This window comes from Lolium rigidum, chromosome 5 (genome assembly GCF_022539505.1).
Source record: "Lolium rigidum isolate FL_2022 chromosome 5, APGP_CSIRO_Lrig_0.1, whole genome shotgun sequence".
Classification (NCBI taxonomy): domain Eukaryota; kingdom Viridiplantae; phylum Streptophyta; class Magnoliopsida; order Poales; family Poaceae; genus Lolium; species Lolium rigidum.
Window position 1 is genome coordinate 31963430 of NC_061512.1, and position 60337 is coordinate 32023766.

The 60337-nt window shown below is 46.7% G+C and overlaps 1 protein-coding gene across 1 annotated transcript; it reads right to left on the reverse strand.

The window, feature by feature from the left end:
* Positions 1-24478: 24478 nt before the first annotated feature.
* LOC124654681 lies at positions 24479-35617 on the reverse strand. The gene is made up of 11 exons (XM_047193678.1): positions 34982-35617; positions 34158-34304; positions 33909-34063; positions 33148-33435; positions 32928-33055; positions 31649-31766; positions 31473-31565; positions 29632-29700; positions 29408-29513; positions 27597-27647; positions 24479-24593 (listed from the first exon to the last, which is right to left on the reverse strand). Exons 1-11 carry the CDS (start codon positions 35367-35369, stop codon positions 24535-24537), a joined length of 1602 nt encoding a protein of 533 aa, XP_047049634.1. The 5' UTR covers positions 35370-35617; the 3' UTR covers positions 24479-24534.
* Between the last annotated feature and the right edge of the window lie 24720 nt (positions 35618-60337).

Consider the following 60337-nt stretch of genomic DNA (forward strand, 5'->3'; position numbering starts at 1 on the left):
GTCCACCAGCATCCTGTTTACAGGCCTCCCATCGATATACCCTCGTAAGTACAGGGCCTTCAGATGCCTGTAGCTCCTTTCTCGTGGCTTCTCAAAGATAACCGGCCGTGGGCCGCAGTCAAGTTGTGCCACGGATGTCTCATCTGATCCTGGCGCACTGAACTCCGAAGGGAGGATAAACACCATATTTGTGCCAGCCGATGTTTCATCATCGGCTTTTCTCTGTTCGGGGCGCCACTCTTTTCTTTGTGGCTGACCTTCCTCGTCCAGGGTTCGCAGAATTTTGGCGGCCAGATCAGGCCGTGCCTTCCTTAGCGTGCGCAGGTATAATCTTTCAGCTTCTTCCAACCCACGCAGACGCTGGACTCTTTGCTTCTGGGAACGGCTGAGCCCATCAGGGCACCATCTGGGCTGATGATATTTGTATTCTTCACCACCGTCCTCTAGCTCCTCGAGATCTTCCATCTGAGGGGACTCAAGCACGCTTGTTCCGATGGGGAAAGGCCCTAGCCGGCCTAACACAGACACGTTAGCGGCACCCTTCTTCCTTTGTTTGCATTCTGGGCAGTCCTCGATTGTTGGCAATCGGCTCATCCCTGAGTCCCAGCAATGTTTGAAGAACGGGCAGTCCCAGTGCTTATCCATGTCACTCGCCCCTTGGCCTTCCTTCGCGCGCGACGATCGTACCCGCCGTTGCTTCTACCATGTTGGCGGTACCTTCCGACCTCGGCATCGACCGGAAATTCCTTTCATCATCCGCGTCGTAGCGCCGACGTCGGTCGTGGTGTTGCTCGTATTTGTTGAGAGGGTGCTTGGAGCGTGGGCGTTGATACCGCATGCTTCTTATTCCCTCCCTTGCCGTGTACCGCCTGTCCTCACCTTGGGGCTGGTCGCGCGGATCGGCTCCCTCTTCATCCTTGCCACGGGAGTGGCTGCTTTCTGTTTCCCTTTGTCATGGCGGCTTGCAGATCCCGCCATATTGACACCAAAGGAAAATTTTGGCTGACCTATGGGGTGGCTGAGATCCACCGTGTCGACACCGGGCCCCGGACGTGGGTTTCTACCGAGCTTGATATCGTGCGGCCGGGTCTTCTCGTAGGAGCCGAGGAGTTCGGCTCCAAGGGTTGCCTTGATTCCGTCATGTTTCCTTCGAGCTCCTTGCAGATCCCCATGCTTCGCCGACTCGGTGCGCTCCTCCGACGGGGTGGAGAAATCTATCCCGTCGAGGGCGCCTTCGGGCGTGGAACCCCTCCCCCTGACGCCATGGGAGTGGGTTTGGTGGGAAGAGCCGATGAGTTCGGCTTCGAGGATGGCTTTGATCTCATCGCATGTGACTGGCGTGCCGCCCGCCATCTCAGATGCAGATGGCGATGTGGTTGATGTAGATCTTAGTCCCACCGGGCGTGCCAGAATGTGTTGACTGCCAAAACCCACCGGCGGGCAGCGGCCTTGTCAACACCGTAGAGCCGGGAAGAGCCTAGAGCTGCGGCTGGCTGAGACCCCTCCGAGCGACGGCCCGCAATGCTCTTCTCGGTCACACGCGGCGATGCGAAGTGCAAGGGCGTGCCACCCGACCTATACCTGGTCGGAAGGTGATGGGGATGCCTCGCTTAGTTTCCCGCAGGGCATACATGTAAACATTAAATACGAGCCTCGATCGGCTCTCAGTTATCCCGTGAATCGGCTCAAAGAGCCGATCCACCCATGATTCGTACGGGGTGCACGAATACTTGGTGGTCCCGCTTGATCAAGATAAAGCTAATGAGATCTACGACGATTTAGGGTTTTCACCGCATAATCGGATCATCCTACTCCATGTTGGGCCGCGCGGCCACGCACGGTGCTCGTAAGTTCCGATCCTAAACAAGGCCTAAAACCAACATGAAGTTGATCCTCGGAACATCCCGTTTAGGACTTGCGAACGCCACCCTACGTGCCACCGGATCCTCCCCCTTTGTAAGGCCTAACTATTGCAGATATTAAACTAATCCTTGTAGAACAAGGAGCAATCGTAACGGATCAGATCTACTAAATAATGATCAAGCGGGTGCCGCCCCACACCCGAGATAGGCGTGAGGGCGGCTAGATATGCAAGGGTTGCACTACGTAAGCATGCTTAAACGAAGAACAATGCTAACCCTAACACATCTAATGATAACTACGTTGCTCGCCATCAAAAGCGCTTCAAGACGAGCAACGCATGAACAACGTGGCTTAGTGCTGCCTAGATCGCAAGATGCGATCTAGGCAGCATGTCGCTTACCCGATAGAAACCCTCGAGACGAAGGAGTTGGCGATGCGCCAGAGATTGGTTTGTTTTGGGGTTGAACGTGAGTTGTTGTTTATTCCATAAACCCTAGGTACATATTTATAGTCCAAATGGACTTTCTAATGTGGCGTGCACTAACGAACCGTGCACGAGATAAACTCTAACTTCTAAATCGATACACAATCTATTATACTAAGATACACGGGCTAACTAGCCCAAATTCTCCGTGCAAGGCCGCTTCATAGATCTTCCATATGTAATCTTCCAAGCCCATCTTGATCGCGGCCCACCTCCTGATTTAGCCAAAATCTGGTGATAACAGCCCCTGAGCAGGAAATAAAGGTGGAAGACCAATGGAGATCCGCCTGGGTCTCCCAGGTGTTAGAGAAGCAAAGGTGTCACTTCGTGCACTTCTTGGCCCATACTGCCGGAACCGCCCCTCAAGAAGCCGGAGCTGGTCCCGAGCAGGTCGAGGCCCCGGAAAACAACGCTGCTCCGGATCAGCAAGAGGCTGTCGGAGAAAGCGGAGCTTGATACGTCTCCGACGTATCGATAATTTCTTATGTTCTATGCCATATTATTGATGATACCTACATGTTTTATGCACACTTTATGTCATATTCGTGCATTTTCTGGAACTAACCTATTAACAAGATGCCGAAGTGCCGGCTCATGTTTTCTCGCTGTTTTTGGTTTCAGTAAATCCTAGTAACGAAATATTCTCGGAATTGGACGAAACGAAGACCCGGGGCCTATTTTTCCACGGAGCTTCCGTAAGACCGAAGAACATACGAAGTGGGGCCACGAGGTGGCGACACCACATGGCGGCGCGGCCAAGGGGGCCCGCGCCGCCCTATGGTGTGGGCCCCTCGTCGTGCCCCCGACTCGCCCTTCCGCCTACTTAAAGCCTCCGTCGCGAAACCCCCGAGGCGAAGAACCACGATACGGAAAACCTTACCGAGACGCCGCCGCCGCCGATCCCATCTCGGGGGATTCTCGGAGATCTCCTCCGGCACCCCGCCGGAGAGGGGATTCATCTCCCGGGAGGACTCTACACCGCCATGGTCGCCTCCGGAGTGATGAGTGAGTAGTTCACCCCTGGACTATGGGTCCATAGCAGTAGCTAGATGGTTGTCTTCTCCTCATTGTGCTTCATTGTTGGATCTTGTGAGCTGCCTAACATGATAAAGATCATCTATCTGTAATACTCTATGTTGTGTTTGTCGGGATCCGATGGATAGAGAATACCATGTCATGTTAATTATCAATTTATTACATATGTGTTGTTTATGATCTTGCATGCTCTCCGTTACTAGTAGAGGCTCTAGCCAAGTTTTTGCTTTTAACTCCAAGAGGGAGTATTTATGCTCGATAGTGGGTTCATACCCGCATTGACACCGGGACAGAGTGATGTAAAGTTCTAAGGTTGTGTTGTGCCGTTGCCACTAGGGATAAAACATTGGCGCTATGTCCGAGGATGTAGTTGTTGATTACATTACGCACCATACTTAATGCAATTGTCTCGTTGCTTTGCAACTTAATACCGGAGGGGGTTCGGATGATAACCCGAAGGTGGACTTTTTAGGCATAGATGCAGCTTGGATGGCGGTCTATGTACTTTGTCGTAATGCCCAATTAAATCTCACTATACTTATCATGTCATGTATGTGCATTGTTATGCCCTCTCTATTTGTCAATTGCCCGACTGTAATTTGTTCACCCAACATGCTTTTATCTTATGGGAGAGACACATCTAGTGAACTGTGGACCCCGGTCCATTCTTTAATACTGAAATACAAATCTGCTGCAATACTTGTTTTTACTATTTTCTCTGCAAACAATCATCTTCCACACAATTCGGTTAATCCTTTGTTACAGCAAGCCGGTGAGATTGACAACCTCATCTGTTTCGTTGGGGCAAAGTACTTTGGTTGTGTTGTGCAGGTTCCACGTTGGCGCCGGAATCTCCGGTGTTGCGCCGCACTACATCCCGCCGCCATCAACCTTCAACGTGCTTCTTGGCTCCTCCTGGTTCGATAAACCTTGGTTTCTTTCTCGAGGGAAAACTTGCTGCTGTGCGCATCATACCTTCCTCTTGGGGTTGCCCAACGAACGTGTGAAATACACGCCATCAAGCATATTTTCTCGGCGCCGTTGCCGGGGAGATCAAGACACGCTGCAAGGGGAGTCTCCACTTCTCAATCTCTTTACTTTGTTTTTGTCTTGCTTTATTTTATTTATTACTTTGTTTGCTGCATTATATCAAAACACAAAAAAATTAGTTGCTAGTTTTACTTTATTTACTGTCTTGTTTGCTATATCAAAAACACAAAAAAAATTAGTTTACTTGCATTTACTTTATTTAGTTTGCTTTATTTATTGTCTTGCACTCCATATTAAAAATACAAAAAAAATATTTAGTTACTTTTGTTACCATGTCTAGCTCGAACCTGTTACTTCTTCGCCTGAAGAATTAGTTTTCACTTTTAAACAAGGGGATGAGGAGAGTTTTAAGGATGCTTGGTCTAGAATTTTTACTTCTTATCGTAAAACTGAACCTCAAATGACTCTAAGTTTGCTCCTTAGTAATTTTTATTTTGGTCTTATGGTTCGCTATAGATATGCTTTGGATACTTTAGTGGGAGGAGATTTCCTCCATTGCAATGGGGATCAAGCTTTTAATGCCATAAAGAAGTTGGTTGCATCACATGATTCAGCTAATAACTTTGATTCAGCCCTCACTAGCATATATAGTAGATTAAACAATCTCGAGATAAGTACATCTCGCCTGGATGATAACTATTGCCACGTTCGTAATCGTCTTGAACAAGTTTTAGTGAACTCTAAACTTTCATTGTGGGATCCTTCTGTTAAAATTGTTATCGGTGATCGAACTCTTCATGCCTACTGTGATATTATGTATGAATTTTGCCTTATGCCCGAAAGCATTTATAAATCTTTGAAACTTTGGGGAGTCGATGAAGGAGGAGAAGAAATAACTCTCATTGATAACTCTATTATAATTCCTAAGGGAATAGCCGCAGGTGTGCATACAACCATTCTTGGAAGAACAATATCCATTGATTATCTTGTTATTGAAACAGGAAAAATCATACTCGGGAGATCCCTGTTGAAACTATTGGGAGCAAGTCATTGATGTGGGAGAAGGCACTCGAAATTCACCTCTATACCAGGGGGAAATCATATATTTCCTAAACCAAAGGGAAAGAAAGACAATAAGAAAGGTAAGGGTAAAGCCCAAGGTAAGGTTGACACACCGTCTCTTGATAATACTTGAGATACACTTTCTGCGCCTAGCTGAAAGGCGTTAAAGAAAAGCGCTTATGGGAGACAACCCATGTTTTTACTCCAGTACCTTGTTTTATATTTGTGTCTTGGAAGTTGTTTACTACTGTAGCAACCTCTCCTTATCTTAGTTTTATGTTTTGTTGTGCCAAGTAAAGTCTTTGATAGAAAAGTAAGTACTAGATTTGGATTACTCGCGCAGTTCCAGCATTTCTTTGCTGTCACGAATCTGGGTCTATCTCCCCGTAGGTAGCTCAGAAAATTAAGCCAATTTACGAGCATGATCCTCGGATATGTACGCAACTTTCATTCAATTTGAGAATTTTCTTTTGAGCAAGTCTGGTGGCCTAATAAAATCCATCTTTACGGATCGTTCTGTTTTGACAGATTCTGTCTTTTATTTCGCATTGCCTCTTTTGCTATGTTGGATGAATTTCTTTGATCCACTAATGTCCAAGTAGCTTTATGCAATGTCCAGAAGTGTTAAGAATGATTGTGTCACCTCTGAACATGTGAATTTTTATTATGCACTAACCCTCTAATGAGTTGTTTCGAGTTTGGTGTGGAGGAAGTTTTCAAGGATCAAGAGAGGAGTATGATGCAATATGATCAAGGAGAGTGAAAGCTCTAAGCTTGGGGATGCCCCGGTGGTTCACCCCTGCATATATTAAGAAGACTCAAGCGTCTAAGCTTGGGGATGCCCAAGGCATCCCCTTCTTCATCGACAACATTATCAGGTTCCTCCCCCGAAACTATATTTTTATTCCGTCACATCTTATCTACTTTGCTTGGAGCGTCGGTTTGTTTTTGTTTTTTTGTTTTGTTTGAATAAAATGGATCCTAGCATTCACTTTATGGGAGAGAGACACGCTCCGCTGTAGCATATGGACAAATATGTCCTTAGGCTCTACTCATAGTATTCATGGCGAAGTTTCTTCTTCGTTAAATTGTTATATGGTTGGAATTGGAAAATACTACATGTAGTAACTCTAAAATGTCTTGGATAATGTGATACTTGGCAATTGTTGTGCTCATGTTTAAGCTCTTGCATCATATACTTTGCACCCATTAATGAAGAAATACTTAGAGCTTGCTAATTTGGTTTGCATATTTGGTTTCTCTAGAGTCTAGATAACATCTAGTATTGAGTTTTGAACAACAAGGAAGACGGTATGGAGTCTTATAATGTTTACCATATGTCTTTTATGTGAGTTTTGCTGTACCGTTCATCCTTGTGTTTGTTTCAAATAACCTTGCTAGCCTAAACCTTGTATCGAGAGGGAATACTTCTCATGCATCCAAAATACTTGAGCCAACCACTATGCCATTTGTGTCCACCATACCTACCTACTACATGGTATTTATCCGCCATTCCAAAGTAAATTGCTTGAGTGCTACCTTTAAAATCCCATCATTCACCTTTGCAATATATAGCTCATGGGACAAATAGCTTAAAAACTATTGTGGTATTGAATATGTACTTATGCACTTTATCTCTTATTAAGTTGCTTGTTGTGCGATAACCATGCTTCTGGGACGCCATCAACTATTCTTTGTTGAATATCATGTGAGTTGCTATGCATGTCCGTCTTGTCCGAAGCAAGAGAGATCTACCACCTTCATGGTTGGAGCATGCATATTGTTAGAGAAGAACTTTGGGCCGCTAACTAAAGCCATGATTCATGGTGGAAGTTTCAGCTTGGACATATATCCTCAGTCTCATATGAGAATAATAATTGTTGCCACATGCTTATGCATTAAAGAGGAGTCCATTATCTCGTTGTCCATGTTGTCCCGGTATGGATGTTTAAGTTGAGAATAATCAAAAGCGAGAAATCCAAAATGCGAGCTTTCTCCTTAGACCTTTGTACGAGCGGCATGGAGGTACCCCATTGTGACACTTGGTCAAAACATGTGCATTGCAAAGATCCGGTAGTCCAAGTTAATTAGGACAAGGTGCGGGCACTATTAGTATACTATGCATGAGACTTGCAACTTGTAAGATATAATGTACATAACTCATATGCTTTATTACTACCGTTGACAAAATTGTTTCATGTTTTCAAAATAAAAGCTCTAGCACAAATATAGCAATCGATGCTTTCCTCTTTGAAGGACCATTCTTTTACTTTTATGTTGAGTCAGTTCACCTATCTCTCTCCACCTCAAGAAGCAAACACTTGTGTGAACTGTGCATTGATTCCTACATACTTGCATATTGTACTTGTTATATTACTCTATGTTGACAATTATCCATGAGATATACATGTTACAAGTTGAAAGCAACCGCTGAAACTTAATCGTCCTTTGTGTTGCTTCAATACCTTTACTTTGATTTATTACTTTATGAGTTAACTCTTATGCAAGACTTATTAATACTTGTCTTGAAGTACTATTCATGAAAAGTCTTTGCTTTATGATTCACTTGTTTAACTCATGTCATTACCATTGTTTTGATCGCTGCATTCACTACATATGTTTACAAATAGTATGATCAAGGTTATGATGGCATATCACTTCAGAAATTATCTTTGTTATCGTTTTACTCCGCTCGGGACGAGCAGTAACTAAGCTTGGGGATGCTTGATACGTCTCCGACGTATCGATAATTTCTTATGTTCTATGCCATATTATTGATGATACCTACATGTTTTATGCACACTTTATGTCATATTCGTGCATTTTCCGGAACTAACCTATTAACAAGATGCCGAAGTGCCGCTCTCGTTTTCGCTGTTTTTGGTTTCGTAAATCCTAGTAACGAAATATTCTCGGAATTGGACGAAACGAAGACCCGTGGGCCTATTTTTCCACGGAGCTTCCGGAAGACCGAAGAACATACGAAGTGGGGCCACGAGGTGGCGACACCACATGGCGGCGCGGCCAAGGGGGCCCGCGCCGCCCTATGGTGTGGGCCCCTCGTCGTGCCCCCGACTCGCCCTTCCGCCTACTTAAAGCCTCCGTCGCGAAACCCCGAGGCGAAGAACCACGATACGGAAAACCTTACCGAGACGCCGCCGCCGCCGATCCCATCTCGGGGATTCTCGGAGATCTCCTCCGGCACCCTGCCGGAGAGGGGATTCATCTCCCGGAGGACTCTACACCGCCATGGTCGCCTCCGGAGTGATGAGTGAGTAGTTCACCCCTGGACTATGGGTCCATAGCAGTAGCTAGATGGTTGTCTTCTCCTCATTGTGCTTCATTGTTGGATCTTGTGAGCTGCCTAACATGATCAAGATCATCTATCCGTAATACTCTATGTTGTGTTTGTCGGGATCCGATGGATAGAGAATACCATGTCATGTTAATTATCAAGTTATTACATATGTGTTGTTTATGATCTTGCATGCTCTCCGTTACTAGTAGAGGCTCGGCCAAGTTTTTGCTTTTAACTCCAAGAGGGAGTATTTATGCTTGATAGTGGGTTCATGCCTCGCATTGACACCGGGACAAGTGACGTAAAGTTCTAAGGTTGTGTTGTGCTGTTGCCACTAGGGATAAAACATTGGCGCTATGTCCGAGGATGTAGTTGTTGATTACATTACGCACCATACTTAATGCAATTGTCTCGTTGCTTTGCAACTTAATACCGGAGGGGGTTCGGATGATAACCTCGAAGGTGGACTTTTTAGGCATAGATGCAGCTTGGATGGCGGTCTATGTACTTTGTCGTAATGCCCAATTAAATCTCACTATACTTATCATGTCATGTATGTGCATTGTTATGCCCTCTCTATTTGTCAATTGCCCGACTGTAATTTGTTCACCCAACATGCTTTTATCTTATGGGAGAGACACATCTAGTGAACTGTGGACCCCGGTCCATTCTTTAATACTGAAATACAAATCTGCTGCAATACTTGTTTTTACTATTTTCTCTGCAAACAATCATCTTCCACACAATACGGTTAATCCTTTGTTACAGCAAGTCGGTGAGATTGACAACCTCACCGTTTCGTTGGGGCAAAGTACTTTGGTTGTGTTGTGCAGGTTCCACGTTGGCGCCGGAATCTCCGGTGTTGCGCCGCACTACATCCCGCCGCCATCAACCTTCAACGTGCTTCTTGGCTCCTCCTGGTTCGATAAACCTTGGTTTCTTTCTGAGGGAAAACTTGCTGCTGTGCGCATCATACCTTCCTCTTGGGGTTGCCCAACGAACGTGTGAAATACACGCCATCAGCCCCATTCCCAGTCAAATGGCATAGCAGTTTGGCAAATCTGCTTAGCCTTGCGAACAACGTCCTTCTTGCTAAGGGGACGGCCTGTGATCTTGGTAGGATCGCCTAGGCCATACATCTCGCTCATCCTATGCGCACGGCGCTTCAGAGGAAGCACCCGACGTGAGATAAAGGTGCGGATGATATCATCCGAGCAGATGTTGGTCTCCTTCTTCAAAGAGGCCAAGAAGCGTACCACCCGGCTGGTTTCGGCATGATCCGTCTTCGGGTTGTAGCTCCAGTTGGTTTTGCTAGGAGGCCCCGCTTGGAACGGAGGAAGATCAATAAGATCAGCACGGCCGCTGTTCTTCACGTAGAAAAAGGTTCCTTGCCAGACGCGGCAGGATTCGAGGACGGCAAACTTAAGGAAAGTGCTCCCTTGGCGAGAGCCAACGATGCAAGATTCGCACTCCACGGGCGGCTTGGGCTTAGGGATTTCCTTTCCCTGGACGGAGTTAATCCGCAGACAAAAGAAGCGGGCAAACGTCTCACGAGTGGGACGAATGCCGATATAGGCCTCCATGAAGGTGGCATAGCAAGAAAGATAGAAGATGGCGTTGCCAGGAAGATGGTGAGGTTGGAGTTTGTAGAAATCTAAAAACTCCCGGAAAAAAGGGGAGGCAGGAAGGCCGAAGCCACGCTCAAAGTGAGCAAGAAAAACAACATATTCACCGGGCTTGGGGTCCGGTTCGATTTCATCGCCAAGAATCCGGCAAGTGACTCCTTCCGGAATCCTGCGGGACCGGTACAACCAATCGATCTCATATTCGGTGACACCGGAGCCCATCCAGCTCCGCGGGTGATTGGGGAAGGCTCCGCGCCGGATGATTGGCCGGAGCTACCGGATGCTTCGCCGGAGCTACTCGCTTCAAGGTGGCTACCGGATGCTTGGCTAAAGCTACCGGATTCTAAATGGCCACCGGACTCTTGGTGGCTACCGGATCCCCGCTGGTTGCCGGAATCGGTCTCCATCGGATCCGAAGCCGTGGATTCGCCGGGAGACCTGCCTACGGCGCTTAACGGGAAAAGAAGAAGAAGGTGCGGAGGAAGATTCCTCGTCGGACATTGGATGGGTAGGCGAAAAAACAGAAATCCCACACTTGGACCCCGCGTGAAGATCTACGAGTAAGAAGAAAACCAAAGAAAAAGAGGAAATAAGAACACCGTAGACCCAAGATCTGAAAAGCAAGCAGATGGCGAGCGAAGTAAGATTGAAACTAACCTTGAGCGTCGCAGTCACTGAGGAAGACTTTCGCCGGCGAAGGAAGGGGCCTGCGATCACCGACGAGCGCCGTCGACGGCGAGGCGGAGAAGGTCACGAAGAGGCGAGAATGCAGCGCGCTCGAAGAAGGTGCTGCAGAAGATTCCCGCACGACGACGTCCGGCGGAAACGCGGCGTAAGTTCGCCGGGCGGCGAAGCTCAAGCGAGCAACGGCGGACGGAGAGCGGCGAAGGCGCAGAGACGAGGAACACTATGCGCAAAGGTAGGGGAATGCGGAGAAGAGGAAGAAGAAGGGGCAGTTGTGCTTATAAAGGAGAAAGAAGATGGGCTGGAAACCGCTGGGCCATGGCGGTTCGCCTCGCGGCCCGCGACGGTTTGCGCCACGGGCCGCCACGTGGCAATGAGGTACACGCGAAAAAAGGGGAGGCCACACGGAGGCGCACACGGGATCCAAAGCGGCTAGTGGGATCCGCAGCGGTGCATTAAATGGACGCGCGGGAGTCGAAGCGAAGTGACCCCTGACACTGGCATGTCAGTTACAGTGCGCATGTCACTGACGAGCGCGGGCCCGAGATATTCTCGACGTCGCCGAGGAAGTATTCAATGACTAAGATGCCGGAGGATAAGACACCGGATAATGCCTCAAGGAGAAGAGATAGCGATGATCTGGGCAAAGATGCCGGATCCAAGCCTAAGGCCGGATAGATTAAACCGGTATCCTAAAAAGAAAGAACTCGGCATGGTCTCGTTGGATAGTATCCGCCAGACTATACCAGCTTCGGGGACTAATGTTGGGGGGGTGACCCCCGGTATGCCAAAGGCATGCCAAACCGGATGGTTTGAGCCATCAAGATACCGGTTTAATGTTCGTACCGAAACTTAAAGATAAGAACTCAGCTAAGTAAAGTTAAGCCGGTATCCCCAAGAGGGGTATGCCGCTACCAGGTAAGAAGATACCGGGCCACCGGAAAAACGAGCAGGTCGGCAGGACTGGTCAAAGATTCTCTCCAGAGCTAGAAGACAAAGATGAGCTAAGCAAAGTAACTTTAGACGAAGGGCTGACGATAAAGAGAAGGATGACGGTCAAAGAAGCCGGAGGACGTCAGCATCCCAGATTAAAGAGGACTCCGGTGTCTTCTATGATTAAAGTAGCTTTGTAAAGTAGTTTGTCTAGTCAAAGATGCCATTAGGGTTTCTTGCCCTGTAAGCCACCTCTCCCCTATATAAGGAGAGGGGGCTGCCCCTCTTACGGGCACGCACGAAGAGAGCTAGGTTTGGAAGAACTTGTACTGAAAAACTTGTAACCTGTTGAGATCAATGAAGAAGATGATCTAGAGCGAGTTCTTCCTTATGTCTTTCTTCTTCAACCTCTAGCCTTGGCTAAGTTCTTGAGGAAACCATCCGGAAGTTCATCCCATCTAATCACAAACCCTCCCCCTAATCCTCTTGCGTCCATTCGGCCCCAACTTAAGCCATCCTATGGCATCTGTCTGTTCACCACGACGACACCTCACTTCTTCCACTCCCGTCCATACCTCTGTAGGATAACGTTGCATAGAAAACAAAAAATTTCCTACAGCGAACACGCAATCCAAGCCAAGATGCAATCTAGAAGACGGTAGCAACGAGGGGGTATCGAGTCTCACCCTTGAAGAGATTCCAAAGCCTACAAGATGAGGCTCTTGTTGCTGCGGTAGACGTTCACTTGCCGCTTGCAAAAGCGCGTAGAAGATCTTGATCACGATCGGTTCCGGCGCCACGAACGGGCAGCACCTCCGTACTCGGTCACACGTTCGGTTGTTGATGAAGACGACGTCCACCTCCCCGTTCCGGCGGGCAGCGGAAGTAGTAGCTCCTCTTGAATCCGATAGCACGACGGCGTGGTGTCGGTGGTGGTGGAGAAATCCGGCGGAGCTTCGCTTAAGCGTGCGGGATGTGGTGGAGGAGAGATACCGCTAGGGTTTGGGGAGAGAGGGGGATTGGGCGCCGGCCCTCTAAGGGGTGCGGCCAAGGCTGAGGCTTGAAGTGGTCAGCCCCCTCTCCTATGCCCCTCATTATATAGGTGGAAGCCCCAAGAGTTGTAGTCCAAGTCTTCGAATAAGACCCCAACACTAAAACCTCCCATATGTGGGAAACCTACTCAAGGAGGGAGTCCCACTCAAGGTGGGACTCCCACCTTTCCTTGAGGTGGGGTGGCCGGCCACCTCTAGGTGGAGCCCACCCGGGACTCCTCCTTTAGGGTTTGGCTGGCCAAGCTTGTGGAGTCCTTCCGGACTCCACCTTCCATAGTGCGTTTCTTCCGGACTTTTCTAGAACCTTCTAGAACCTGCCATAAATGCACCGGATCATTTCCAAACTTGGAATATGACTTCCTATATATGAATCTTATTCTCCGGACCATTCCGGAACTCCTCGTGATGTCCGGGATCTCATCCGGGACTCCGAACAAATATTCGAACTCCATTCCATATTCAAGTACTACCATTTCAACATCCAACTTTAAGTGTGTCACCCTACGGTTCGTGAACTATGCGGACATGGTTGAGTACTCACTCCGACCAATAACCAATAGCGGGATCCGGAGATCCATAATGGCTCCCACATATTCAACGATGACTTTAGTGATCGAATGAACCATTCACATACGATACCAATTCCCTTTGTCTCGCGATATTTTACTTGTCCGAGGTTTGATCTTCGGTATCACTCTATACCTTGTTCAACCTCGTCTCCCGACAAGTACTCTTTACTCGTACCGTGGTATGTGGTCTCTTATGAACTCATTCATATGCTTGCAAGACATTAGACGACATTCCACCGAGAGGGCCCAGAGTATATCTATCCGTCATCGGGATGGACAAATCCCACCGTTGATCCATATGCCTCAACTCATACTTTCCGGATACTTAATCCCACCTTTATAGCCACCCATTTACGCAGTGGTGTTTGGTGTAATCAAAGTACCTTTCCGGTATAAGTGATTTACATGATCTCATGGTCATAAGGACTAGGTAACTATGAATCGAAAGCTTATAGCAAATAACTTAATGACTAGATCTTATGCTACGCTTAATTGGGTGTGTCCATTACATCATTCATACAATGATATAACCTTGTTATTAATAACATCCAATGTTCATGATTATGAAACTAATCATCCATTAATCAACAAGCTAGTTTAAGAGGCATACTAGGGACTTCTTTGTTGTCTACATATCACACATGTACTAATGTTTCGGTTAATACAATTATAGCATGATATATAAACATTTATCATAAACATAAAGATATAAATAATAACAACTTTATTATTGCCTCTAGGGCATATCTCCTTCAACCTCCACTCGCATCACCGTCGGCGACGGTTCCTCTTTTTCCATTACACATGTCGGTAGTATGTCTTTTCCATCCACGTCCACTCCCATTAGGCCTCGTTTGGTTACAGCAAACCCGGCGGAATCCCGGCCTTTTCCCGGGGAGATTTTTCCCCTAGTCCGGAGGTCGGGAAATTAATCCCGGGGGTTTGCTCCTGTTTCTGCCTATTCCCGTCCGGGAATATTTTCCCGGGGAAGTTCGGCCCAAACAGCCAAACGAACCCTTAAGATGTCTAATGTCCTCGTCTGTCCTAACTTAGTTAAAAGTCTAGTTTCTGTTCGCCAACTTACTCGAGAAAATCCTATCTCTGTTAAATTTGACGCCGTTGGTTTTTCTGTGAAGGACGCCCGCACTCGGACGATTTTGCACCGATGTGACAGCCCTGGCGACGAGCTCTACCCGGTGCACCCCTCTTCCACAGCCGCCACTCGCCCAGCCGCCCTCACCACCAGCGTCGACCTTTGGCATGCTCGTCTTGGTCATACCAACGCCACCGTCTTGCGTCAAATTCTTCAGACTTTTTCATTCTCCTGTAATAAGGCCGAACATCATACTTGTAATGCCTGTCGTCTTGGCAAACATGTACGGCTTCCCTTTAGCGAGTCTACCACTATTTCTACTTTTCCGTTTCAGCTTTTACATAGTGACGTTTGGACATCCCCGGTTGCCAGCAACACGGGTTACTTATATTATTTAGTCCTTTTGGATGATTTCTCTCATTATGTATGGACATTCCCACTTCGTCGTAAGTCTAACGTCTTCGCCACTCTCACTACCTTCTACTCCTATGTCGCCACTCAGTTTAGTCGTCCCATCCTCACACTTCAGACTGACAACGGAAAGGAATTTGACAACGCCGCTGTCCGCCATCTCCTCGCGTCGCACGGCACCGTCTTCCGTCTCACTTGTCCTTATACGTCTCAGCAGAATGGCCGCGCTGAACGCGTCATCCGCACTCTTAATGACTGCGTCCGCACACTGATGTTCCACTCTCACGTCCCGCCCCGCTTCTGGCCGGATACTCTCTCCACCGCCACCCTCCTTCTCAACATCCGACCCTATCGCCCTCGCTGGAACTATGCTCCTCACCCAGCTCATATTCGGTGTCCCACCGTCCTACGATGGTCTTCGGACCTTCGGGTGTCTCTGTTATCCTAGCACCGCGTCCACTTCTCCTCATAAACTTGCCCCACGTTCCGTTCCCTGTGTCTTCCTTGGCTATCCCCCCAACACCAAAGGTTACCGGTGCTATGATCCCGTGTCCCGTTGATACGCGTACAGCACGCGACAGTTGGGAACCCCAAGAGGAAGGTGTGATGCGTACAGCGGCAAGTTTTCCCTCAGTAAGAAACCAAGGTTTATCGAACCAGTAGGAGCCAAGAAGCACGTTGAAGGTTGATGGCGGCGAGATGTAGTGCGGCGCAACACCAGGGATTCCCGCGCCAACGTGGAATCTGCACAACACAACCAAAGTACTTTGCCCCAACATAACAGTGAGGTTGTCAATCTCACCGGGGTCCACAGTTCACTAGTGGTGTCTCTCCCATAAGATAAATAGCATGTTGGGTGAACAAATGTCAGTTGGGAAATTGACAAATAGAGAGGGCATGACAATGCACATACATGATATGATGAGTATTGTGAGATTTAATTGGGCATTACAACAAAGTACATAGACCGCTATCCAGCATGCATCTATGCCTAAAAAGTCCACCTTTAGGTTATCATCCGAACCCCTTCCAGTATTAAGTTGAAAACAACAGACAATTGCATTAAGTATGGTGCGTAATGTAATCAATAACTACATCCTCGCACATAGCATCAATGTTTTATCCCTAGTGGCAACAAGACATCCACAACCTTAGAACTTTCTCGTCATCGTCCTGCATTTAATGGAGGCATGAACCCACTATCGAGCATAAATACTCCCTCTTGGAGTTAAGAGTAAAAACTTGGCCGGAGCCTCTACTAATAACGGAGAGCATGCAAGATCATAAACAACACATAGGTAATAGATTGATAATCAACATAGCATAGCATTCTCTATCCATCGGATCCCAACAAACACAACATATAGCATTACAGATAGATGATCTTGATCATGTTAGGCAGCTCACAAGATCCGACAATGAAGCACAATTAGGAGAAGACGACCATCTAGCTACCGCTATGGACCCATAGTCCAGGGGTGAACTACTCACACATCACTCCGGAGGCGACCATGGCGGTGAAGAGTCCTCCGGGAGATGATTCCCCTCTCCGGCAGGGTGCCGGAGGCGATCTCCTGAATCCCCCGAGATGGGATTGGCGGCGGCGTCGTCTCTGGAAGGTTTTCCGTATCGTGGCTCTCGGTACTGGGGGTTTCGCGACGAAGATCTTAAGTAGGCGGAAGGGCAGGTCATGAGGCGTCACGGGGGCCCCACACGCTAGGGCCGCGCGGCCCCCCTGGGCCGCGCCGCCCTAGTGTGGCGGCGCCTCGTGGCCCCACTTTGTCTCTCACTCGGACTTCTGGAAGCTTCGTGTGAAAATAGGCCCCTGGGCGTTGATTTCGTCCAATTCCGAGAATATTTCCTTACTAGGATTTCTGAAACCAAAAACAGCAGAAAACAAAGAATCGGCTCTTCGGCATCTCGTTAATAGGTTAGTGCCGGAAAATGCATAAATATGACATAAAGTATGTATAAAACATGTAGATATCATCAATAATGTGGCATGGAACATAAGAAATTATCGATACGTCGGAGACGTATCAGTATCCCCAAGCTTGGTTTTTGCTCGTCCCGAGCAGGTAAACGATAACAAAGATAATTTCTGGAGTGACATGCCATCATAACCTTGATCATACTATTGTAAGCACATGTAATGAATGCAGCGATCCAAACAATGGTAAATGACATGAGTAAACAAATGAATCATATAGCAAAGACTTTTCATGAATAGTACTTCAAGACAAGCATCAATAAGTCTTGCATAAGAGTTAACTCATAAAGCAATAAATTCAAAGTAAAGGTATTGAAGCAACACAAAGGAAGATTAAGTTTCAGCTGGTTGCTTTCAACTTATAACATGTATATCTCATGAATATTGTCAATGTAAAGTAATATAACAAGTGCAATATGCAAGTATGTAGGAATCAATGCACAGTTCACACAAGTGTTTGCTTTTTGAGATGGAGAGAAATAGGTGAACTGACTCAACATAAAAGTAAAAGAAAGGCCCTTCGCAGAGGGAAGCATTGATTGCTATATTTGTGCTAGAGCTTTGGTTTTGAAAACAAGAAACAATTTTGTCAACGGTAGTTATAAAGCATATGTGTTATGTAAATTATATCTTACAAGTTGCAAGCCTCATGCATAGTATACTAATAGTGCCCGCACCTTGTCCTAATTAGCTCGGATTACCTGGATTATCATCGTAATACATATGTTTTAACCAAGTGTCACAAAGGGGTACCTCTATGCCGCTCGTACAAAGGTCTAAGGAGAAAGCTCGCATTGGATTTCTCGCTTTTAATTATTCTCAACTTAGACATCCATATCGGGACAACATAGACAACGAGATAATGGACTCCTCTTTAATGCTTAAGCATTCAACAATTATTAATTTTCTCATATGAGATTGAGGATATTTGTCCTAAACTCGAAACTTCCACCATGGATCATGGCTTTAGTTAGCGGCCCAATGTTCTTCTCTAACGAGTATGCATGCTCTAACCATTCTAGCGGTAAATCTCCCTTACTTCGGACAAGACGGACATGCATAGCAACTCACATGATATTCAACAAAGAGTAGTTGATGGCGTCCCCGGGAACATGGTTATCGCACAACAAGCAACTTAATAAGAGATAAAGTGCATAAGTACATATTCAATACCATAATAGTTTTTAGGCTATTTGTCCCATGAGCTATATATTGCAAAGGTAGAGGATAGAAATTTTAAAGGTAGCACTCAAGCAATTTACTTTGGAATGGCGGAGAAATACCATGTAGTAGGTAGGTATGGTGGACACAAATGGCATAGTGGTTGGCTCAAGGATTTTGGATGCATGAGAAGTATTCCCTCTCGATAAAAGGCTTAGGCTAGCAAGGTTATTTGAAACAAACACAAGGATGAAGCGGTGCAGCAAAACTCACATAAAAGACATATTGTAAACATTATAAGACTCTACACCGTCTTCCTTGTTGTTCAAACTCTTTACTAGAAATTATCTACACCTTTGAGAGAGCAATTATGCAAACCAAATTTTAGCAAGCTCTATGTATTTCTTCATTAATGGGTGCAAAGTATATGATGCAAGAGCTTAAACATGAGCACAACAATTCCAAGTATCACATTATCCAAGACATTTTACAATTACTACATGTATCATTTCCCGATTCCAACCATATAACAATTTAACGAAGAAGATTCAACCTTCGCCATGAATATTATGAGTAAAGCCTAAGGACATATTTGTCCATATGCAACAACGGAGCGTGTCTCTCTCCCACACAATGAATGCTAGGATCCATTTTATTCAAACAAAACAAAAACAAAAACAAACAGACGCTCCAAGCAAAGTACATAATATGTGATGGAATAAAAATATAGTTTCACTAGAGGAACCTAATAATGTTGTCGATGAAGAAGGGGATGCCTTGGGCATCTCCAAGCTTAGGCGCTTGAGTATTCTTGAAATATGCAGGGGTGAACCACCGGGGCATCCCCAAGCTTAGAGCTTTCACTCTCCTTGATCATATTGTATCATCCCCCTCTCTTGATCCTTGAAAACTTCCTCCACACCAAACTCAAAACAACTCATTAGAGGGTTAGTGCACAATTAAAATTTACATGTTCGAGAGGTGACATAATCATTCTTAACACTTCTGGACATTGCACAAAGCTACCGAAAGTTAATGGAATCGAAAAATCCATCGAGCATAGCAAAACAGGCAATGCGAAATAAAAGGCGAGAATCTGTCAAAACGAACGAGTTCGTAAAGACGAATTTTATTGAGGCACCAGACTTGCTCAAATGAAAATTCTCAAATTGAATGAAAGATGCGTACATATCTGAGGATCACTTACGTAAATTGGCATAATTTTTTGAGTTACCTACAGAGAATTAGGGCCAGATTCGTGACAGCAAAGAAATCTGTTTCTGCGCAGTAATCCAAATCTAGTATGAACCTTACTATCAACGACTTTACTTGGCACAACAATGCAACAAAACTAAGATAAGGAGAGGTTGCTACAGTAGTAACAACTTCCAAGACTCAAATATAAAATAAAGGTGCAGTAGTAAAAACATGGGTTGTCTCCCATAAGCGCTTTTCTTTAACGCCTTTCAGCTAGGCGCAGAAAGTGTGTATCAAGTATTATCAAGAGACGAAGTATCAACATCGGGGTTTGGAGTTTTCTCAACTATGCATTGTATCTTATCTATGTAAGTTTCAGAGGCTCCCTTTTCATTAGTCTTAGGCTTGCTATTTTCATCAAACAAATTTTCGGGAACAAGCCAAGCATAGTTATTTTCTATTGCCTCGCACATTCCTAAGAGCTTGCAAGGTATTGATGTTTTAATATCCCCCTCATAATTAACTTGATTAGTATACTTTTGTCTATCTTTTTCCATTTTTTCAAGAGTATTGGCAAAGTTGGTATAAGAGCCTAGCATATTATATTTAATGAAGACTTTTCTAGCTTCTCTTGCTATTCCCCCAAATTCTTTAAGAAGGGTTTCTAATACAAAATCTTTCTTTTCTCCTTCTTCCATATCACTGAGTGTAAGAAACATATGTTGAATTACGGGATTGAGATTAACAAATCTAGCTTCTAACGCGTGTACTAAAGAAGCAACAGCAATTTCATAAGTAGGAGCAAGTTCTACCAGGTGTCTATCTTCAAAATCTTAAACCGTACTAATATGAGTGAAAAAATCTTCTATATTATCTTTCCCAAGGATAGACCCTCGGCCTACCGGTACATTTTTAAGAATAAACTTAGGAGGAAACATGATGAAACAAACAAAAAGCAAATAAAGTAAATGCAAGTAACTAATTTTTTTGTGTTTTTAATATAGAGATTGCAAACAAAGTAGTAAATAAAAGTAAAGCAAGACAAAAACAAAGTAAAGAGATTGGAAATGGAGACTCCCCTTGCAGCGTGTCTTGATCTCCCCGGCAACGATGCCAGAAAACAGTCTTGATACGCGTATAACACGCGACCGTTGGGAACCCCAAGAGGAAGGTGTGATGCGTACAGCGGCAAGTTTTTCCTCAGTAAGAAACCAAGGTTTATCGAACCAGTAGGAGCCAAGAAGCACGTTGAAGGTTGATGGCGGCGAGATGTAGTGCGGCGCAACACCAGGGATTCCGGCGGCAACGTGGAACCTGCACAACACAACCAAAGTACTTTGCCCCAACGTAACGAGTGAAGTTTTCAATCTCACCGGCTTGTCTGTAACAAAGGATTAGATGTATAGTGTGGATGATGATTGTTTGCGGAAAACGATGAGAACGAGTATTGCAATAGATTGTATTCGATTAAAAGAATGGACCGGGGTCCACAGTTCACTAGTGGTGTCTCTCCCATAAGATAAATAGCATGTTGGGTGAACAAATTACAGTTGCGCAATTGACAAATAGAGAGGGCATGACAATGCACATACATGATATGATGAGTATTATGAGATTTAATTGGGCATTACGACAAAGTACATAGACCGCTATCCAGCATGCATCTATGCCTAAAAAGTCCACCTTCAGGTTATCATCCGAACCCCTTCCAGTATTAAGTTGAAAACAACAGACAATTGCATTAAGTATGGTGCGTAATGTAATCAATAACCACATCCTCGGACATAGCATCAATGTTTTATCCCTAGTGGCAACAGCACATCCACAACCTTAGAACTTTCCATCACTCGTCCCGCATTTAATGGAGGCATGAACCCACTATCGAGCATAAATACTCCCTCTTGGAGTTAAGAGTAAAAACTTGGCCGAGCCTCTACTAATAACGGAGAGCATGCAAGATCATAAACAACACATAGGTAATAGATTGATAATCAACATAGCATAGCATTCTCTATCCATCGGATCCCAACAAACACAACATATAGCATTACAGATAGATGATCTTGATCATGTTAGGCAGCTCACAAGATCCGACAATGAAGCACAATTAGGAGAAGACGACCATCTAGCTACTGCTATGGACCCATAGTCCAGGGGTGAACTACTCACACATCACTCCGGAGGCGACCATGGCGGTGAAGAGTCCTCCGGGAGATGATTCCCCTCTCCGGTAGGGTGCCGGAGGCGATCTCCTGAATCCCCCGAGATGGGATTGGCGGCGGCGGCGTCTCTGGAAGGTTTTCCGTATCGTGGCTCTCGGTACTAGGGGTTTCGCGACGAAGACCATAAGTAGGCGGAAGGGCATGTCAGGAGGCGTCACGGGGGCCCCACACGCTAGGGCCGCGCGGCCCCCCCCTGGGCCACGCCGCCCTAGTGTGGCGGCGCCTCGTGGCCCCACTTTGTCTCTCCCTCGGACTTCTGGAAGCTTCGTGTGAAAATAGGTCCCTGGGCGTTGATTTCGTCCAATTCCGAGAATATTTCCTTACTAGGATTTCTGAAACCAAAAAACGACAGAAACAAGAATCGGCTCTTCGGCATCTCGTTAATAGGTTAGTGCCGGAAAATGCGTAAATATGACATAAAGTATGTATAAAACATGTAGATATCATCAATAATGTGGCATGGAACATAAGAAATTTTCGATACGTTGGAGACGTATCACCCGTCGGGTTTACACCTCCCGACACGTTTACTTTGATGAGCTTGTGTTTCCGTTTCAGCAGGTTCCACCTCACGGCAGCGTCGGGACACTGGCTGCGCCCGCGCCCCCTGTAGCGCCCGCGTCTCCTGCAACGCCGGCTGCGCCCGCGTCTCCTGCAGCGCCGGCTGCGCCCGCGCCCCTTGCGGCCCCGGCTGCGCCCGCGCCCCCTGCGGCCCCGACTGCGCCCTCGCCCCATGCAGCTGCACCCCTCGATGGTGTGCTCACCCGTGCTCGGACCGGGACTCGTCGTCCGAACCCGCGCTACACCGACCCCGCGTATGCGTATGCTACCTCTACGTTGGTGCCGTCTCCACTGCCCTCCTCCGCCTGCGCCGCCCTTCGTGATCCGCACTGGCTTGCTGTTATGCGCGAAGAGTTCGATGCTCTCCCGGCGCAACCGCACATGGCGGCTTGTGCCCCGACCCCCTCATGCCAATGTCATCTCCGGCAAATGGGTCTTTCGGCACAAGACTCACCCGGATGGTTCTCTTGAGCGCCATAAGGCGCGCTCGGGTGGTACGCGGCTTTCATCGGCGTGCCGGCGTGGACTTCACCGACACCTTCGCCCCGGTTGTCAAACCGGGCACGAGTCAGCGCCGTTCTTCGGCTTGCGGCCTCTCGAGCTTGGCCGGTTCACCGGCTCGATGTGTCCAATGCATTCTTGCACGGGCATCTCACCGACCAAGTGTTCCGTCGGCAGCCCTACCGGTTTCGTCGATCCCGCCTTCCCGGACCATGTGTGCCTGCTCTCCCGTTCTCTATATGGGCTCAAGCGGGCTCCTCGAGCTTGGTACCGGCGGATGGCGGGCTTTCTTCGACAGCGAGGGTTTCGGTCTACACGGTCCGACGCCTCCCCGTTCGTGTACCACCGAGGTGCCACCACCGCATGTCCGCATACCTCCTTCCGTATGTCGACGACATCATCCCGATCGCTTCCTCGACGGCTCTTCTCGCGGCAGATCACGGCTCGGCACGGCGCCGAGTTCGCCCTCAAGGACTTGGGGGCCCTCCACTACTTCCTCGGCATTGAGGTCGTCCGCACCGCCACCGGGTTCTTCTTGCATCGGCAGACGTATGCGCATGAGCAGCTGGAGCGCGCCGGCATGCTTAACCGCAAGCCCGCTTCCACGCCTGTCGACACGAAGGCCAAGGTATCCGCCGTTGAGGGCTCTCCGGCGTCCGATGCTGCCTTCTATCGCTCCGTCGTTGGTGGTCTTCGGTACCTCACCTTGACGAGGCCGGACCTTCGATACGGCTGTTCGGCGGTGTGCCTTCACATGCACGCTCCGCGTGACACTCATTGGGCACTGGTAAAACGGATCCTCCGCTACATCCGTGGCACCATGTCCATGGGACTCACCCTGACGGCCTCTTCCGATACCAGCCTTGTCGCCTACTCCGACGCCGACTGGGCTGGGTGTCCTGACACGCGTCGCTCTACCTCCGGCTACTGCGTCTACCTTGGTCCCTCCCTGATATCGTGGTCGTCTAAGCGACAACCCACGGTTTCACGCTCGAGCGCCGAGGCTGAGTACAGGGCTGTGGCTAATGCCGTTGCTGAGTGTTCCTGGCTACGACAGCTTCTACAGGAGCTCCACTGCCCGGTTCCGAAGGCCACGATTGTCTACTACGACAATGTCTCCGCGGTGTATCTCTCGGCTAATCCCGTACATCATCGCAGGACGAAGCATATCGAGCTCGACATTCACTTCGTCCGGGAGCACGTCGCCCTTGGTCGTGTTCGTGTTCTACACGTTCCCACCGATCAGCAGTTCGCCGATGTGATGACGAAAGGCCTTCCTACCTCGACTTTTGAGAGCTTCACGATTGTCTACTACGACAATGTCTCCGCGGTGTATCTCTCGGTTTTGTATGTTGCACCTGTAGCATCTCTCTCCCTTTGTATTCACGTAGAGACTAGACCCGGTCACACCCCTGTACCTATATATGTGTCTTGTGCACGATCAATACAACTCATCGTTGCACCAAATCACTTCTACAGGTGGCATGTTCGTCAAGGGATTAACATTGAATTTTCGTTTTTGAAAATCTACCAAAGCTAGGCAAGCGGAGTTGATGTAATTAAACGAAGCTAGGCACAGATCGCAAGGGGACACCTAGACCAGCCATGGCACCGTGGTTGAATTATTGTCTGATGGCCTCAGCGGGCTTCGTCGTCCGTAGAGTACCCGGGAGCTTCCATTCTTAGTGCTTCCTTCATATCCATTACAAAACGCTAAATGAAAGCGCACCTACAGAGTACAGACCCATCCATTGTACAGGACCCACTAGTAGTTTCGTTCCAACTATCCGTTAAAATGAGCTGCTACCTCCTCTCCTTCCTCCTTGTGCTCAACTCCTCATTTGGCGTAACAGAATTCTGACCTGTTAAGGAGAAAAAAGTACACATTATGTTGCCATAGAAAGAGCGCACAATGTAAGAGCATCTCCACTCGTCCCCCCGACGAGGCCCCCGAGCGACGTTTTTTCCATCCGGACGGCGAAATTCGGCCCAGTCGCGCCCCCGGTTCCTCGTTTTCGTCCGGATTTGGCCCTTAATCCATCCGGCGAGCCCACGCCAACCCCGGCCCCCCGGGGCGCGCTCGGGGACTCCGGACGAAACGAAAGCGCGCGAAACGGCGTGTGGACCCGCGTAGTCGGCGACTGGAAAACCAAATCCTGTGATTTTCCCTCCAATTTGCTTGCATTTCCCCATTCCCTCCAATTTGCTTGCATATCCCCATTCTCTCCCGCCGAAATCCCCCAATCTCCTCGTCTTCCAGCTCCAGTTCTCGGCGGCGTCTTCTCGTCCACCACCACTCTCCTCCTCGTCTTCTCGTCCACCACAATGCCGCCGAAGGCGCCGGCGAGGAAGATGCGGAAGAAGAAGACGAAGCCGCCGGGCATGTCGAACGCCGAGTGGGCGGCGGACGAGAAACGGCGCGACGTGGAAACAAGCGCCAGGGCGGAGGCGGCCCAAGACGAACACTTGAGGTTAATCAGCATGGCCTATAGCGGCGGCGTGTTCCCCGGCCAATGGCCGACGCAAGGTACAACAAGTTCCCCGTCTTCCTTCTCGCCTTGCTGTACTCGCCGTCGCCGACCGCCGTGTTCCAAGAGGGCGCCTACGTCCAACCGTCCAAGCCCACACCGTCGCCGCCCGAGCTTGACGTCGGCGTCGGCGGCGGCCTGTTCGAGGGCACCTCGCCGGCCCCGCGACGAGGGCCGCTCGCGTTCGGTGCGATGGCGGCGCCGAACGAAGAGGAGATCCACGAGATGATCACCTCCGGCTCCGCCGCCGCCGCCGCGAGCCCGGGGTTCTTCATGACCGCCGCCGCTGCGTGCCCGGGGTTCTTCACGCAAGAGGAGACGAGGGCGACGGCGGCCGTGGCGGCGCGCAAGGAGCATCGGGAGGATGTTGCCGACGGAAGCCAAGCCGTCGAAGAAGAAGGCGAGGAAGAAGAAGAGCCAACCGAAGCCGGCGCCAACTCCGTCGAAGGGGAAGAAGAAGAGGAAGAAGGACTCGCCACCTGCCGAACCGCGTATCAAATGGACGCCGAAGGAAGAGGAGTGCCTCGCCGAAGCTTGGATGACCGTGTCCACGAACGGCATAATCGGGGCCAATCAGTCGTTCGACACATACTGGTTTCGAGTGAGGCAAGCGTACGAGGAACGCAAGCTCGTCGATCCCTACTTCAACAAGACGAACATGAACGTGTACCGGGGAGACAAGGCAATGGCCACCCATTGGGGGATCATGCAGATGGCGTGCAGCAAATGGCACGGCGTACAGGAGGAGATCGACAAACGGCCGATCAGCGGCCACGACATGGAGCAAAGGGTATGATCCGCCGCCCCTACACCACCGAGGTACATCGTCGTTAGCCGACCCGTATCGCCGTGCTCTTTTTTCCCCGACTGCGCCGAGCTTTGGACATGTACACGGACGACACCGGCCTGCGGTTCAAGTTCCTCAACGTCTACGCCCGCCTCGAGAAGTGCGAGAAGTGGAAGGAAGTTCGCACGTCCCTCTCGAAAAGCAAGACCGAGCGAGTACAACCCCGACGCTCCGCCGGCTTGCGCGGCGGAAGGGCGCCACGAGCTCGGCCGGAAGAAGCGAGAAAGAGCTCAAACGGACGGACAATCCCGCCGACGGGATGCAGGCGTCGATCGACAAGTGCCGGGCCGACTTGAGATCGCACGCCGACGGGAGGAACGACAAGTTCGACGGCAGGTGGCGGGAGATGCTCGCCAACCAAGGCGCCCGGATCGCCCTGGCCGAAGACGACGGTGGCGGCGAAGAAGAGGAACACAGACTTGGCGTTCCTCATGGGCGGCGGCGACATGGAAATGATGGACGAGGAGACGAGGAATTGGTACCAGGGCCACCGCAACGACATCCTCCGAGCCACTACGTCATCTCCGCCGGCTCCTACCTCGTCTACCTCACCATCTACCTCGTCGACCGCGGCTGCTTCGACGTCCACCGCCGCCGCCGCTTCATCGTCGCCCGCCGCAGCCGCTTCGGCGTGTGAGGAAGCTGGTCCGTCGGACACCGCCGTGCCGGCCGGGACCGCCGACGAGCCTCGTCTCCGTGTAATTTCCCTCCGATCGCCGATCCGTGGCTGATCCTTTTGCTCCTTTTGCCGATCAACTGCCCGTACTTGTAGCGCGGGACGGCGATTTGTTTGAATTTAAACTCTATCCGCCGAACTCCGGGTGGACGACTGGAAATATGGTACTCCCCACGACTTAATTTCGTCCAATCCGGCGGTAGTTTCGTCCGGATTTGGGCGTGGGGAGCGCCAACGAGTGGGGATGCTCTAAGTCCCATGTCTGAGTTAAAAACCAAATTTGTTACTTGAGGGAGTAGTACATATCAAGATCAAGAAGACACGTTCCTCTCATGCCGAGATCAGTATTAGGGAGAGCACAATAATACTCTAGTACTCTTTTGTGTGGTACTCCATACAAAATATTCAACATGTAAGTGTTTTTTGAAATCGCATTCGAAGGTTTAGAATTCTCAAAAGCATATAGGAGAGTGTTTGCGCATAATAGCATTTAAAATCCAATATACTCATATTTCACACATCCACATAGCCTTTAATTTGCACCAGGTGCCATTTTCGCCTAATATGTCACCGTTATTTTCTTTTTTGGACCATATAATCGTAATCTAGGGAATATCTGAAGCACAATAGGAAAGACTACTAATTTGAGTGTCTCCCAAAAGACTAGGCATTTGACAAGCACAGAAATTAGACAAAACAATCTATTTTTGTTATTTTAAACATGTGCTCATTTCTATTTATTGTACAAACATCACAGGACGGCATACATACTTCACAACAGAATAGAGATGCAAACAAAGCAATTGTAACTTGCCTGGGCTCACTCGGTGAGGTGAGTTCCTGGGTCGAGTGACCACACACCCAGCTACACAAATAAATAAAACAGAGTTAAAGCAAATGTGTTGCAAAGATCAAAAAACAGGGCAAGTATTTTGTATCCACGTAAATGAAGTCAATCACACATAAAAATGCAGTTTTGCATACACACTGTTTCTAGGTGTAGGAGGATGATATATAGTTTGGCAACTGCTCAAGAAAATCTGCAAGCTATGCCTACTTATTTCTACAGCAACCTTTTTCCAAGCTGATCTCGATCCACAGTTGGTGATCCAGTGCATCTCGAGAAAAGTCATAGATGATATGAATGCCTTTCTGTGTCCTCTGTTCTCAGCAGAAGAGGTGAAAAATATTCTGTTTATGATGGCCCCCAACAATCCTGGGAATTAACGGTTTTAAACAACAGGTTTTACCAAAAGCATTGGTACCTAATTGGTGACACCATCACTAAGGAAGTTCTTGGCTTTCTAAATGCTGTTCTGGTGCCACAATAGGTGATAGGGCAGTGTTGGTCCTCATCCCGAAGATAAAAAAATCCTCTGTCTCTTACTCAATTTCAGCCAATTTCTTTGTGCAATGTAATATGTAAGACCTGTTAGAAAACTCATACAAATAGACCGGATGGTTCTGGATGATATTAATTGACGAACAGAGTGCATTAGTGCCCAGCAGGTTAATACCGACAACGTTCTCATGGCTTACTGATGTATCCACTATCTGGAAAGAAAGAAGGGCATATCTGGAGCTTGAGCTATCAAGATTTTATAAGACCAAAGCATATAATTTGCTTGAATGGGATTATCTTGAGTAATTAATGACAAAGATGGGTTCTGCCATAACACGATAGCACAAATCATGGAGTGCGTTCGTTCTGTCAGAGCCTCAGAACTTAATGGGCTCTAAGAGTTCCTCACCCCACTCGAGGAATATGGCAAGGTCAGAACTGATGGAACTGCTAATGGACAACAAGCCATTTAGCCCTACTTATTTCTTTACGTGATAATGGTTTGTCCTGCATGTTGAAATACGAGGGTCTGCAGTATTTGTTTGTCCAAGTGAGTTCGTATTGTCATTCATGCCCATGGAATTCCCCAGCTGAGTAATGGAGGAATACAATAGGAATAGGACCAGTTTGTTCACATAAATAAGTCTGCAATCTTTTTCGGTGCTAATTGTGATTAGGTGCTAAAATAAGGATCTGGGCCTTCCGACGGCTTTGGATAGCTAGACAAAGGAGGACTGCCTTCAAGAATAAAGGAACCTGACTTCCTGATGAAGAAGAAATTGAGTTCTGGCAGAAGAGATGTGTTGCTAAAATCTGTCGCTCCAGCTTAGTTAATTACTCGATAAGCTGCTTCCGTCTGAGTAATCATACTTTCGAGAAGATCAGAGGCTGTGTCTCCAACTATCGCTGCCGCATTGTGTGCCTCAATTTCTTATAGCAAGAAGAGCAAGGGAGGTAAGAGGATAAAGGAGTACTGTGGTCGCTGTGGCACGCCCCACTGGTCTGCAGATGACCCACTGGCCACTGCTGCTTGCTTGAAGCTTTGGGAGCAGGGAATGGACAAGGGAGAGCAGGCTGACGTGCTTAACTATGTCTGTTTTTCTGATAATCTAACATATTTAAATATTTTTGTGTATACATATCTATTGTACATACATACTCCTACTTTTTTGGTCCCAAATTATACTATACCCATGGAGAAATTTATATACTCCGTACTTGAAACATGGAACAGAAAATATGGATCATCTTTAAATAAGACTTGGCTGAGAAAAGATGTATACCTGGTAGTGGCATACAATATGGTACACAATATTCACCGTCGTCAGATACATTCACAGTTAATACTTTGACTCTCCTAACATTCCTACGCGTGCAGTATACCTGAATCTGTAAAGCCAACGAGACATATTTCTCAGTGACAACATTGTGCTAATCATGGTTTAATATAAAAACACGAACGACACAGATAAATTAAATCACTATTAAAATAAAAAAGTAAGTTTACCTTCAAATCCAGATCAGAATTAAGGCCATCTCCACTCTTCTCGATTATGCTCAGCAGCATGTTTTCCAACTGATAAACAGCAGCAAGAAATTAAAGGGAAGAATAACACAAAATAATACTCCATTCATTTGAAAATAGATGACATTTCACAGTCGGACACAATATTAAGTGTGAGTTGGCACAAGAATAAAACATGAGTGAAATGTCATTATTTCAAGCAAACGATATCAAGAAAGTTGCAGGTGATGTTGAAGACAAGAGCAGCAAGTATTTCCATATGAAGGCAAGCTGGCATGAAAAGAAAGATAGAATAAAGAAACTGAAATATGCAGATGGGAATTGGGTGGACAATGCACAAACATCCGAATTGATGGTTTCAGATTTCTTCAAGGTGCTGTACACCGAAAACCCTGATGTGAACCCCAATCAGCTGCTAGCACTCTTTGTGCACAAAGTCAATGAGTATATGAACATGTCCTTATGAAGAGAATTGTGTGATGGCAAAATACAAGATGCTCTGTTTCAAATAGATCTCATTTAACACTAGAACTGGAGAAAATTTTATATTTCTGGTCGAGGTCCAGAGGTTGCCCATCATGCTACCATTTGGTGCACCAAAGCCCTGGGCCTTCTATCTGAATTACGCAAAAAAAGAAGCGTGGGAGCTTGCCCTCAGAGGAAACCTTCAGGAAACTGCTACCAGGCGTGCTCACTCCTTGCATTTGTCACTGAAGAGACGAGATGCAAAATAACAATGACGATTTGGAGATCATGGGACTTGGAGTTGGAGAATGATATTATCCATAACAAAAGTTGAGTCTTCAGTGTCATCCTTAGTCCTTTTTCTGCAGAGTTAACTGGAAAGCATCTATCTAGATTGTCACAAATCAGAAGAGCAGCGATAGAAAAGGGAAACAACCACTGTATGTGGGAGGTAACATGGCAGATGAAACAACAGACTGAGTTCCTAGGGTCATGGAAAGGTCCTTTGTTGAAGCCACGGGTCAGGGAAGTGTGGAGATGGTTGCAAGGAATCATGAAGGAAATGTGATGCCCACAATAGGGCAAAATATTCAGTTGTGCGCAAATGCAAATGAAGTAGAGATTGCTGCAGTAGTTGTGCAGGTTCGACACCTGACCAAACTCCGTGCAGGGTCGATTGTCATCCATACTGACTCTGCTTCCTTCCATTCACTGCCCAGGAAAACAGCACATAGATCATGATGGTGTGCGATTAGCATTGTTTTTAAGGCTGTAAGACGCTAAAGCAGGCAAAATTTCCAAGGCACTGCCAGGGCACCTTATTGCCCAAACGTCCTTAGCCAGACGCCTTAAAAGCCATGATAATTAACAGGAGGCACATGAACTGCTGAAGTAATTCTCGGAGTGGAGAACTAGCAAAGTTTAAAGAGGGGCAAACAGTGCACACGAACTGGCAAGTTTAGCCAGAACACAAGGAGATGCTTTCCACAAGTAATACCACTGTTATTTGGTCTATTCCCTTGAAGAAAACCATTGCCTTTCTATGTAAATCTTTCTTTTCCAAACAAAGACACTAAGTTGCCTCTTTTTCCTCCCAAATCAAGGCATGCAAGCACATGAACCGTTAATTGGGAAGGGCAAGCATCAACAAGAGTTAATAAGCCTTTTTCTTCAGAAGATCAATGAAGGCCAATATAGGAACACCAAAACTGAATAGGAACTGAAGGATACATAGTTTGAATAAAAAATGAAAAGGCAAGACATAATGCACATAATGCACTAAATTGCAAATGTCACATACATATCATATATATTCATTCTACCTAATCCTAACAATAATAAGCACATAATGCACTAACCTCCACAGTAGTAGGAATACTTTTACCATTGATACATTCAATAACGTCTCCAATTCGGATTCCACATTTTTCGGCAGCAGAGTCTCCAGACACCTGAGGTTGGATTGCAATACATAATCCTTAGTATGAACGACAAAACAAGCAAACTCAGGAAAGCAAGGGCAAACAATATGTACCTCTTGAACAACAAGACCCTCATCAACCCCGCACACTACCGATATCTGCTCAGCATGAGCAGGGTTTAGAAGGCTGATGGCATTAAATTGCAATCCAAGGTGCGGACGAGGGATGCGCCTATGCAGAAGAAAGATTAAATACATTTCAAACATGTAAACATGAGCACATAAGTGTTTCTAAATAAACAATTCTGGTTAAAATCATCTACCCAACATGTTTATAAATTGTCAATACCATACTAGATCAAATAACGAGTCGCGGTCTCCTCACATTGCACTTCGTAAGGGTAAGGCTTGCCACTAACACCTTCCCCAGACCCCGCACAGTGCGGGAGCTCTCAGCTCTGGGTACTTCCTTTATACTAGATCAAATAATTTGACATGAATAGCATTCTAACAAGCTCAAAGAGGGCATGCCATAACCATATATTCAAATAAGAAACAAATTTCCTTAAAATCAACACCAATAAAGTTATCAGAAAACCTTTGTCCTTTACATCTTAGTGTTGATACCTCACATACCTAGAAATATGATTGCGATTCATGGAAAAGGATTATGGAAGTTAAGTGGAAACATAGATTTCCACCTAATTTTCTTTGTGCGTCTTTTGCTATAAATACGATCTCTATGTGTCACACTACATGTCCTTCTCAAATCCTCGCCACTCAGCCATCAATATCGAGAAAAATGACATCACCTTAAAATATACTTGTATAATATATACTTGTTTTTTTTTATTAAAAGAAGCATATTTTATGAAAGTGGTGGTCAAAGTGTAATCTTGGAGACCACATCAATTTCCAAAACAGCAGATAATGAGACATAAAGGGAGTACTGATGACACATGAAAGCCAGTAGTGTTAACCACTGGCACCCATTTCCTCCATAAAGATTTGATGATGAATCATTGACTATCTTGGTTGTTGTGGTTCTTCTTTGATTGTTTCCACCTAGGCTTCACCAAGATTCCACCCCTAGCCTACTTGTACATGATTTTTGCTTTTATGTGTTATTGAACAGAAATCTAGTAAACATAGTCATTGTAAAACATATAAGATGTTAACCTAGGACTCATCAAGGTTATGTCCCTAGCCTTACTTGTACATGCTTTTAGCTAAATAAATATATATGGATTCAAATATAGCAATTGTAAAATATGAAAATAAACAGCATGGGAAAAGAGAAGGAAAAAAAAAGATAAAACAGACCGGTCCAAAAGAAACAGGCAATAAGAATGAATCAGCTCGATAATACAATAGAGCTGTTAAGGAAACATACCGGAAGTTTCTCCACAGATGAAAGCACTTGAGTAGAATTGATGAAGGTATGAAGGACGCTCTTGAATAATTGCAGATCATTCCCACAACCTTCCCGTCTAAGTCAACGACAGGACCTCCTTTATCATACTACAACATTTGAATAGATAATATTGGAAGATACATTCAAATAAAGCATTACAAATACATTAGCTATAACTTCGAGTGGAATTTACGTATACCATACGATCTCGCTGTGGCCCTTGAATGTACATATGGTGATGCCGCTCACACTTGGTTGGGTTTGAATATTCCACTCTACCATGATTTATCAGTAAATCGGAATGTTTATCTCTTCCAAGCTCAAAAATGTCTTGAGCACATTCCACATTATCACTATAAGAGGGTAAGGATAACTGAACAGATTGATCCTTTTCCACTCTAATTCTCAAGAAAGCAAGATTGTAGTGCTTCTGGTAGTAGAGCAGGTCACCCTCTACAGTGATGTAACCCCGCAAGTGGACATTAACCTACAAAAACAATTGTCAGTTAATGACTAGCACTGCACACCATAACAGTCCTCTCGACGGCACATGTAAAAAAGTTTCTAGACAAGTAAACATAATCCATGAAATTTGCAAGTAGCTACAATACATGAGACCATAGTAGAGAATTATTTAATACTCCCTCCGTTCCTAAATATAAGCCATATAGTTTTTGGCACGGAAATTAAGAAACACACATTTAGGAAAAATTATACCATGTTTGGCTAAGATTAACTCTAGGCAATTAAGGTGAGCTAATAGAAGACTTTGCATAAGCTAAGGAAACATAATCGAATCATTAAAAATGTTGTCCATACAAGTGGGGCAACGTAGTAAACATATTCTGAAATTTTTCTCAGAAAACTATATGGCTTATATTTAGGTACAGAGGGAGTACAACTTAAGGCGGAACATTCTTAGGTTAGACTAGAAGCAAAGAAATCAACCAAACAGCTAACCTTAGCATCAGAAGCATACTGGTCTTTGCAAAACCAAGGATCATGTGTTGGATGCTTTGTGCGAATAAGAAGTGCCGTCGTCACAACGGTACCAGTTCTGCTCTCATTATCGAAATCAATCCAGAAACCAGAACACTGTGCTAGCGGCTCACCATCTGCAATTTCATACATATACATATATATATATAGTAGCGTCAAGTTTTTGACGACAATGTCCAAAATAGAGGAAATGGGAAGATGTTATAATACCAATCGAGGATGAAATCCCAACGACAAATTGAGCCGCACGAAGCACCATCTTCCTTGCAGGCTCACGGATGTGAAGAAGCGTCGAATCATCGACCAGGAAATTTGGAGGGTGATCGGCATAAAGCGTGGGCAATTCATTATGCCGAACTACAAGCAGAGCAACACGCAGAAAGTAAATTCGTAGGTGTAAATTTAGATTTTTGGGCTTGAATATTTTTTTCTATAGTTGGTTAGATGGTACTCCCTCCGTCAGTGGCGGAGCCACACATGAGCTGTGTAGTCAAATGACTACACAGTTTTTTGCTATACAAGGGAGAAATCATGTGAAAAATAATGAAAAATTCATATAAATACATGTATTTTGACTACACAGTTTTGAATTGACTACACAAGGTTGAAGTCCTGGCTCCGCCACCGCCTCCGTCCCAAAATGTAAGGCGTCTAAAGATTGATCAAAAGTCAAACCTTGCTAACTTTGACTAAATATTTAGGAAACAATATTTACATTTACAATACCGAATGGACATATCAAGAAAATATACTTTATGGTCAATCTACTGATGATTATTCAGTATTGTAAATGTTTATATTTTTTTATATAAACTTGGTCAAACTTAAGAAAAATGTTGGTTTTTGACTAATCATTAGGTGCCTTACATTTTGGGACGGAAGAGTATATGATTAGCAAAGAAAGTAAACACCAATATGCAAAAAAAAAATATGATTTATGCAGCATCGCAAGGATGTTGCATTTGTTGGTTAGATGGTATATGATGAGTAAAGAAACTTGGAAATATGTCGAGAGATGATTGAGGGGCACACACCTACTTTTTGGTAGAACTGCCTGTAAACCTTGGCTAACTCGCTGTCGCAGTTGGTTTCCTCGGGCTTGTAAGGCACGCGAATTGGAGAGCTGACTGCAGATGAGCCGCCATCGTCATCATCATCATCGTCCATCCAACTTAGACTTTCCTGGCTGTGCTCGAGGATGCTTTTCCCTTTCTTGGACCTCTCCGGTGATACTCTCCCACCAAGCTTCCTTTTCCTGCACCCATCCGCCTCGCCGGCCCCATCAAGCTTGGTCCTTGCCGATTGGGACCTCGAGCGGGTCGTCACCCCCAACGTGGGTGCGGTGGTTGAGGTCCCGCGCCTGTTCCGCTTGCTGCCGGGCGCAAGGGTTGCCCTGGATTCCAGAGACCCCGTCGACGGCATTTCTTCCCCTCGACCTGGTTTTCCTGGATCCGGAACCCTCCCCTTGTCGTCTGACGGCGAGCGGCAGCACTGACCCTCCGGGCGGCCGGCCGTCGGCGCTCTCACGATCCAGAAATCAGTATAGCGTTGCTCTCGACTGAGTTCTGACGGCCGGCGGTCTACACTAGCTCTAGCATTGCAAGTTCCGGCCAAGGACGAGATGGATGTTATGCGGGATAGAGAAGGACGAGAAGGCTAACCATCAGTCCAAGCGGCCACGCTCTAACTCCGACCGCCGCCGCCGCCGCCCGCCGCCGCTCCGCCTCACTCTCTGCTCTGGTCTGCCACTTCTCCACGAGACAACAACAGACTAACACTTTCTATATCTGGGCCGCACCGAGTTTCTTGCCTGGCCCGTGACCGTGAGGGATGGCCTGCGTACCTTCACAAGCTCTGGTGCTAAGATTTTCTGGAAAAAGTAGTGTAACTAACGTTAATGCTGTTGATACGGAGAAAATTTGTAACTGAATCACGGATGGTATTTCATTAGAGCATCTTGATCAGATGGTAGGTGTAAAAAACTATCATATACTTGAAGAGGTGGTGTAAAATTCGGTTACATCTCCAACCGCTTCAGGTATCAACACGGACTGCTTCATATATATCATAGGCAACACAGAGCAATAAATCCTATAGCGAATAGCTATAAAATTTGTCGGATTTTATTAATTCTGTGTAGCCTAGAATATAAATTACTAGTTCACACTGAGATTTTACACTATTGTAGTATACATTATTGGCTACCTCTATAATTTTGTTTTGATTTTTTATAAAACTTTAAAAATATATTTCTTACACTTTAAATATAAAGAGCTACATATAGCTTGACCTTTAAAACACCGCGCTCGATTAGATTACGAAATAGTAGAGATTGGGGACTCCGGCAATCCAGCTTATAGGGTGATGAGCGAGGCAGCAGGCCGCGCCGCCCCCATCGCCGAAGACCCTCCTTCATGGTAAAATTCGGTACAGGGGATGATGGCGGCTCTCATGGTTTTGAGGAGGAGAGATTTGATGATGCTGCAGCGGATGCTGCGCCGGACACGGCGAATATGGAGGTAGATGGACATCCACCGGCACATGCTCAGGGTACTTCAGCGGTGCCGGCTGCGCAGATGGCTCTGACTCCATTCAACTATTCACCGAGGACGGACAGAGGTCGTCAGATTGTGGCTCGTGCCAAGGCGGAGTCTCCTCACCTAGTTGCTTCGCCGCCTTTGCTCTCTCGGTCTTCTTCTCCGTCCAGGGTACGGACGTGCATGCAGGGACGGACTCGGCCGACTTCTTCTTCTGCTCCTACGCCTTGTTCGCCACGCACGCCACAGGGGGTGCCGGATCCGTCTTCTACCTCGACACAGACGGAACCGGAGGGTGGACGGGACGCGCCACTACCTTTGGCGCAGCCTTTCCCCGTGTCTCCGTCGGGGCACGAGGTGTCGCCGGTTGGGCCGCAGCCGTCCACGCAGACACAGCAGCCGGCTATGTCAGCCACGCAGCAGCCGGCCTCGATGGCATCGCTGCAGCAGGCGTCGTCGTGGGCCGCGCTGCAGTCCTCCACGGCGCCGGCCAGGGGGTCCACGCAGGGGCAGCACCTGCCCGTGGTCACGGAGCTGCATGCCACGACGGCTACGCCGCAGCACGCGGCTTCGACGTCTTCTCTGCAGCTGGCCGCGGCGGAACGGCAGGAGTCGTCCGAGTCGCGTGGGGCTGACGCGGACCTTGAGGAGGTGCCTCACGCGCCTTTAGCTCTGACCTCTCGGGCAGTCGGGCCGCTCGGGCCACCTGCGCCGCCTCCACGGGCGGAGGAGGCCTCTGCGTCCACGCCATCTTCACCTTTGGACAGGGGCTCGCCGCGGTTTGGCTCGGTACAGGGGGCTTCACCGACATCTTCCCCTGTAGAGCCGGACTCTGCGACCGTTTCGACGGTTTCTTCCCCGCGTTCGGCTTCACCTTCGCCGGTCTCCACCTTGCGGCAGCCTCCTCCCGCCGTCCCTCCTCCCCGTCGTTCAGCCCGACGGTGAGGCGGAGTGGGAGGTACGCGCTTGCGGAGGATGGGTCGGGGGCGACGGACGAGGATGTCATGCAGCGAGCCATGCGACGCAAGGCGGAGATAAACCTCGACACGGATGGTACGAAACAACCTTCCAAGTCTTTTACTTCTTTTTCGGATTCACGTATTTCTTCTAATTTGAGTAGTCTCGGGGTCTCATTGGGTAATACATCTGATGAGATCTCGGTTTCGGCTAATGTGTTGAGACAGACGGAACTTGACCGTTTAACGGTTGTTCCGAACGTCTCCACTGGGCTTGAAACTTCCGTGATAGACGATGATGAAGAGGATGACATCCTAGATGGTCAGCTTCTCTCGACTATCATTGGTAATATCTCGAAGTTGACTTAGAACACTCGGAGCTTAGTTCAGTCTATGATCTAAAAGCTTCAACACGAGGTTCTCGGTCTTCTCTCGGAAAGAAGTCTCGTAGATATTGCAAGAGTTCTAAATCTAAAATAGTTTCTCAATGAATGGCATGTTTCGGAATAGCAGGGGTCTTGGTGACTTGGCTAAGCATTCTCACATTGCCGACGATTGTAGAGATTATGATTTAGATTTTCTTGCAATATCAGAGACGGGTAGGCGGAATTTCTCACAGAGTTTCCTCGACCGTTTATAGGCGGGATTAACTTTCAGTGGTTTTCTCGCCCGCCTCGTGGTAGGTCTGGTGGTATTTTACTTGGCGTCCGCATAGACACAATGACTGTTCTAGCTAATTCTGAAGGAGAGTATCACATTAAACTCGACATTCAGAATAAGGCTGACGGTTTTATATGGAGTCTGGTTGCCATGTATGGTGCTGCCCAAGACGCTTTTAAGGCTGACTTTTTACGTGAGTTGGTAAATCTTACTAAAGATAATCCCTATCCGATTTTGATCGGTGGAGATTTTAATTTATTAAGATTTCCTCATGAAAAAAGTAAAGGTCTTTTTGATGGACATTGGCCTTTCTTGTTTAATGCTGTCATTGATAGCCTTGACTTAAGAGAGGTGTTTATGTCCGGTCGACAGTTTACTTGGGCCAACAGCTTGCCTGAAGCCACATACGAAAAGCTAGATCGCGTGTTGATGGATACCGAATGGGAAGATAAATACCCTATGGTGTCTGTCCGTGCACTAGAATGTATTGAAAAATTGTCTGACCATGCTCCTATCCTACTAACCACTGGTAATCCCCGACCTGTTTGTAAGCGGCCTTTCAAATTTGAACTTGGCTGGCTACAGAGAGATGGGTTTCATGAGATGGTTAAGAAGGTTTGGGAAAGGCCGGTTGGCGGTAGCACTCCCATTTTGAGATGGAATAATAAGATGCGCGCAATGCGCGTACATCTCTCTGGTTGGGCTGCCCATATGACTGGCATTCTTAAGAAAGAGAAGGCTCGCTTATCAAATTTGATTGATGAGCTAGAGGCGGTTGCTGAGGTAAGACCGTTTTCTCCGCATGAGATTGAACTTAAAAATCAGTCCAATGCGCAGATGGCGAGTCTCCTTCGCGAAGAGGAGCTCAAATGGTATCAACGTTCCAAAGCCCAATTCATTTTGGAAGGAGACTCAAATACGCGATATTTCCATGGTATTGCCAATGGGAGACATCGGAAAAAACGTATTCACTCTCTTACTCAAGATGAAGGGTTGATTGAAGGCCATGAGCAACTCAAATCTTACATTACTAATTATTATAAAGACTTGTTTGGTCCTCCAGATGAAAGCTCATTTTCTCTAAATGAGGACTTAACAGCCGATATACCCCAAGTTTCTGTTGAAGAAAATGGCTTACTAACTGCACCTTATTATGAGGAAGAAGTGCAGAAGGCTATTTTCCAAATGGAATGCAACAAAGCACCGGGTCCCGATGGTTTTCCAGCGGAGTTTTATCAAACTTTCTGGGATACAATTAAAGCGGATCTTCTAGATTTGTTCAGTGCTCGCATATTGGACAACTAGAACTATTTCGTCTAAATTTTGGTGAAGTAATCTTGTTACCGAAAGTTAATGAGGCAGAAAGGATTCAACAATATAGACCTATTTGCCTCTTAAACGTAAGTTTCAAGATTTTCACGAAAGTGGCCACCATTAGACTTAATACGGTTGCGGATCATGTCGTTCAGCCATCACAAACTGCTTTCATGCAAGGAAGAAATATCCTTGATGGAGTGGCGGTTTTGCATGAGACAGTACATGAGATGCATACTAAGAAATTAAATGGGGTTATTTTAAAATTAGATTTTGAAAAGGCATGTGACAAGGTCAAATGGTCTTTTCTTCAACAGACACTCAGGATGAAAGGTTTTTCTCATGAATGGCGCGCTTTAATTAATGATTTCGTGTATGGAGGTAGTGTGGCTATTCGGGTTAATGATGACACCGGCCATTATTTCCAAACACGAAAAGGGTTACGCCAAGGGGATCCGTTATCACCAATGTTATTCAACATTGTGGCGGATATGCTCGGCTATACTCATTGAGCGGGCCAAGTCCGATGGTCGATTGAAGGTGTGATTCCACATCCGGTTGATGGTGGTTTATCTATCCTTCAATATGCCGACGATACAATTCTGTTTATGGATCATGATCTCGAAAAAGCTCACAACCTGAAATTAATTTTGGCGGCTTTTGAGCAGTTGTCGGGTTTGAAAATCAATTTCCATAAAAGTGAATTGTTCTGTTTCGGTGATGCCCAAGATGATACAGCTCTTTACACATAGTTGTTTGGTTGTGGGCAAGGCCAATTTCCTATTCGCTATTTGGGTATTCCGATTCATTATCGGAGACTTACGATAGCTGAATGGAAAATAGTTGAAGAAAGATTACAGAAGCACCTTAGTAGTTGGAAAGGTAAATTACTCGTCCCCGGGAGGAAGATTGGTACTCATTAATTCGGTATCGACAAATATGGTACCGTATATGTTATCATTCTTCCTATTGCCAAAAGGAATTCTGCATAAACTCGATTATTATCGATCTAGATTCTTTTGGCAAGGGGACAGTGAGAAAAAGAAATATCGACTGGTTAAATGGAGTATAGTTTGTAGTCCCAAAGATCAAGGTGGGCTTGGAGTTCATAACCTGGAGGTCAAGAATTCAACTCTGCTGGGTAAATGGCTTTTTAAGCTTCTTACCGAGGATGAGATTTGGCAAACTATTCTTCGGAGAAAATATATCGGCTCCAAGACTTTATCCCAAGTGGTTTGGAAACCAGGGGATTCACATTTTTGGGCTGCTCTAATGGCGACAAAAAATGTCTTTTTTCGTCATGGAACTTTCTCAATTAAGAATGGAACACAGATACGGTTCTGGGAAGATGCTTGGTTAGACAATGCACCTCTAAGTGAACAGTATCCTGCGTTGTATAACATCGTTCATCGCAAAGGAGATACCATTGCTACAGTAATGGCTACCTCTCCACCAAATGTGACGTTCAGACGAGTTTTGCTAGGACAGAGGCTATTGGCATGGAATACCTTAATTCAAAGGCTGGACGATATTAATTTATCACCTGGTCCAGATGAATTTCGGTGGAACCTACATGTAGATGGCTCTTTCTCGGTCAAATCTTTATACAATGCCATACTTCATTCTGACTTACCAGTTGATAATAATAAGAAAATTTGGAAGATGAAGATACCGTTAAAAATAAAAATATTTGGATGGTATCTTCGTCGAGGTGTCATCCTCACCAAAGACAATCTTGTTAAGCGGAATTGGCAAGAAAGTAAGCGATGTGTTTTTTGTCATCATGATGAATCTATTAAACACCTCTTCTTCCAGTGCCGATTCGCGAGATCTATTTGGTCGGTCATCCAAGTAGCGTCTACCTTGTATCCTCCGACTAGTGTGGCCATGTCTTTGGCAATTGGCTTCATGGTATAGATTCAAGGTTCAAGTTGCTTCTTAGGGTGGGGGCGCTAGCAGTTATCTGGGCGCTGTGGCTGAGTAGGAATGACAAGATTTTTAATAATAAAAATTGCTCTTTGTTGCAGGTCATCTACAGATGTACAGGTATTCTCCGTTTGTGGTTACCTCTTCAGCGCATGGAGAACCGCGACCTATTTACGGAGGTCTGTACACGGTTGGAGGATACGGCGAGAGATACTTTTTCCCTACATGGGTGGCAGCATAGTCTACGGATTAAAGCCCCTCCCACACCTTAGGCGTTATATGATTCATCGTTCCGATATGTATTCCGCCTAGTTTGCTTTTTGTTTGACATCTTTTCTGGACGTAAAGACTCATAAACGGCTGTGTGCATCCTAGTTATGCAGAGGCTGGATGTAATTGCTTATTATAAGTAATAAAGCATCCTTTATCGAAAAAAAAGTATCAACACGGACTGCTTCATCTCCATCTCCACTAATAATAATAATTATTATTATTATATAAAAGGTCCCAGAAGGGGGCAGATCCATTAAATCTGAACCAACCAAAACAGATCGCATGGTCTAGATCAGCCCGGACGGACAACCGGACAACCATCTCCAATCGTTACGTTAATTCAACAGTCCCGACGAATCTGCACTAACGCATCTCCAAATAAAACAGTTACCAAAACGTGCCCACCTTCATCCCGCACGAGGCACGACCGTCGCCTCGCAGCTCCCCGGCCGACCTTCATCCCCTGGCCGATCTTCACCCGCACGACCGTCGCCTCGCAGCTCCCCGGCCGACCTTCGTCCCCTCGCCGATCTTCACCCGCACGAGCATCGCCTCGCAGCTCCCCGGCCGACCTTCGTCCCCTCGCTGATCTTCATCCGCACGACCGTCGCCTCCCAGCGCCCTCGCCGACCTTCGGCACCACGGACTGTCGCATTCCAGCCCTCGCCGACGGCCGGCCTTCGCCAACGACACTAGCGACAGCGCCGTCGCCATACACATGGCAACTCGAACTGCTCAATGTCCATCAACTCACCATGGTCAATAGCTAGACCGTAGTTGCCGCCAACCGTCGCCAGCAAGTCCTTCAGGAAGGACACCATCGCGGATCATCACCAACGAGATGTCACCGCCGACACCATCGAGGACGCCGCCCAGCACCGGCCGTCGGCAGCTGCTCCTCCAAGTCCAGCTGCTCCAAGGAGGCTGCCTCACATCCCTGCGCACGCGGCTTCACATCAAATTTCAAGGTACCAGAATGAAATAGCAATGTACAACTTACATCAAAGAGAATTAAATCTTGTGAGTATTAGAAAAGCACTGTACCATTTAATCATATGACAATTTGTACGTAACAAGCTATCTTGTTGAATGAATGACAGATGAAGCTAATTCCCCTCAGTGTTGTCCAATTGAACCACCTTTCCTTCACATTCTGAATCTAACCAGAATTATAGAAAAGAGTTACAAAAAAATACAGTTAATTCAAGACTCAACTATGTGTTGTGTCAAACAAAGACTAAATCTGTGTCTATTCAAAATGAAATAGAGCTAACATAAACTTCAGGCTCATGTACAACAAAGACACACAAGCAGCAGCCCTGCTTACACCTAAAGCCCCAAGCTATAGTTTTACTTGGTGCATACAGTTCATGAGACGATCAAGTAATAAAACAAATACAAGCATCCTCTTTCTTACATCTTTGCATGCTAAAAAGAAATAAAACGTTATCATAGAGCTATTACTATGAAAGGTTGGATTGCATCATATCCATTGACTACCTTAACTAGGAGTTGCATGGCATGCCTGATAGAGATTGGCATGCTGTATGGCCCATCAGCATTACTACCTTGAGCACCAGCCATAAAACAATTTTAGGACAATGCAATGATATAAAAGAACTCAACTATATGTTTGAGAGCCACAGATTCATACACATCATGTGTGTGGCTGTTCCACCTGCAAATTCAGTATGATAAGGCGCATCTATTCTTCAGATCACGTGTGCATATAAACTATTATGTCAGCTAGCAAAATCGTTGATTAGCACAAAATTGGAAACCCAGGGATCTATTCTTCTCTACTAAAAGAAATTATTAACCATGGAAGGCGATTGATAACGCACCCAAAAATTAACTTCAAAAGCAAATTGATGATTCATTCCTCTCTTATGAAAGAAAATAATATTAGCCATGCGAGTTCATTGATAACACAAGGATTTCCCATCAATAATAAATGTGCAACAAAAGGATATAACTCATTAGTTCGACCGATACGCACAAGGTTAAAACTCGACATGACACGACAATGACATATGTTACCTCATAAGTTCATTTCTGCCATGTGAGATCTCTTCTTCCCTCATTCTGGCCATAAGTCTCACTGGACCAAGAATTCCAGCATCCCAAGTCCTGAAAATATTTTCCAACATTCTATGACAGAGAGTGGAATAAAAATGAGTATGAAAGCTCAAATAGAAGACGATTAATCGTGCGTGCCACATGCATCTCAAAAATATAAACAGCTGGGAAGAAGTTAGTACGGCAAGTGACATCACATTTGCAACCAGGATGGATGTTTGACTTCTTTCTGTAGTGGTAGCTGATAAACCTGAGAAGCTGTTATGCTTACTTCAGATTTCTTTTTAGGTTTTTCAAGCTGTTATGTTTACTGTGTTTTAGAAAGCTCAAATTTTCACATATGCTGCAGTCTTTTAATACCATTTACTTTTGCAGGCAAAGGAAGCATAACAAAACATGTCATCATCGAACCGTACTCCATTTCAGGACATAACCAACGGGCAAAACCTAGGTGACTAACAACAGTAACTTTGTTTAAATCGCTTGCTGTTATATAAAGTTTATTTGGTCGTACATGCAAATCCTAAAGAGGTCAAAAGGAAAAGGGATAGAGAATATTATGCTAGACACAAAGATGATATTTCAAGGCGCCGGCGTGAAGCACGAGAACTTAAAAAACAAGCAACTATATTGGATAATCTCAATAACGATACCGCAATATGGCATACACCATCTGCTGGACAATCGGGAGTCACCCAGACACCTGCAACAGGTAATGCGTTCTTAACATCTGCTATCATATACATGGCGTGATTTTGGATGGATTTTGGATGCAAGTATATATATGTCATACTAATTTATCATCTGCTATCATATTTCAGGCATGGCTCCATTTGTGCAGCAGACAAATGCATCTCAACTTCCTCAACCAGATTCATGGCAATCCTATGCAGATGGTTCGCTCAACCATACAGCAGGTAGACTAATATGCGACATTACGGAATTTACTTTACAAATATAAATATTTGGGATAACCATGTCACATTAAAATGGTACATAAAGCTCATTGAAGTAGAATTTGGGATAATGGTATATGGCTTAACTGATTCATGCCTGCGTGCAGGGATATCTGCATATTCAAGGCCACAGGGTATCTGCACATTCAATCTGAAACATGATACACCTGGTAAGAACCAGAACCATCGTCAACACTACTTCAGAAAGATCATCAACTAACAAGACGATGTATGTGTTTCACATATTCTACGTTAGGAAATCGGGAGATTGGATCTGTACATTCCAGCATGGCCAATGATCTTACCACGCGATACAGCGAGTCAGTTTTGGTTGGCGAAGATGATAGTGATTGGCTACACAATAATCTGAGTAGCATTCCTCATGTCAGATCCCTCGAAGAAATGCAAAACGGCTCCACATCTGCAGGGGGGCATGCGCAAAAGAGCTTCATTGAAAGACCTACATATTCTGAGAAGAAACGACAGCGTGATTCTTCTGAGAAGAAACGACAAAGTCAAAGGGAACGATACTCATCAATGACAGATGGACAAAAGGACACATTGTTGCATAATAACCGTCAATATAAGAAAAGGTTCTGGAAACAGAATTCAGCCTTGGTCACCTCACCTTGCACACATGTCATGCAAACAGAACCATTCCAACAGAACCCAACAGGTATTGTTGGTTCCTGATATTTAGTTTTCAAACTGTTAAGTTAGTGCATTTCTGATCTTTTATTTAACAATTATTATGCTATTGATGGCATATTCAGGTGACAGAAACAGTGATGATGAATCTGATCCTTCAGGTGTTTTTGAACCAGGTGAACAAGACGCTACGTGGGAAGGTAAAATAGCATAACAATTGTCCATCTCTTCATAGGGCCTTCATATACAAAGTTCTTACCAGTATCTGTTATCACCAGAATTTGACCGGATCAGAGGTGGGTCGCGATTGGAGATGGGCTTGAAGAATATACATAGAAGAAGTACATGAATCGGCCTTCCATACCAAGTTTGGGTTAGTTTGCCTGTGTATCTGTAACATAGTAGGATACGTGTCGTTTAGAAGTTAGAGTTTAACCCGTGCACGGTTAGGTGCACGCCTGAATTAGAAAGTCCCCCGACTATAAATATGTATCTAGGGTTTATGAAATAAACAACAATCACGTTCACCACAAACCAATCTCGGCGCATCGCCAACTCCCCCGTCTCGAGGGTTTCTTCCGGTAGCACCATGCTGCCTAGATCGCATCTTGCGATCTAGGCAGCACACGTTTATTCGTCTTCCATGTGTTGCTCGTGCTGAAGCCTTTTTGATGGCGAGCAGCGTAGTTATCATAGGTGTTTTAGGGTTAGCATTGTTCTTCGTATAATATGCTATCGTCGTGCGACCCTTAGACATCTAGCCGCCCTTACACCTATCTTGGGTGTAAGGGCGGCATCCCGCTTGATCATCATTTAGTAGATCCGATCCGTTATGATTGCTCCTTGTTCTTCAAGGATTAGTTTAATATCTGCATCGTTAGGCCTTACAAACGGGTCGAAGGATCCAGTGGCGCGTAGGGTGTAGTTCGCTAGCCCTAGACGGGATGTTCCGAGGATCAACTTCGTGTTGGTTTTTAGGCCTTGTCTAGGGTCGGCTTAAGATCACCGTGCGTGGCCGCCAGGCTCGATCACGAGTAGGATGTTCCGATTATGCGGTGAAAACCCCAAATCGTAGTAGGTCGCTTTAGCTTTATCTTGATCAAGCAGGACCACCATCTGATCGTACACCTCGTACGTATCATGGATGGATCGGCTCTTTGAGCCGATTCACAGGACAACCTGAGAGCCGATCGAGGCTCGTATTTAACATTTACGTGTATGCCATGCAGGAAACTAAGCGAGGCATCATCCAACACCTTCCCCGACCAGGTATAGGTCAGGTGGCACGCCCTTGCATCAGCATCGGACGTGCGTGCCGAAGGCTTTGCGGGCCGTCGCTCGGAGGGACCAGGGCCAGCCGCAGATCCCGGGAGATTCCCGGCTCTACGGTGTTGCCCGTCGCTGCCCGCCGGTGGGTTTCGACCGCAACACATTCTCGGCACGCCCGGTGGGACCATCTTCGACATCAACCGCATCGCCATCTACATCCGAGATGGCGGAAGGCACTCCGACCAAGTACGAGGATCCGACCGAGGAGCTCAAGAAGAAGCATGACGAGATCAAGGCAGTCCTCGAAGCCGACCTCATCGGCTCTTTTCACGTAACCCGCTCACATGGCATCGGTGGAAAGGGTTCTCACCGAAGGCGCGCTCGATGAAGTGGACCTGTCCACCCCGTCGAAGAACGCACCAGGTCGCCGCGTCGGGAGATCAACTTCATGGTGGCTCATTCGCCGCACCGCCATTCCGAGAGCCTCGGTGAACACTTTGGAGCGTGTCGCTCCGCGCGTGATCCAGGAAATCATGAGCCATCAGTATTCTCCGTCAGGACCAGCTCTGGGGACTTACCAAGGAGAGATGCCACTCCAGTCCCGTCCACCGCTGCCGTTCGCGTTGGCAGCACCAGAAGTGCCGAGTTCGTCGGCATACGTCGTCTACAAGATTGGTGGTGACCCTAGTGACTACCAATTCTTACATGAGGCGCCCAAGGAGATTCCCCACGGATATACGTGCGCATACGTGCCGACCGCAAGTAATCGGGCACTCTCGAACCAGGCCGCAACAGCAGGGACTTCGGAACAGCAGGGAGGAACGTCGGGAACAGATCTTGAGAAGCGGACGTGGCTAGCTAAGTACGCCACTCCGACAAACCTCCGGAGCTCAGCTCCTGCAGCTTGGCTCGGAGCTGGAAAAGCAAGCATGGCTGGCTAAGTATGCCACCCCGGCGAATCCTCGTAGTTCGACGCCTGCAGCCATCACCGCGGATCAAATCGGTACAATCTCGAAGGACCAGTTCGGCATGATGCCGAAAAGGAGGACAATCGGCTATTCCAAGCCGTACCCCAACGAGTACGAGTTGATCCCGCTACCACCCAAATATCGGCTCCCTGATTTCACCAAGTTTAATGGATCAGATGGTTCCAGCTCCATCGAGCATGTGAGCCGATATTTGGCATAGCTGGGCACGATCTCAGCATCAGACGAGCTGCGTGTGAGGTTCTTCGCATAGTCCCTCACATGATCGGCTTCGGGTGGTACACATCGCGCCACCAAACTCAATCCGGACTTGGAAGCGATTGGAAGAGCAGTTCCACATACGGCATCACTCGAGGCTTCCGAGGCTGATATTGCCGATCTAGCACAAGTACGACGTAGCGCGGGGAAACAGTGGCGTGAATACGTCCAGCGCTTTAGGACCGTTAGGAACCGATGCTATTCGATTCATGTAAGTGAAAAAGAAGCGATCGAGTTGGCGGTGGTGGGTCTCTCATCATCGATCAAGGACATGGCCTCCCAAGCGGACTACCCTTCACCGGCGCACATGGTGCGAAGGCTGTCAGCATATGAACAGCGCCACCCGGATGTTTACCAGGATAAATTCAAGCGCGCGGTGGTCCTGGTTGAGGCGGATGAAGATGAAGGTGTCTGCGGGAGATCAAGAGGTAGCAAGAGCCGAATGGACTCGGGGGCAAGCCCCGTGTCCTGTAAATGGGTTAAGCCACAAGGTCCTCCAAAAGGGTTTGACTTCGACGTGACCAAAGCTGAGCAGATTTTCGACCTCTTACTCAAGGAGAAGCAGCTAAAGGTACCCGAAGGCCACAAGATCCCCACGGTGCAGGAGCTGAACGGAAAGCCATACTGCAAGTGGCATAACACGTTCACCCACGCCACCAACGACTGCAGGGTGTGGCGTCAGCAGGTCCAAATGGCGATAGAACAAGGGCGGCTAATTTTCAGCCAGTACGCCATGAAGGTCGACACGCACCCCTTCCCCGCCGTTAACATGGTGGAGTACACTTACCATGGAGGGTGCCAGCCAGGATTCTCGTGCAATATCAACATGGTAGGACCTGGGCACCACTCGGTAAGGATGGAGATGAGGGCAGCTGCTCTCATAGCAAAGACACAGAGGAAGCCGCTCCACGCGATCGGCTCCGTCACGATGGCAAGCGCTACATCACAGAGGGAGAAGTGAGGAACGTAAGATATCAACGACCTCTCTCTGGTCACCTCCTCAACAAGTATGTGGGTCAATATGACCAACGCCGACGATACAACGACGATGATGAAAAAGATCGTCTGGCTAAGGACGCCAGGAGACACCGTCGGCATGATCGTGACGAGGAGAGATATGAGCGCCACGCCAAGGACAAGTCGAGAGAGCAAGACGACGTGGATAGGCACTGGGACTGTCCCTTCTTCAGACACTGCTGGGATTCAGGAATGAGCCGATTGCCTACAATCGGCAACTGCCCAGAATGTAAACAAAAGAAGAAGGATGCAGCTAACGTGTCCGTGTTCAAACGTCTAGGGCCTCTCCCGCCTCGGAATAAGAATGCTGAGTCCTCGCGGATGGAAGATCTCGAGGAACTAGAGGACGATGATGAAGAAGAAGACAAGTATCATCGGCCAAGGTGGTGCCCTGATGGGCTCAGCCGTTCCCAGAAGCGAAGGGTTCAGCGACTACGTGGGTTGGAGGAAGCCGAAAGGTTATACCTGCACACGTTGAGGAAGGCGCGACCTGATCTGGCCGCCAAAATTCAGCGAACCCTGGACGAAGAAGGTCGGCCACAAAGGAAGGAGTGGCGCCCGTACAAAAGAAAGCCGATGATGAGACATCGGCTAGCACAAACATGGTGTTCATCCTTCCAACGGAGTTTAGTGCTCCAGGATTAGACGAAGCACCCGTGGCACAACTTGACTGCGGCCCACGGCCGGTCATCTTTGAGAAGCCACGAGAAAGAAGCTACAGGCATCTGAAGGCCCCGTACTTGCGAGGTTACATCAACGGGCAGCCTGTCAACAAGATGTTGGTGGACACCGGAGCGGCAGTTAACATTATGCCATACTCCATACTACGTCGGTTGGGACGCTCTAGCTCGGATCTGATCAAGACCAATGTGACACTGAGCGATTTCAACGGCCAAGCATCTGACGCACAAGGTGTTCTGAACGTGGATCTGACCGTAGGAAGGAAAACCGTCCCTACGACGTTCTTTATTGTCGACAGCAAGAGCTCCTATGCTGTCCTACTAGGGAGAGATTGGATCCACGCCAACTGTTGCATTCCATCCACAATGCACCAATGTCTAATACAGTGGGATGGAGATGAAGTAGAAGTCGTCCACGCAGATGATTCAGCCGAGGTTCAACAGCTGGCATGAATGTTTGGGAGACATCAGGCCAAGAGCCACTCTCAGGCATCAATTTGGACGACTGCGAGCGCATCGACGTGACAAAGGACGGGGTTAGGCTGGTTTTATCCACCGGCCTGACCGTGTAACAAGAGCAGCATCTATGGACAAACATGGCGATGCCGATCCAGGTGATCGGCCTCAAGGATCTATGGAGGAACATTGCAAAACCTTCATTAAGCAATTCAACATGGAGGCCGATTCCAGCAATCGGCCAAAATTATCTTCACCATTCATTCTGCCTGGGTTCAACGTCAATCTAATGGGCAATGGGTTTGCGTCGGCTGATGAGCTGGAAGAAATCCGCACTGGTCTAACAGAGCCGACGTTCACATATAGTGCCTTGGCTAACCACAGAGCCGATATCAGCAGTCACCTGGCAGAATCGGCTCGGGGGGCACCTAATCAGATGAACATGTGCGATACATGTGCAGTGAAAACATTGGGGGCCGATAGAAAAAATCGGCCCGTAAAAAAAATCGCATGATATGCAAGGAACAAAGCTGATGCATAGCCATCGACTCTAGCACAACGACACAGGATCTACCAGTTGCGTGTTCAAGACACGAGGACCTCCAACTCTTTGTCAGAGGAGTTTTGGTTTCTAAAGCCGCCGGTGACCATCTGCAGTATCAGCTTTCAACGGAAGAGGGGTGATCGGTGGCCGGCTCGGCATGGTAGCCCTCTCAGACATGATCGAGCTCGGGTCCATTTGTCTGGATTACCTGTCCTCGTCACTGTTTGCACCTCGACTGAGGCTCGGGGGGCAGCTGGCCTGGTGGATGCTCTGTTTTTGGAAGCCGATTGGGTTGCCATCGGCTAGTCCTGTGTCGCAATCTTCTTCAAAGGTGGTGATCCATCAGAGCTCAAAGTCATCGGTCGAAAAGATGAAGGATAGATCGTGAGGGATTGATACGTTGACATCGGCTTATTGAGCATTGACCAAGTTCACGATCACTCCGACGTCAAAGAGATGAAGAGCGGATTATGGGGGACCGATGCGTGGCCATCGGTTCATTGAGCATTGGCTAAGTGACGATCGGCAAAATCAGTATGAGGGGAAATCGGCTGAAATAGCTTAAAGGGAATCGGCAAAATCAAATTGGGAGAAATTCTTCATTGATAAACAAGATTTTTTACAAAGAAAGAGCCGATTGCTCAAGGAAGGAAGAACAAAAGAAGGGTCTGTTGACCAATCTGCTACTACTAGGCCTACACTAGTAGATCCTATCTACGGGCCGTCGCTGCCCTCGTCGTCGTCCTTGGAGCTCTCATCGGCACTACTGCCGGTGGGCTCCTCGTCGCTGCTCCCGTAGCCCTCTACAGGAGCTTCATCCTCCTCGTCATCATCGCTGTCGTCGTCGTCCCACCACATGCGGAGGCGTTTCACTGGCGGGTAGCCCTCGAGGGAGTCGTCGTCGTCTTCCTCCTCCTCTTCTTCAGAAGAGGGGCAGCCGTCCCAGGGGAACAAGTCATCCTCGCTTTCCGATTCCAGTTCCCCATCGGCGAGGAACTGGAGATCTTCATCCCCGCTAGTCAAGGACTTGTCGTCCTCGGACCAGATGGAGGAGGCGTGGTCCTCCTGGTCCCATTCTTCTGGTGCGCGTATGTCCTCCGGCGTCTCGCGGGAGGAGGAAGACCGATAGGAAAGACCGGAAGAGGAAGAGGAGGAAGAAGACATGGTGGCGCAGGAGGGTTTTTTGGGTGCTAATGCGAAGAGGATGAGGGAGAAGCAAACTGTTTGGAACGGTTAAATAAAAGGGGATATAGTGGAGATTCAATGCCACAGCAGTTTCCGAGGAAGTGGTGCCCAACAGAAAAAAAAATATTGTCAGGCCACGCGGAGAAGTGGAGGAGGCAAGGCATCATGATGAAGGATACTGCGGTGGTTTCTGCTCTGCCACGACATGACCCGACGAAGGAAAAGCGTAATGATTTTGGAAATGTCATTTCCAAAACCAGGGGGGCATGTGTTATCACCAGAATTTGACCGGATCAGAGGTGGGCCGCGATTGGAGATGGGCTTGAAGAATATACATAGAAGAAGTACATGAATCGGCCTTCCATACCAAGTTTGGGCTAGTTTGCCCGTGTATCTGTAACATAGTAGGATACGTGTCGTTTAGAAGTTAGAGTTTAACCCGTGCACGGTTAGGTGCACGCCTGAATTAGAAAGTCCCCCGGACTATAAATATGTATCTAGGGTTTATGAAATAAACAACAATCACGTTCACCACAAACCAATCTCGGCGCATCGCCAACTCCCCGTCTCGAGGGTTTCTTCCGGGTAAGCACCATGCTGCCTAGATCGCATCTTGCGATCTAGGCAGCACACGCTTATTCGTCTTCCATGCGTTGCTCGTGCCGAAGCCTTTTGATGGCGAGCAGCGTAGTTATCATAGGTGTTTTAGGGTTAGCATTGTTCTTCGTATAATATGCTATCGTCGTGCGACCCTTAGACATCTAGCCGCCCTTACACCTATCTTGGGTGTAAGGGCGGCATCCCGCTTGATCATCATTTAGTAGATCCGATCCGTTATGATTGCTCCTTGTTCTTCAAGGATTAGTTTAATATCTCGCATCGTTAGGCCTTACAAACGGGTCGAAGGATCCAGTGGCGCGTAGGGTGTAGTTCGCTAGCCCTAGACGGGATGTTCCGAGGATCAACTTCGTGTTGGTTTTTAGGCCTTGTCTAGGGTCGGCTTACGATCACCGTGCGTGGCCGCCAGGCTCGATCACGAGTAGGATGTTCCGATTATGCGGTGAAAACCCCAAATCGTAGTAGGTCGCTTTAGCTTTATCTTGATCAAGCAGGACCACCATCCGATCGTACACCTCGTACGTATCATGGGTGGATCGGCTCTTTGAGCCGATTCACAGGACAACCTGAGAGCCGATCGAGACTCGTATTTAACGTTTACGTGTATGCCATGCAGGAAACTAAGCGAGGCATCATCCAACACCTTCCTGATCAGGTATAGGTCAGGTGGCACGCCCTTGCATCAGCATCGGACGTGCGTGCCGAAGGCTTTGCGGGCCGTCGCTCGGAGGGACCAGGGCCAGCCGCAGTCCTGGGAGATTCCCGGCTCTACGGTGTTACCCGTCGCTGCCCGCCGGTGGGTTTCTGACCGCAACAGTATCATGTACATTTTACCGATTCATCATATTTTGCTCATAGATAACATGGATGCCATGCAAGAGGAGGAAGAAACAATGCATGATGGTGACGAGGAGTGCATGATTTTTAGTGGTCTAGGTAACTTCACTGTTCAATTCTAATAAGAAATTGTGGGATATATATTTTACACATCAGTACATTTGTGCAGAAGATGTGTTCGATTCTTATAGAGTGACAACTGATGTTCCTCAAAGTAAACAGAATGATGATCCTTATGACTTTGTGTACCATAATCTACCAACCAAGCATCATGTTTTGAAGCCAGTAAATGACTGCATCTATTGTGGCGCAATGAAGTTCCAATATGAGGGCCCCACGTTCTGCTGCAGAAATGGAAAGGTCAAGATTGCTACCCCTGAAGTTCCTCAAGAGTTGCATCGGTTGTTTACAAGTCAGGTTGATGCTGATGCAAAATATTTTAGAAAGCACATACGATATTTCAACACCCACTTCTCCTTCACAAGACTTGGAGTCACCCTTGATAAGACGGTTAGCAATGCAGCGAGAACTGGTGTGTATACATTTGTAGCCCAAGGGGCAATGTATTACAAGATGGATGATCTGGTGCCTGGTGGTCAAGGACCTAGGAATCTCCAGCTCTACTTCTATGATACAGATGAAACCTTGGAACATAGAGTGAAGCGATCCCCAGACCTTGATATCAATATCATACGGAAGATTCTGGAGATACTAGAGGACAACCCATATGTGCAGACATTTAAGAGCATTGGATCTATTCCAAACCTAGAAGAATATAGGATATCCCTTAACACAGATATAAGACTGGACCAGCGAAGGTACAATGCCCCCACAGTTTCTCAAGTGGCCGCGATGTGGGTTGAAGGGAGTGACCCACAAAACACTTTTGATAGGAAAGTTGTCCTATATGGAAAAGGGGACCGTCCTATATTTATTAGAGCATACTATGGTTGCTACGATCCTTTGGCGTATCCATTATTTTTCCCGAGAGGGGAAACGGGGTGGAACCGCTGGATACCATATGAAACACCTTCTAAAGTCGCTCAAGAGGACAACGAGGATGACACCGAGCGTGAAGACATGCATGGTCTAGACCGGACCTCAAATGTACATCTGGAACGAAACACATATGAGGTACCAGGTAATTACGATCATGTTTTCAACGTGTTTCACATTTTAATCTTTGTTAGTGGAGATAACCAATTAATCATTTTTAATCCATGTTCTAGATGATGAAGAGGAGCAGGATGATGATGAAACCGGAGGGTCCAGAAAATTTGTCAGCGCAAGGGAGTACTACTGCTTCAAGCTACAAGTCAGGAAAGGACTTTTTAACATTATATTATTCGGTGCACGCGGGTTCCAACAATGGGCAGTTGACATGTACATCAAGATGGAGACTATGAGACTTGATTTCTTCTCCAAGCCTAAGAATCAAAAGCTCATTCGTGCTGATCTATACCAGGTGTCATAGTGTTACCCGTTTTCATGTTATATTACACATGCATCGCCCCTGCGCATTTAAATTTACTTCATAGTGATGTTTTGAATGATTTATTTCTTAAGGGTGTTGTTGACGTCATGGATGCATGCGAGACACGTGGTTCTCATGTTGGTAAGAGAATCGTGCTCCCGAGGACTTTTCCAGGAGGTGATTGAGACATGCAACGAAGATTCCTTGATGCAATGGCGATAGTCCAGCGGTTTGGGAAGCCTGATTACTTTATCACAATGACTTGCAACCCGCACTGGGAGGAGATTACATCGAGACTTGAACCCGGGCAGACACCACAAGACCGTCCAGACCTTGTGGCGAGAGTATACAGGGCCAAATTGCGAAGTATGAAGGATCTCTTGATAAAAAAGAAGTACTTTGGTGAGGTTGCTGCATATGTCCATGTTACCGAGTTTCAAAAGAGGGGGCTGCCACATGAGCATATGCTTCTGATCATGAGCTCAGATAGCAAGCTGACAAACCCAGACGGATACGACAAGGTGATATCAGCAGAACTTCCTAACAAGGACAAGTACCCTATATTGCATGCTCTGGTGGTCAAACACATGCTCCATGGACCATGTGGTGCTCTTAGGAAAAATTGTCCTTGCATGATAGATGGTGAATATCGATTTCGCTATCCTCGGCAGTTTTGTGATGCTACACAGCAAGGAAAGGACTCATATCCTATCTATAGGAGGAGGCATGATGGTCATCAAGTGAAGGTCAGAGGAGCAGAGTTGGATAATAGATGGGTTGTGCCATACAACCCTGGTCTACTTATGCGGTATAATTGTCACATCAATGTTGAAGCTTGCTCTAGCATCAAGGCAGTGAAATATTTATTCAAGTACATCTATAAAGGACATGATCGTGCCTCATTCTCGGTCGATCCAGCGGTACAGAATGATGGTGAAGTAATCAATGAGATTAAACAGTACATGGATGCTAGGTTCGTGGGGCCACAGGAGTCTATCACCAGGATTTGCGGTTTCCCAATGTTTAGTGTCTCTCCCTCTGTTCTCCAACTTCAATTGCATTTGGAAGATATGCAGCCTATCACATTCAAAGAGGGCGATAATCTAGATGACGTCATCAATCGGCCCTCTTCTTCCAGTACCATGCTCACTGAATTTTTCAAGATGAACCTGGTGGATCCTTATGCGAGGAACTTCTTGTACAAAGAGTTCCCAGAATTCTACCGGTGGATCAAGGGTAAGAAGAAGTGGCAGAGAAGAAAATTAAGGGGGCGGGGACAGATTGGAAGAATTGTCTATGCACATCCTGCTGAAGGTGAAAGGTACTTCCTTAGAGTGCTCATGAATCATGTCAGAGATGCAACATCATTTGAGGATTTGAAAAGTGTAAATGGCAGGAGGTGCTCAAATTTTAGAGAATCATGTGAGCGAAGAGGTCTCATAGAGACCGACAAGTCACTTCATGATTGCTTGACCGAGGCAGCTACTTTCCAAATGCCGTATGCTCTAAGAAGGCTTTTTGCAACTATACTGGTTTTCTGCGAGGTCACCCAAATCCGGTCACTGTGGGAGAAGCACCTTGAGTCAATGTCTGAGGACTACCGTCGTAACCAGCCCAACCAGGACGCACTAGAGCAGATGGTCCTTAGAGACATTAGGGATCTGGTGCATTCCATGGGAAAAGATATTAGCAGTTATGGACTCCCGGATTTGGATCTATTGGATGATGAGTGTTCCAATGGAGATTCCAGAGAGGTACAAGAGGAGTTGTCAGTTACTTTTGAAAAATAATTATGGAAGGAACACATGTTTGCTTAACTGCTTGGCTGATGATATTTACGGTGTTTATCATGGTAGGGTAAAGGTTGTTGTTTTAGGAACAAATACCTAGGTTGCTGGAAGATGCACAAATCTAGTTGGGATGGTCATCTCCTAATTCATGCTTCAAATTACAGTCTATGGAGTATATGGAAGATTACCATATAAGAAAGCTGGGTAGAAATCTATCCAATTCATGCAACAAATTACAGTATGGAGAGTATATGGAAGATTACCCTTGAAACGTAGTTCACTGATTTATGTTTTCTTCTGCCTGCTCTTTGGTTGCTCACCTGGTTTGCTGCTTGCTCTTCCCTCCCTGAAATGTCATATTTCTTTGAGATGGCAAACGATTCATGTACAAGCACACACTAACCAACCTATTTACATTTTGTAGAAGCCATATGAACTGAAAAGATTCAACTACAGTTATTCAGATAAAATTATCTCGCATACACAGAAAGCACAGAGCTTTCTCTGATAACCGTCTAAGGGAACTCACAGTAGCAACATCTCAACTCACGTTACAGACATAATGACATTACCATCACAGATTCTAGCATATGGGTAGTGTTCCCTATCTTTGCATATCAGTTTTTGACTTTAACTTAGCTGAAAGATAGATTAGCTGAAGATTAGAATTCCTATGGCACATTAGATTCATTAATCTATTTTCTGCTTGACTGTAATACATCTATTGTTTCTTTGATAATTTTATATAGGACTATGTGAAGGCACAAAATAACCCTCCCCCTGTAATTCAAGCACAGATGTAAAACTATTGACACACGAATACTGGACTATACTAAGTGATTGACCATGTAATATTTTCTCTACAATTATGTATGACAATACAAGCCAGTGCTTAGTGTAGAAGCAAAACATATTTCAGTAACTCTAAGACTCATCAATAAAGAAGTCGTCAGTTAGTGTAGAAGCAAAATTTACCATAACCCGCCTTCATACATAGACTATTACTTTGGATTCACATGAACATTCACCATGTGGCACTTACTAAACTCATGTACTATAGCAAACTAACCGTAACCTTGTAGTTCCCTAAAAAGCCTAATTTGTGGCACATGAAAATTTGTCTCCATGAACACAAATCATACACCACACCAAGTTCTGGAATTGTTGCTTAAATCCAGTACATGTTCACCCCACAGGGAGAAGAACCCATTACTGTACATGACACAAAAAACGATCTTCAGTGCAGAAAATTGAATGCCCAATTTCCTAAACAGAGCAAGTATAGTGCAGCCAACAAATTAAGCATCGCTAAGCAATCATTATCGGGAAGGCCCAATGCAAAACTGGAACATCAAGCACAACCTATCACTGTATTATTATTACAATTCAATATTTACAGCAAGATGCAAAAGTTAGGAGCCAGGCAATATAGCACCAGTACCTTCAGCCGTGATGAGAGGGCCTGGCCCTAGAAGCGGCGACTGAGCTCGACAACTATCCATGTACGGGAGGAGATACTGTCGGCACCCCGGAGGTCAGGGCTAGACAAACCCAGATATCACATCTGGCATAAGCCTAACCTAGATCTCTAGGGCCTACAGGGTGAGATTCAGTAACACAACAGTGACTCTATGACTGAAAGCAAATATATTACAACTCTTAGCAGAGTTAAGATCCAAATTTATTACACGCAGAGGTCACTGACCACAATTCAACAAGCAACGGAAAGCAAATTATGTTATCTAGATAACAAGACTGCAAAGGGCCTAAGAGGCCATAACATAAGGCGACGTCCCAGCCCATAAGTCTCAGGCTGCCGCCTGAGGAACTCCGAACTACTCGTCGACGTCAAGGTAGAAGCCACCATCTGTTGGAAGGACTTCGTCTGAAACAAAGCATGCAAGGCTGAGTACAGGGACTCAGCAAGACTTAGTACAACCTGTTAGCAAAGCGGGTATGCGAGGCTTTATGTGGAACTTATTTTGCTGAAAGCTAGTTTTTCTTTGTAAACAGGAGGGAGCAGAAGCTCGTCTATTCAGACCATTTTAAAAAGAGGTAAGAGAGCGATATCAACTCTAGCTCTAAGATCATCATGTTGAAACCACCGAATCTTCATCATTACCTGAACCTATCACCTAGGATCACCCCTCGACACCCTGAGAAGGGATCCTTATCACACATTGATATCAGGTTTTACGATTAGATTCAAGTTGTCTATGATCATCACGTCCTTTCCCAAGTCGTCCGTAACCATGGACACGGCTTTTCGAAAAGATTTACCCTGCAGGGGTGTACAACTTTACCCACACGCGCCGACCGACTCTTAATGCCACTATAGATTAACACACTTCCTTGGTGTGTCTGCGCAGGGTGGACGACCAAAACCTTTCCCTTACTTCGCCTATTCCATGAGTCAAACTAACTGGGGAGCTCCGTCATCGTAGGTAGCCACACTCCGAGGCGGTCCCGGTCATTATGCGCAGGGGATCCAGTTCAATGCCTCCAGCATCCTTCACCCTAGCCACGCCCTGTATGATGCACTTTGAAAACCTTTTCCACCTTTCCCCATGCGTATGGCAAATGGAACTCGCAAACTAATTGACTCATGGGTAAGCTAGGTAAGTTCGGGCCAAGGGGTTCCCATGGGCCCCGTGTGGTTGTACGCTCAGTCTTGGTTCCAGAGGCAAGAACTCAGGTCCTAGTATCGGCGAGAACGAGTCAAATCACCACATCCCCATGTGGCGGCCCATCCAAGCCTTTAGCATGTTTATTAACATCATCACTGATCTTACCACGTCATCCTGTCAAACTAGGTTCATTCGTAGCTCTGATTCATCAACCGGATGGATCAGACTTCAACAGCTAAGCATGGCTAAGCATAACACATATACGGCTCTAGCGATGCGAACAAGCTCAGACCTAGTTTTGCTGGGAGCGGTGGATCAGTAACTCTGGGCTACAAGGATGGAAATATGCACACATAGGATATCTACAACTGCCGATAAAACATATTTGAAGCGGATGCAATATGTAAGAACCAGAAGTAAAGCATTTCGAAACCATATATGAACCAGGTTAGGGCTTGCCTTGTCCCTCGTTGTTCTGGTGCTTGCTCTTCGGGGCGTTGATCTCAGAGCTCGCGTTCGGTCCCTATCGTGAAGAACCAAACACCGGAAAGGAATAGCACGATCAAGACAAGGTACAATGCAATGCACATACAATATGATGACATGTCATATTAAAGGGGTTGGGTTAAACCCTAGGTGCATCGACGGAATTTAAAGGGGTTCGGCATCGACTCCGACATAAAAGAGGGGTCAAATTAGGGTTTCTACTAAGGCTCATATTTAATTGGTTCAAAGATGTATGAAACATGGATAAACAATTAGGAAATGTTTTTCTGATCATTTTGATATATAATTTTATATTTTTCTGATTTAAAAATGAATTATTTATGAATTTCCAAAATTTAATTCATTTTAAATCAATTTCAGAAAATTATATAAATAATAATAAAGTTGGACCCACATGTCATAATTTTATTCTTTTCTAAAATATTTATGAAATTATTAAAATCCTGACAGATGGGGTCCACATGTCATATTATTTCTATTTACTGAAATTACAGAAATTAATTACTGGAAAAACAGAAAATGGGGAAAACTAATTTATGACGTCACGCTGACGTCATGATGACGTCAGCGGCGCCATGGCTCCCAGTGAGCTCTGGCCGGCTTGCAATCGGGCGATTCGGGCCGAAATCGAGCACGCCAGTAGGGGGAACGACGCGGGGCGACGCAGGCGACCCAAAGGAGGCGGCGCCGCCTCGGATTAGTCGCCGGAGCACCGCCTCCGACGAGGTGCGGCGGCGGCCGGGGTCGGGTGCTCGGCGCGGGCGCGATACAGAGGGGAAGAGGGCGAACCGAG

Excerpts from the sequence above, each read along its gene's own strand:
- LOC124654681 (XM_047193678.1), bottom strand. The coding sequence starts at position 35,369 with ATGCCGTCGACGGGGTCTCTGGAATCCAGGGCAACCCTTGCGCCCGGC. Across the intron at positions 33,056-33,147 it reads GGCCACAGCGAGATCGTATG|TATGATAAAGGAGGTCCTGT; the intron begins GTATACGTAAAT and ends CAAATGTTGTAG. Across the intron at positions 29,701-31,472 it reads GTATTCCTACTACTGTGGAG|TTGGAAAACATGCTGCTGAG; the intron begins GTTAGTGCATTA and ends GCTGTTTATCAG.